The sequence below is a fragment of the Brassica napus genome, chromosome C8 (genome assembly GCF_020379485.1).
Source record: "Brassica napus cultivar Da-Ae chromosome C8, Da-Ae, whole genome shotgun sequence".
NCBI classification, from domain to species: Eukaryota; Viridiplantae; Streptophyta; class Magnoliopsida; order Brassicales; family Brassicaceae; genus Brassica; species Brassica napus.
Genome location: NC_063451.1, coordinates 21,085,188 through 21,157,276, shown reverse-complemented (window position 1 = coordinate 21,157,276; position 72,089 = coordinate 21,085,188). Strand labels below are relative to the sequence as shown.

At 38.3% G+C, this 72,089-nt stretch overlaps 4 protein-coding genes and 1 long non-coding RNA gene across 9 annotated transcripts in view; all 5 read left to right on the top strand.

Moving 5' to 3' along the window:
• LOC106442722 (ethylene-responsive transcription factor 6) overlaps positions 1-2,685 on the top strand; it is a 4,138-nt gene extending 1,453 nt beyond the window's left edge. Inside the window, exons 2-5 of the mRNA XM_048766810.1 lie at positions 1,248-1,410; positions 1,866-2,153; positions 2,234-2,314; positions 2,380-2,685. Coding sequence (XP_048622767.1) covers positions 1,248-1,410; positions 1,866-2,153; positions 2,234-2,314; positions 2,380-2,519 — 672 coding nt within the window. The 3' untranslated portion in view covers positions 2,520-2,685. The remainder of the gene's footprint in view (positions 1-1,247; positions 1,411-1,865; positions 2,154-2,233; positions 2,315-2,379) is intronic.
• Positions 2,686-2,896: 211 nt separating this feature from the next.
• LOC106444577 (palmitoyl-protein thioesterase 1) lies at positions 2,897-4,968 on the top strand. Its single transcript, XM_013886033.3, has 8 exons — positions 2,897-3,475; positions 3,568-3,649; positions 3,714-3,954; positions 4,047-4,112; positions 4,188-4,226; positions 4,307-4,429; positions 4,525-4,617; positions 4,702-4,968. Exons 1-8 carry the CDS (start codon positions 3,373-3,375, stop codon positions 4,849-4,851), a joined length of 897 nt encoding a protein of 298 aa, XP_013741487.2. The 5' UTR covers positions 2,897-3,372; the 3' UTR covers positions 4,852-4,968.
• Positions 4,969-26,871: 21,903 nt separating this feature from the next.
• On the top strand, positions 26,872-41,845 carry LOC111213819. 5 transcript variants are annotated; one of them, XM_048765830.1, is made up of 3 exons: positions 26,872-30,109; positions 31,875-33,622; positions 33,737-41,845. In XM_048765830.1, the coding sequence occupies exon 3, from the start codon at positions 35,026-35,028 to the stop codon at positions 36,535-36,537; it is 1,512 nt and encodes a 503-aa protein (XP_048621787.1). In that variant the 5' UTR covers positions 26,872-30,109; positions 31,875-33,622; positions 33,737-35,025; the 3' UTR covers positions 36,538-41,845. The 5 variants fall into 5 exon arrangements, with proteins under 5 accessions (XP_048621787.1, XP_048621786.1, XP_048621785.1 ...); XM_048765829.1 differs by having other exon boundaries at positions 26,874-30,109; positions 31,688-33,622; XM_048765828.1 differs by having other exon boundaries at positions 26,875-30,109; positions 31,691-33,622.
• Positions 41,846-53,051: 11,206 nt separating this feature from the next.
• LOC106444578 lies at positions 53,052-54,662 on the top strand. The gene is made up of 3 exons (XR_001288288.3): positions 53,052-53,632; positions 53,922-54,124; positions 54,204-54,662. It is a non-coding gene; the product is annotated as an uncharacterized LOC106444578 (long non-coding RNA).
• An 859-nt stretch (positions 54,663-55,521) lies between these two features.
• Positions 55,522-56,484, top strand: LOC106442723. Its single transcript, XM_013884375.1, has one exon. The coding sequence runs from the start codon at positions 55,522-55,524 to the stop codon at positions 56,482-56,484; it is 963 nt and encodes a 320-aa protein (XP_013739829.1).
• Positions 56,485-72,089: the final 15,605 nt, after the last annotated feature.

Here is a 72,089-nt window from a genome sequence, read left to right as displayed (position 1 = left end):
ATGTTAACACGTTGATTTAGATTTTTGAATTATTAGTATTATGCTCATAAGTTTCACTCGGGTTTTACTAATTCTCAGGTCGGATTTGGTTCGGTTCTTTTAAGGTTTAGTTTGGTTATTTTCGGGTTTCATTCGGATCAGATTATAACCAATATCTAGAATCGTCCACAAACTTTTTTTTAAACTAAAAACTTAATCAACAGTATTCAAAATATATAAATTATTTACAAATATAATTAAAACTATTTATACTACCTAAATTATATAAAATGTATTCGAAATAACAAAATTTTAAGCCTTGTTCGAATATTTTTGTATAAATGTTTGAATCGGATTTCAGTGTTCTCGATTCGGGTCAGGTATGAACTTAGGTATGGGATAATATGCATTTCTGTATAAAGGTTTGAATCGGATTTCAGTGTTCTCGATTCGGGCCAGGTATGAACTTAGGTATGGGATAATATGCATTTACGAGAGAATTAAATTTCTTCTTTATTGAATGGTAAATATGCATTTGTACTCTTAGGATTTAGAGTTAACGGGTAGGGTTTTGAGGATAAGTTCAAATTAAAAAAAAAAAAATTAAAATTAAAATTTTCAAAATAAAACGAACTATTTTGTTAGTTTATTTTTTTAGTGGTATTTTTATGACAAAAACTAAAAAATGACTATTCGAAACAATTTTGCGTATTTTTTGGGGGTCGAATTAGACATATATGTCATAAATTTATATTAGATTGATATACTGAATTTTCATTTTCACTTTCGTGTCATTTATTTTCGCAGTCCTGGTCTCTCTCTCGTCGGAATCCTCCGACTCTCACGTAAGCTCTCTTATCTGTTTTTTTTTGGGGGGGGGGGGGGGGGTCAAAAGCTCTCTCATCTGTTTATCAATGTGAGATGAAGAAGATACACGCGTCTCAATTTCAATTTCGTTTACCGATCTGCAATTCGAGCGATATACGTTAGATTTACTTGCCAGATTTGCTAATTCTCCTGTTTGATTGATCTCCTTCGCATTTGGAAAGATTCAAAATCCTTACTAAATCAAATCTCTCGATCTATTCTCATTAGCGTTCGTATGGTTCAAGTTCCAATGGATTTTGTGCAACATTTGTGCTTGTTATATGAAGATCACCATCACTTTTTCGTGTGTTGCAGAGCAGAGTTTAAGGAAAAAAGAAGGGATGGTGATTCGATCGTGACCTTGAATTTTTTGAGATAAAAACAGTTTTGGCGTGTGTTAAGAAATGTGGGTGCCTACTTTGAGCTCAAGCTCGTGTTCAAGTGATGAGAACACTGGAGAGGAGGCCAGGCTTACCCCGGTTTATCTCAATGTCTATGATCTAACCCCTGTCAACAATTATCTCTATTGGTTTGGTATCGGCATTTTCCATTCCGGAATTGAGTGTATGTTCTCATTCTCTTGCTCTTTTACAACAGCAAGTCGTGTGCTTTTGAAGTTTTGAAGATGAACAACAGATTGTACTGTCTTAGTGTTCTTAGAAAGTCGTGTGCTTTCATGATTTGGCGTCAATGCTATGCTCTTCTTAGATGTCAGATTGCTCTTTATAATCCTGTAAAATCATAGAAAATTGTTTACTTTGAATTGCTAGGCTTTTGAAGTTGAACAACAGATTGTGTTGTATGTTCTTTGCAAGTCGTGTGCTTTAATGATTTGGCTTCAATGCTAAGCTCTTCTGAGAAAGGGGCTTATTTATGGATATAGATTTTATGTGTTGGACTATTTAGTGGATGCCTTCCCTGATTCTCTGTAACTCTGGATTTATCTGCTGTGTTAGTATAATATTCTCCCAAGCCTTGAGTCTTTTTTTTTTTTTTAAGTTTGCTCAACTTCTTTGTAGCTCATGGTTTGGAGTATTGCTATGGAGCTCACGAGTACCCAACGAGTGGGGTATATGAGGTTGAACCTAAGAACTGCCCAGGTTTCATCTTTAGACGCTCCGTTTTGCTGGGAACTACAACCATGTCCCGCTCAGACTTCCGCTCTTACATGGAGAAGCTTTCAAGAAAATACCATGGTGACACTTACCACTTGATTGCCAAGAACTGTAACCATTTCACCGAACAAGTTTGCTTGCAGCTCACTGGAAAGCCTGTTCCAGGTTGGATCAATCGCCTCGCCCGAGTCGGTAATAAGATACAAAACCTTTCCACTTGTTATCTCACAAGCTCATTTTTAACCGACAAATCGTGTCCTTTTGAGTTTCAGGTTCGTTCTGTAATTGTCTTCTACCAGAAAGCATTCAGCTCACAGCTGTTAGTGCTCCTTCCGAACGCCTTGAATTCTCTGGTAAGCTCCTAATTTACGATGAACACTACGTTTATGAATGGCTTCCTTATTTCTCCCAAATGCAGATGAGGATGAATCAAACTCAGAGGCATCTTCTGTGTCAGATGATGAAGGACCAGAGCATCGTCTTATAAATGTAGCGGACAGAGAGGTTGTGTATCTACAAAACAAACCAGTGCGACTTACCAGAGAGGAGATTCATTGAGAAGACTTCCTTCCTGAACCCAAGCCAACCAATCATTGCAGAGCAGCGTTAAACAACGTAGAAGCCATGGAAACCCAAAGGGAGTCGCTGATATTTGGTCTTTTTGGCTCATTTAATATTCTTGTAATTCAATATTTTATTAAAATTGGAACACCCTTTTGCATTAGATTTCATCGCATCTTTCATATATATGCTTGTTTTCAGTATAAAATTATTGTATATATTTTTATTGGTCATTTAGATCAATAGAGAAACAAACCAATGATGAATGTTGGCTTTGTTAAAAGGACGTCTTAAAGTTAATCGATAGGGAAGGATCATGCATTCTCCCCCTGCCCATAGAAATTGATGCCTTGATATGGGCAATGAAGAACTCTTTGCAACTGAGTTTTTAAATGGACATTTCGAATCGGATTGCCTACAATTTGTAAATTTGATTAAAGATGAAATGAATTCATTTGTCTATTTTCCTCCTTTACCCTCCTTTCTTTTACTTATAATTTCTCTGTGATCTTAATGTGCAGATCAACATCTTTGCAAAAGGAACTCCAGAACAAAATATTTCGTTTCCCCATATAAACTTTTTTTTGGTTCCCATTTAGTTAATAAAAAGTTGAAAATTATTCCAATATGGTAACATTCTCATTTAACATTGACTCTCTTTTTTTTTGTCAACGAACATTGACTCTAAGGTAGAAAATGATAATAACAATCTTTTTTGACTAGCTATCAAATATTATCATATATATATATATATATAATATTCACAAGCTATCAATAATCTCATATATTGTGTACAGTGAGAGAGACCAAAATAAAACAAAACATCAAATTAGATAGATCTCAATCATTCATGGCCAAATCTCTCCAGCGACCTTTTCTCCTTCTAACGGTGGCCGTTGTGCTATTCTCAACCGTTTCGTTTTCAAACGCTATTCCATTTATAGTGTTTCACGGTAATTAACGATTTTTTTTTTCTTCTTCAATTTTTTTTATGTTTTTTCTTTTGATTATGAGTAAAACGAATATATCAATTAAAAAAAAACAGGAATTGGAGATCAATGCTCAGGTGGAGTTAGTAACTTCACGCAACTCCTAAGCAGCGTCTCCGGCTCTCCTGGCTCTTGCTTGTAAGTTTTGTGATCATCCATTAACAGTTGTTTTCATCTCAGGGCTTTTTTAATTTATTTGCAGAGAGATAGGAAACGGAGAGAAAGACTCATGGTTCATGCCACTAGTGCAACAAGCAAGTGTAGCGTGTGAGAAAGTTAAACAGATGAAAGAGCTGAGTCAAGGTTACAACATTGTTGCAGAGTCTCAAGGAAACATGGTGGCTAGAGGCCTTATCGAGTTCTGCGACGATGCTCCTCCTGTCGTCAACTATGTCTCCTTAGGAGGACCTCATGCTGGCATCGCTGCAGTCCCCAAGTGTGGAGTATAATTTCAATTTTACTATTCTTGGTGTATATTAATCACGTTAATAAATTTAAAACAATGGCTTGATTATGTCTGTTTTCTTGTGTGAAGGATGGTCCAAAATGTGCTATAGCAGAGGATATCTTGAAGTTGGAGATCTATAACGACTTCGTTCAAGTATATAACACTCTTGTCTCTTTATTCAAGATTAAATTCCTTTAATCATGATTTGATGGATTAATCACTATGCAGGATCATATTGCTCCTAGTGGTTATGTCAAGATCCCTGGTGTAAGTAATTTAGTTAACCAAATGGTTTAACTCGATATTGATTTAAGGGTTTTCAAAGACACTGGCTTTGGTTTTCTCAGGAAATGACGAAGTATTTGGAACACTCTCAGTATCTACCAAAGCTTAACAATGAGAGACCTGACGAAAGAAACTCCACTTTCAAAGACCGTTTCACGAGCTTACATAACTTGGTTCTTGTCATGGTACTTTACAGTCTCCTTTCTCTAATTCAGAGATTATAAAACCATGTTCTTGTAAGCTCATTACTCTGTTTTCTTCTTGTTAATTTGGTAAACAGTTCCAGAACGACACAACACTGATCCCCAAAGAAACTTCTTGGTTTGGATATTTTACAGATGAAGGGTTTGGTACTCTTTTGTTAACTCAACAGGTGAATCTCTCTCCATCTCGCTCTCTGTTTCATTTCTTCTCGGTAGATTTGTTTTCTAATAACTTCAAATGTTTTCTTCTTCAGACAAAACTATACACAGAAGACTGGATCGGTCTGAAAGCATTGGATGACGTGGGAAAAGTAAAGTTTGTGAGTGTCTCCGGGGACCACCTTATGATAGCGTTTCAGGACGTTGTGAAATACGTTGCGCCTTACTTGATGCAGATAAGTTAGTAATTTCTGTAACATGCGACTCTTCTTGTCATTTTATGAAGTTTCAAATAGGTTTGGTTTTTATACATTGTTTAAGAAAAATTTAGCTCATAAAATAATATTTTTAATTAGTGTCTCCCTGCGTCCTGCGCAAGCATATAAATATTTCTTAATACCTGCTTTTTGTCAATTCAAAAACCATCAGGATTAGTTGTTGTTCATGCGTTCTAAATAATTCAAAAACCATCAGAAATTCTCAGCTGTTAAAATTTGCTTCTTTTTAGACTGGTTAGACTTTGTGGTTGCATGGAAATCTACATCAATTGATAGCATCAATATGAAGAGTTTTTGAATCCAACCAATAAAGTGCCGATATATCACAAGAGAAAAATCAAAAGATGATTTAATTTATCCCTCAAACCCAATTTCTCCAATTCAATATGAATAACATTTTCATTAGGAGAGTATCATAATCTATGAATATTTTCAAAATCTAACCGTTAAAAAATTAAAATCAATCAAAGAAAAATCTATTTTACACATATCAAACCCATTTACAACAAAGTCGATCAAACCCGACTAAAAACTTGCAATCTTAAATAATAATGAAGATTACATAAAGGGCAAATCTCCAAAATAGCACATTTCTAAGTTTATATCACAAAAATAGGACTCAAAAACTAAAATGACCAAAATAACATTTTATCTTTTGAAAATTTTAATTTTTTTATTTTTTAAAATTTGAAATCTTATCCCCAAAACCTCATTTCTCAACTCTAAACCCTAAAACCTAAACTCTAAACCCTAAACCCTAAACCCTAAACCCTAAACCCTAAACTCTAAACCCTAAACTCTAAACCCTAAACCCTAAACCCTAAACTCTAAACCCTAAACCCTAAACCCTAAACTCTAAACCCTAAACCCTAAATCCTAAACCCTACCCTTTAACTCTAAACCCTAAGTTTGTGACTTTTGATAAAACATTAAGTGTTATTTTTGTGACTTTTGACCTTGAGTGCTAGTTTGGGAACAAAAACTTGATTTAGTGCTATTTTTGTCTTTTTCTCTTACATAAATCAAAAACCTAAACATAAAGTCTTCCAACCAGAAAAATATCCAACTTTTTTCTCTCTCTCACATGTTGGCTGTTGGAGTTAGCTTGAAGGAAACTTAAGATGCAAGTTATTTTCGTTCCTAGTTAGATTGTGATCTTATAAAGATAAGGATCATAATATTTATACGTTTTACAATTAGGAATAGGATTTGTTTTGTGGTTATAAAAGCAATGTCAAGTGTAGACATACGCGGTGTGCTTTTGGAGTGATTTTGATATTGTGATTGAGAACTTGATTGATTGAATAAGAGAAGGACTTCTTATTGATATCGATTGTGTGATTCTATATTTGGTATCAGAGCCATACAAAGCAACTTGAAAATCGTATTCAACAAACATGAGAGACGACAAAGACAAAATCGCCATGCACAAAGATACAAAACCTACCTCCATCAAATTCCCAATGCTAACATCTTCAAACTACACTGTCTGGTCTATGCGGATGAAGATTGCGCTCAAAGTCAGTGAAGTATGGGAAACAATCGACACGGGATCCAAAGATGAGAAGAAGAACAATATGGCTATTGCGTTGTTGTTTCAGTCCATACCGGAGGATCTAGTTTTACAGGTTGGCGACATAGAAACATCAAAAGCGGTTTGGGATGCGATAAAGGCAAGGCACATTGGAGCATAAAAAGTCAAGGAAGCTAGGTTACAAACCCTAATGGCAGAATTTGATAGACTCAAGATGAAAGATGATGATACAATTGATACTTTTGTCGGTAAACTCTCGGAGATCTCTTCAAAGTCTGCATCACTAGGCGAGATGATTGAAGAACCTAAACTGGTAAAGAAGTTCTATAAAAGCTTGCCAAGGAAGAAATATATTCATATGGTTGCATCTCTTGAGCAAGTCTTGGACCTTAATACCACCAGTTTCGAAGATATAGGTGGACGATTGAAAGCGTATGAAGAGAGAGTCGCTGAAGACGAAGAAGAAGACTCTCATGAAGATCAAGGAAAACTTATGTATGCTGATACGAATCAAGAAAATTATGGAGGACGAGGCCGAGGGTGAGGCGGTCGTTCAAACTGGCGAGGACGAGGACGAGGCCGCTCCGGATCTTCATTCCAGAGTCAAAGAGAAGCCTATAGACAACGACTAAGCGGAGATACTTCGCACATCACGTGCTTCAAGTGTGATAAGCTAGGCCATTACGCTTCCGACTGTCCAGACAAAACACTTAAGCTCCAGGAGACAGTCGAGAAGATGGATGAAGAGACTCAGGAAGCCGATGAATTGATGGTTCATGAAATAGTCTACCTCAACGAGAATAAGGTTAACCCTACGGTCTTTGAAGCTGACTTAGATACAGAGAATGTATGGTATCTTGACAATGGTGCTAGTAACCATATGTGTGGAAATCGATCTTTCTTCTCGACACTTGATGAAACCATTACCGGTAAGGTAAGATTTGGAGACAATTCAAGAATCAACATAAGAGGAAAAGGATCGATTCGTTTCATCTTCGAAGGAGGAGATAAGAAAATTTTGAGTAATGTGTACTATATACCGGGACTGAGAAGTAACATCGTTAGCTTGGGGCAAGCTACTGAAGTTGGATGCGAGGTTCGTATGAAAGATGATACATTAACGCTATTTGATAGAAACGGAGGAGTGATGGTTCGTACTAAGAGAACTCGAAACCGGCTCTACAAGGTTTGTTTGGTCGTCGATCGCATGCAATGTCTGCAAATTGAATCTATAACGGAGTCATCCCTATGGCATGCTCGGCTTGGTCATGTAAACATCAATACACTGAAGCTAATGGTGAATAAGAAGCTTGTTATCGGCATACCTAACGTGGAGATCAAGAAGAAAACTTGTGTGTCCTGTTTACTTGGTAAGAAAGCTAGGAAACCCTATCCTCAAGAAACAACCTTTAGAGCCTCTAGTCCACTTGAACTGGTTCACGGAGATCTTTGTGGCCCGATCTCACCACCAACACCGGCTAAAAGGAGATATATATTCGTACTCATAGACGATTACACTCGATATATGTGGACAATACTTCTAAAGGAAAAGAGCGAGGCGTTTGAGAAATTCAAACGATTCAAACTACTTGCCGAGCAAGAAACCCAAAGCAAGGTTAAGATGTTTCGAACAGACAGAGGAGGCAAATTTGTATCCAATGAATTTCAAGATTACTGCGACAAGAATGGAATCCAACGACAGTTAACATCGTCTTACTCGCCGCAACAGAATGGTGTGGTAGAACGACGTAACCGTACGCTTTTAGAGATGACAAAGAGTGTAATGAAACATATGCACGTACCTAATCTAATATGGGGAGAAGCCGTAAGACACTCCACCTACTTGATCAACCACCTTGCAACTAGATCGTTGGATGAGAGAACCCCTTACGAGATGTTGCGATCAAGAAAGCCAAGCCTCAGTCACTTAAGGATCTTCGGGTGTGTTTGTTATGCAAGAACAGAAACACCAGGGAGAAAGAAACTTCATGACAGAGCAAGGGTTCTTGTCCACATGGGAACCAAACCAGGATCAAAGGCTTATCGACTACTCAATCCAGTGACCAATCGAGTAGAAGTAAGCCGTGATGTCGTATTTAGTGAAGAAAAAAGAATGGAGTTGGATCGATACAGAGGAAACAGAGCACGTTATGCCGGGAGAGTTCATTGTTAACGTGAACAAAGAGGCAATATCCCCGAGGAACAAAAGGCCACACCAGAAGAAGACACCATTGATGACGACGAAGAACATGTCTAGTTTGAAGACGAAGAAGAAGATGATGCAGAGCCGTTGCAACGGTCACAACGTGCAAGGTCCAAACCCTCTTATCTCGATGACTACATTCTATTGGCTGAGATTGAAAGTGAACGGCTATTGATGGTAATAAACGAAGAACCATGGGACTATACTGAGGCCAAGAAGCTGAAAGTTTGGGCAGATTCTTGCAAAGGTGAAATCTTTTCTATAGAAAAGAATAACACATGGGATCTCGTTGAACTACCATCTGGTATAAAGCCTATTGGTCTTAAATGGGTGTTTAAAATAAAATGCAATGCCGATGGAAGTATCAGCAAGTTTAAAGTACAGTTAGTAGCAAAGGGATACGTCCAAAGGCATGGGATTGATTATGATGAAGTCTTTGCACTAGTGGCTCGAGTTGAAACGATTCGTTTGATTATTGCACTAGCTGCTTCTAATGGGTGGGAGATCCACCATCTTGATGTTAAGACCGCATTCCTCCATGGAGAGCTGAAAGAAGAAGTTTATGTAGTGCAGCCAGATGGTTTCGTAGTTAAAGGTCAAGAGGATAAATTTTATAAACTCAAGAAGGCTCTTTACGGTTTGCGCCAAGCTCCGAGGGCGTGGAACTTGAAGCTGAACCAAATCCTGCGTGGTTTAAAATTCCATCGATGCTCAAAAGAACCCTCATTGTACCACAAGAAGGAACATGACGAGCTTCTCATCGTGGCTGTGTATGTTGATGACCTACTTGTTACGGGTTCATCGCTTCAATTAATACAAGATTTCAAGAAGGAGATGGCAAACAAGTTTGAGATGAGTGATCTTGGCAAGTTAACTTACTACTTGGGAATAGAAGTTCATCAAGGAGATGATGGCATTGTTCTGAAACATGATAGGTATGCACGCAAGATACTTGAGGAAACCGGAATGGGATCGTGCAATGCAACACATATTCCAATGGAGATGAATGCTAAATTCTCTAAGGCACTAGATGAGAGGAGTGTCGATCCAAGAGAGTACCGGCGAAGCATTGGTTGCCTTAGATATCTACTTCATACACACCCTGACTTGTCATTCAGTGTCGGGGTGCTAAGTAGATATATGCAAGATCCGAAGGAGTCTCACGGTGCGGCCTTGAAGATGGTACTGCGGTACTTGCGTGGAACATGCTCTCTTGGCTTAAGGTTCTCCCGCGGAAGGAACTTGAAGCTTGAAGGCTATAGCGACAGTTCACATAACGTGGACGATGATGATGGTAAGAGTACAACAGGACATGTGTTCTATCTCGGTAATAGTCTTATAACCTGGTGCTCGACAAAACAAGAGATAGTGGCGCTGTCTAGTTGTGAAGCAGAGTTCATGGCTGCTACTGAAGCCGCGAAACAAGCCATTTGGCTTCAGGAATTGTTAAGTGAAGTCATCAATGAAGCTTGTATGCGTGTGACTATCAGGATTGACAACAAATCAGCCATAGCATTGACAAGAAATCCAGTGTTTCACGGTCGAAGTAAACACATACATAGGAGGTTTCATTTTATAAGAGAATGTGTTGAAAACGAGCAAGTGGAAGTAGAGCATGTGCCCGGGAGTGAACAGTGAGCCGATGTTTTAACTAAGTCGCTTGGCAGGATCAAATTCAAAGAGATGAGAAGTCTGATTGGAGTTGAAGATGTGAGTGAAAGTAACTTCAAGCTTAAGGGGGAGAATGTTGGAGTTAGCTTGAAGAAAACTTAAGATGCAAGTTATTTCCATTCCTAGTTAGATTGTGATCTTATAAAGATAAGGATCATAATATTTATACGTTTTACAATTAGGAATAGGATTTGTTTTGTGGTTATAAAAGCAATGTCAAGTGTAGACATATGCGGTGTGCTTTTGGAGTGATTTTGGTATTGTGATTGAGAACTTGATTGATTGAATAAGAGAAGGACTTCAATTATTATATCAATTTTTAATTATTCAATTTTGACCAAATCTAAATGGCCTAAGCCAACAATAAGAAAATCATAAATTTATATATTTCATTACTTAATATAGTTATAAGATTAGTGGATTTTTAAAAATATACAAAACCCCCAAAATAATTAACCAAAATAGTTTTAAAAATTGGAATAAAATGTAAAAAACCATAATATTCATAATTAACAAATTGTACCAAATTTAAACCTATTTAAAGTTTTAGAAACAAAAACCATGGGTTAAATGGAAAAAAATCAAAATTGAGTAGTCCCAACACTACAACTCTGTAAATCAATCATAACAGCCTTATTCAAAATAACATATAAATTTCAAAACATATAAAATTAAACTAGTAATTAACTATTACAAGTTAGTTTTTTTCTTTCTAAATATTCATTTGTCTATTTAAATAATCAGAAGTAGTAAGAATATTTATTGAAATATTTATGTGTAAGGACATCTATTCATTTTTTTGTATATGATTTGATGCTGAATTTGAAGATATAAGGAAATGAATAGAGGAAATCATTAATTTGCTGAACCATTTAAGAACAAATATAAACTTTAGTAAGAAAAAATCTGCTCACAATTAAAATAAAACATACTAGATTATTATAAATAGAGGTTGATTTCTTATAAATTTATATAACTATTATAAGATAAAAAAATAACAGAGAAGAAGGTAGGACAAAGTTTGATTTTGTAGGATCTAAGAATGAAAAAATGGAGAGCGATAGTAGTAGTGATAATGATGGTGGTAACTGTTATGGTGATCACCGCAGAAGCAGAACAAACAAATGGCTGGAAGCAATGTTTCCGCCATTGTTCTAAACCTTGTAATAGTGAAGACGGTATTTGTTTTGTACGTTGTAAAGTCAAATGTGGTGCCTAAACCCTCCTCGTGATCTAGGAGCGCCGACCCTCTCACCATAGTTTCCAATGGTACAATTTTCTCTACTCTTTTTGTCTACAATTCTAGCTTGTGTTATTGTTTCAGACAATAAATATATTATTTATTTGCATAAATAGATTACAGGAGTGGCAGCATCTGTGGAATTTTTTTTTTTTTTTTTTGATAATCCAGGGGTTTCCCGCTTACGTGGATCATTCCTCTGGGCCCGGTTAGGCAGCGGTCCACTTCACCCGGGAGGACTTTATCTGGGCTGGGGACAAGGCCCAACACCCAGTACCGCATTTGATGACATGATGGGCAGTTCTCCTCTGCCTGGTGTCGAACCCGGGAGCATGACAATTGGCCTTCAAAGTCCTTACCAAACGAGCTACCTCATCCCGTCAATATCTGTGGAACTTGGTGGAATGAAATATGATAAGATAAGTTTTCGCAGAAGATTTGTGATTATTAATTATGCCATATTAACCTTATTTTTAAAAATTAAATAAAATAGTAATAAAACAGTTATCTGTAATCTCTATTTATACAGGTTATATAAGTCTCAAAGGTTTAAAATATTATATAATAAATAAAAGACGAAAACTAAAAAAATTAATATCGAATTGCTGATTTATATACTGTCGTACTACAAATATTATGATTTTTAAAAACTTTGAATGCAGTTTCGCCATGAACAAAATTTAGGTTCACTCCATAGGGTGAACCTTTAAATTCACCTCACTGTTAAAGATCAATTAAAATGTCACATAGATTATTAATTAAAAACATTAAATTAAATAAAAAATAGCTAAAAAAGTAAAAATGCTAATTTTAAAAATGCTAATGCCGCTAACGAAACCCTAAACCATAAATCTTAAATTCTAAACCCTAAATTTTAAACCCAAATTCAAACCCCTAAACCCAAACCCTATACCCTAAACCCTAATCTTAGACCCTAAACCCAAATTATATACCTTAAACCCAAAATATAGACTATGAACTTAAACCATATACCCTAAACCTAAGTCTTAGATCCTAAACTCAAACCGTAAACCTTAACGCAAACCCTATAGCATCTAAGTTTGGGGTTTGAGTTTAGGGTTTACTGTTTGGGTTTTAGGTCTAGGATTTGGGTTTATGGTTTAGGTTTTGGGTTTAGGATTTATGGTTTGGGTTTAGGATTTACCGTTTGGATTTATGGTTAAAGTTTTGGGTTTAAGGTATATAATTTGGGTTTAAGGTTTACGGTTTGGGTTTAAGGTCTAGGACTTGAGTTTAGGGTATAGAGTTTAGGTTTATAGTCTAGTTTTTGGGTTTAGGGTATATAATTTGGGTTCAGGATCTAGGGTTAAGGATATAGGGTTTGGGTTTAGGAGTTTGGATTTGGGTTTAGAATTTAGGGAATAGGGTTTAGAATTTAATATTTAGGGTTTAGGGTTTAGCTGAAAGCGTTAGTATCGTTAAAATTAGCGTTTTTATTTTTTGTAACTATTTTTTATTTAATTTAATATTTTTAATTAATAATATATTTGTCACTTTAATTGGTCTTAAAAGATGCGGCGAATTTAAAATTTCATCCTAGGAGATGAACATAAGTTTTGTCCTTTCGCCATTCAAGTTCACCATTATATAGCAGAATGCAAAATTCTATTCTTGCAAGGTTTATGCTAATGAGTTTGTATCCAACTACCACATTCAACATCTGAACTTGTACTTAGTTTTGAGTTTATGCACAAACGAATATCAACAGAATATTTAGAATAATATAATGTGTATATATATATTTGGACAACATATTATTTTTCTTAATTTACGTTACAATGGTGCTATTGAAAATTCTTTTTTTTTTTCATTTTTGTCACTGATGCTATTTGCCAAGCTAAACGTAATTTTTATTAATTGGTTTCAAATTTAATTTTGGTAATTAAATAGACGGGAAATGAAAAAAAAACACGATATATCAAAAGAACATTCTTGTAGCACATCGTACGTACATCACACGCCTTGGGTCGTGTAGAATATATGTAATGTCCTACATCCCGACATTATTATTATCAGTCAGTTTCAATGCTTGGAATCATTCAGTTTTTGTATCTTTCAAGTGCATCCTCCAGCATATGAGCTTCCCCTACCATAATAAAATATGATGCAGACATATCAATAATATTTCATTCTTTTTTGTGACCTCCATTTTTTTTTTTTTTTTTTTTTGAAAATTTATAAAATGGATGAGAGTTCATATCTTTGTTCAAATAATATTAATACTTTCAATATAAGTAGAATATATTATTTGGTCTATATTTAAGAATATATAAACATTAAGATTTCACGAGTACTAAACTATTATCTCAGTATTCCTATTATGTTGCTTAGGAATATAGTCATATAGACCATAAGACGGGTTGTGCAATGGTATAAAGCTACTTGTAACATAATTAGCAAATCATTTGACTGAGGCTAGGCTTATAATTTGTAAAAAAATATTGGCAAAAAATATTGTTTCTAAGAATATTACTTCCCCACTAAAACTTATTTATATTTAAGACGAGAGGTAAGCAAATGCCGCCAAAAGGCGACGTTGGATGTCGCCAACGCTATCCCCCCTATAATTTCATTCCCTAAGAAATTACTTGTTTGCAATTACTACTAATAAAAATTAGGGCAATTCTCTGTAATAGCACTTTTGAAATTTTTGTCTCCAAAATACTACCAGAAAGAGAAAATCACAGAAATGACATTTATTAATAGGCAAAATGTCCTTAATACGCTTGTTTTAAAATTAATTAAATAAATAGAAAAAATGAAAAAAAAATCAGAAATGCCTCTCTCTCTCACGCGACACGACGGCGATTCTTCTTCTCGATCTCTTCGACGCGACGCGACGGCGGCGACGCTCTCCGATTTCGTTTGATCATTTCCGGTGATCATCTCACGAAAATTCGACTCTCCAAGGTATGATTCCTCTTCTTAAGGGTTTCCTATTTGGGGATTTTGATTTGTTGTTTGAATATTTGATGTTCCGAGTTCTTTTTGTTGATAATTTGTTTCGATTTGATATTGCTTCAAAGCTGAGTGGTGTGTGTTCTTCTTCGTTTGGTTATAGTTCTCTTGTTAATCTAAAATTTTTAGAATTTCATAGTTAAGAACACACACATAAATTATAGCTTTTTCTTATGCTTTAATCGTTGTTATCAATGGTTTATGAAGAAAAAAAATACAATTTTACTTTGTGTTTTCGACTTGAAATTTACTTAGTGTTTTGAATGTTTTATGTTCCTATTTCTTCTCTTATCAAGCTTTAACAGTTTCATATTCAGATTTTTTATTGAGTCTTATTGTGTCATTTGGTTAGATTAGGTGATATGATACCATTTCAAACCTCTGTTTTGATGTTTTAATTTTTTGTTCCTCTAAAATTAGGTTAGCAGTTGTTAGATTATAGTATCTTAAACTGAGTTGTGTAGTGAATTAGTCGTTAGTAGGGATGCATTTGAAATGTGATTAACTTTGTTCATTAGGAGAATTTTGTACAATTATGTTGATGCCATATCTTGAGTCGAACTGGTGAAAGTTGTAGCTCTTTCATTATCTCTTGAATTACACTACTCATTCGTTGGTAGGCTCATAATTCCATTCATGACCATGTTGGTTGTTTGTTTATGATGTTTCTTTGATATTTCGAGCTCTTTTTGTTGCTAATTTGATTTCCGGAAGTTTGAAACTATTTTTAGGATATCTTTCCTGATTGGTTTCCATATGCTATTGTAAGATTTGTTTATGTTCTTTGGGTTCCATTTTTTTGTCGTAGCTTGCGTCTGGACTCCAATAAACGGAAAGGGAGTGGTTATCTTCAAGTATCCATCTGATCCAACCGTTGTCTTGGTTTACCTTTCTGCTGCCTTTCTCCTTGCGTGCATCGTAGCTGGTCTGTTCTCAAGTCTGTCTTGTTCAAAAAGCACCAGCTTCTTTGTCATCATCATTGGGAACACAAGCTTTTGAGGTAATGTATTCTGTTCTTTTCAACATAAAGTTGACTCTGTTGATTATGTGGGATTTGCTTGTGTCCGTAAGTGTTTTTCTTGTGAAAACTTGTGGAAATTTTTTTTTATCTTTTTTTTTTGTTTTAGGAAGAATTTACAGATATTCAGGAATATCTTCCTGATTTTTGTTGAACTTGCACAGACTGACACATAGCCGGTGGATGAGACGGCTTTTAAACGCGGTGAAGCAGATCTTGATCAAGCAGCTGGAACTGTTGACAAAGAGGTAAGTTTTTAGTTTTCAAAATTAAAGTTGAATATACAGCTTATATCAAAATGGACTGATATCATTGAATCTAAATAATAGCAGACTGAAGAAAGCAGAGTTCAAACTCTCTTTGAGGTCGGTGAGAATGTGGAGATTGCATCTGGTCGAAAATGGTTTCCAGGAAATGTGTTGAAGACAGATATGCGTAATGGAGTTGAGATGGTGAAGGTTGAGTACTCAACACTGTTTCAGGACAAAAAGAAAAAGATAAAGAGACTTCAGGAAAGTGTATCCAGTGACAGAATCCGTCCTCAACCACCATCTGAGAAACCTGAAGAGACGAAAAGTTTGGAACTGATGGATAACGTGGAGGCATACCACAATGATGGCTGGTGCAGTGCTAGAAGAGTTTGTTTTGTGTTCTTATAGATTATCATTGTTACATTAGCATCCTATAAACTATAAACTATTGTTTTCTTTAGTTATTTTTAAGTACACACAAGCTAAGCTTCTGTGATGATTCCATTTACTCTCTTTCTCTTATTAGCTACCCAAAATTAACCTTTTCTATTGCTGCTATGCAAAGTGAGACTGTGATGAGTTTGCTTGTGAAAACTTGTGTTTTTTTTTTCTTTTAGTTTCTAAATGGAGTTCCATAGTTTTAGGACAGCCTTCCAGAAAATTCGATACTAAAAAATTTGAACTTTTTTGGCTTGGTGACGCAGGCCAGGAACATGATGAGAGATTCAATACCTGAATTACTAGCTCTGCCTGAACTCAAGCATCCTATTGGATCAGATCCAAAGCCAAAAGTGACAATAAACCAAGACTTGACCGCTGCTTGTATCAAGACTGGTCCGCTTATTATCAAGCCAGAAGAGTTTGACAGAATCTGAAGGACGTTTGTGGGACCTGTTATCAAGCTTCTGAGAGGGCTTTAAAAAATGTGCAATTTTTGGAAGGTTTTGAACATGTTCTGGAATGCCTTCCTGATTGTTTTTGCAGGAGCCATTGGATGGATCACACACATCTCCACTGTCTCAACAGGTTGAGACTCACGTTTATTCTTGAGTTTATTGTCCAGCGTTTGAAAGGTCTTTGGAATTTGGGTGATATTATACTGTCTGAAAACTATGTGTGTGAGATGAGCTAGAAGAGTTTGTTTTGTGTTCTTATAGATTATCATTGTTACATTAGCATCGTATAAACTATAAACTATTGTTTTCTTGAGTTTTCTTAAGTAGATACAAGCTAAGCTTCTGCGATGATTCCATTTACTCTCTTTCTCTTATTAGCTGTGCAAAATTAACCTTTTCTATTGCTGCTATGCAAAGTGAGACTGTGATGAGTTTGCTTGTGAAAACTTGTGTATTTTTTTTCTTTTATTTTCTGGAAGGACTTCCATAGTTTCAGGACAAGCCTTCCAGAAAATTCGATACTAGAAAATTTGAACTTTTTTTTGGCTTGGTGACACAGGACAGGAACATGATGAGAGATTCAATACCTGAATTACTAGCTCTGCCTGAACTCAAGCATCCTATTGGATCAGAGCCAAAGCCAAAAGTGACAATAAACCAATACTCGACCACTGCTGATATCAAGACTGGTCCGCCTATTATCAAGCCAGAAGAGTTTGACAGAATCTGAAGGACGTTTATGGGACCTGTTATCAAGCTGCTGAGAGGACTGTAAAAGATGTGCAATTTTTGGAAGGTTTTGAACATGTTCTGGAATGCCTTCCTGATTGCTTTTGCAGGAGCCATTGGATGGATCACACGCATCTCCACTGTCTCAACAGGTTGAGACTCAGGTTTATTCTCCTAACTTGACACAACATGTATGTGCTCAAGAAACTGTTTTAACAATTTGTGTGTTTTGAAACAATGTTTGGAAGCTCGTGTGCATATTCATGATGATCTTCCTGTTTTTTTTTGTAGATGGAGAAAGAGCCATCGAATCAGACACATGCTGCTCAATCTCAAATTTTCTCCACTAATGTGACACAACAGGTAAAAAGCTCAGAAAAACTTGTTTACACTTTGAACTTTCAGGTAATTTTTGGAAGGTTTTGAACATGTTCTGGAATGCCTTCCTCATGGTTTTTGCAGGAGCCATTGAATGAATCACCTGCATCTCCATTGTCTCAACAGATTGAGACTCATGTTTATTCTCCTAACTCGGCACAACACGTATGTGCTCAAAGTACTGTTTTAACAGTTTGTGTGTTTAGAAGCAATGTTTGGAAGCTCTTGTACATATTCATGATGGCCTTCCTGATTTTTTGCAGATTGAGAAAGAGCAATTGAATGAGGCACCTGATGCTCATACTCAAGTTTTTTCCCCAAATGTGACACAACATGTATATGCTCAAATGAACTTTTTTTTAGATTTGAAGTAAACTTTAGTACATATAAAGACCTTTCTAATTTTTGCAGAAAGAAATAGAGCCATCATTGGATGAGATGCCATCCAATCCTAATCGAGGAGAAGAAAACCTTGACGATGAGGTAATATTTATCCTTGAAACTATAATTTAATTTTGGAAGAGTAACTATTGGTATTTATATCATTGTGAACATGTTATACAAACCTTAACACACAACCGACATGTTCCATCAAATACTCTAATCTTGCCGATGAAACTTTTGAGCTGGCGAGTATTTCCTATGGAGATTGGGGGAAAACCTTCAACAATACTCTTCAAGTCCAACGAAATCCCATAACTCAAACTTATTTCTTCCTCTTTAATACTAAAATCTTCGGAGACAATTATCAGCAAATCTTTGTACTGAAGATCTTCTTCTATGTAAATGAAAAATGCATTCTTATTCTTATCAACATTAAACTCCCACTGGAGAGACTCTTTTGAGATCCATTGTCTAAATACACAAAAAATTTCAGCCAAAATCTGTTAAAAAAAAATCACAAGAAAAACTCAAAAATATGTTAAAAAGTTGTTTATACAAGGGTACCCTTTATACAACTATTTCAATCAAAGAGAACAACAATAAAATACTATTTCAGATTAATGCCTCTCAGAATAAGCTAATAAAATCATTACATATCAAACGAAAAGCTTCAAACAACCTGATAACAAAGTTTGCTAATGTCAATGTATCATAGATTAAAGATTTCGTAACTGAGCTAAAATAAAAACAAATCGTCACAAGCTTAAAGCTTAACAGCCCGATTCACAAGAAGACAACTCCAAACATCAAATTGAGAATTGAAAAAGTAACATTGATATGAGATACCTTTAATACGATGAAATCAAAAGTATAATTGAGACAGCGGAGCAACGATTGAATCTGAGAAAAACAAAAGAAGATGATGACGGCAGAGATAATGGCGGAGGAGATGACCGACGGCGGAGATAATGGCGATGGATATGAGTTACGCCGGAGATGATGATGTCGGGGATGAAAGACGACGTCGAGAGTCAGAGACGACGTCGATTTTGAAATCCTAATTTCAATTTTTTGTTTTAATTTAATTAATCAGAGAGGAGGAAAGAGGCATAAGGGCAAATGATCCCATTAAATGAAACTCATTTTTGTGACTTTGGGCCTTGAGTGCTAGTTTGGGAAGAGAAACAAGTTTGAAGCTATCTAGGACCATTTCTCTAAAAATTAAGGTCATAACTTAGGAAAAGTTGGACTGTTATTGTATCTAGAGTGACGAACACAACATAATTGAAGATCTTGATAACTAAAAAGAAAAAAAAAAGCCAAAAACACAATGAATGCAGTACATAAAGTAGTTTTCCAGAAATATACACTTGAGTGTTTTAATATATTTTCTTACACAATAAAAATCATATATTTTTGATGAAAGATATTGTCATATATAAATTTTAATATTTGTGGTTAATTAATGAGTGAATTGGGTGAAAATCCTAGAAGAAGTAACAAATTAAGAAAATACCTATGTCATAAAAATTGTGGGGATTCAAAATGATCCAGTGTAGCTGAAATGACAAAATTGCCCTTCTATCTATGAGAGAGAGATTTACATTATGACTGGTGATAATATGTTAGAAGCTAAAAGAAATATAAATGCAATTGAAGAAATATGACATCTTCGAAAACACAGTCGAATCAAACATAGTCGAATTGGACGGTTATGCGCCAGCGAGAAATGGTCGAAAGCAAGCTTAAAATCCGGAATATAGGACTTCACCTTACCGTTGAAAACCTTCTTCGCAACAAAGCAATGTTGATACCAATTATGGGAGCCATCAATTTGTTTTTATTTTTCCTAAATTTTGAATGATCAAAATCGTGTGTTTAGTGATATATTTATGTAATTGGAACATAAACAATACGAAATCGCATAAAATTTGATGATATAGGAGAAAACTGAAGCCAATGGCCATGAAAACAGCTTGAGCTGTCGAAAGCCCTAAAAATATGGGGGGGGGGGGGGAAGAAGATGAGTTATTTACATTTATGCCACTCATTAAAGAAAATAAAATCAGTCTGACGCGCAACTCGAACCTGGGAAACGAGTTGGAGAGTACCAACTTAAACCACCAGACCACTGTAACTTATTCGAATATAGCTCACAAACTCTATGATATAACCCTTTATATCCAACAATGGTATTCAAAGAAATTTAGAGACTTGTTAGATTAGCCTTATAAATACTTTGGTGGTTTGTATTTAGCTAGGGAACAAAAACACAGGTTGGGTTAAAATAAAATTTATGTTGCTAAAGATAGTTGTGGAAATTGATTTAGGATTTTAGCATGTTTTATGATGTAAATATACGCTAAAACAGATTATTAACCGGGTAACTCTCTGTGTGTAGGGTTAACGGTGTTGGGAAAGTCACACGGCGCAGCGGAAATACTAATGGTCGTGTTCCCCTGACCTTGTGCGAACCTGTGAGGAAAATACTTCGACGATGGCAAGATATCAAAGTTGCGATAACTAAATGAGACACACAATTTTTACGTGGAAAACCTCCTCGATGTGAGAAGGAAAAACCACGGGACCGTAGTCCACTCAACAATCCACTATATAAATATTTGTGAGTACGACCACGTCCTCCCTGTTCAACAGCCTGAACAGAACAGAGAGTCTAGCTACAAATAGCTATCTCCAACACAAACAACAACAACAAGAGAGCAACACAAAGCTTCAAAACCGGCAGCAACCAAACGACCTCAGCTCACAAAGATTCCGGCTTCCAGAAACTAATCCAACCGTACAAATCCAAGATAAACAAGTCGACAATACCTCTGCCAAATTTCAGCTCAATAAGAGAAGATCTCACCGTTGGATTTACCAAACACCCAAGACTGCTCTGCTGAAGAACTATGGCGACCAGCTTCAAGAAAACCCAGACAACAGAAGATCCAACCGTTGAAATCCAAATCCCTTCGGTGAACCTCTAACCCACTGACTGAAGAAGCTTCCCACAAAATATCAGCCCGATCAGGATCCGTTTGACCCTCCAAATCCAGTCTTGAAAACACCTTACGAGTTTTCTCCTTCTCTCTCTTTTTCTCTTTTCTCTCTCTCTTCTTTTTGTCAAAACTCTATTATTGTGAGTCTACAGTGCAAAAGGTCATGAGAATTATTATTATGTCTCATGCCCACTTGGTTCTCTCCATCTAGAAGGGACCCAACAAACTCCCCCTCCGACTAGATGGAAGAGACAGCCATTCCGGCTATCTCTCGGCATACCTCAAGCTTCCCCCTCGGTAATGACTTCGTCATCATATCAGCTCCATTATCATCCGTATGAACTTTCTCAAGTTCCACTTCCTTGGAAGCAACCACATCACGTATCCAATGATACCTCCTCTGAATGTGTTTTGACTTCGAATGAAATGTAGAATTCTTCCCGAGACAAATAGCGCTTTGACTATCACAAAGTAACACATACTTTTCTTGCTTGAAACCGATCTCTTCACAGAAGTTCTTCATCCACAACAACTCTTTACAAGCTTCAGTTGCGGCAATGAACTCTGCCTCAGTGGTAGATAGTGCAACACACTTTTGCAGCCTTGACTGCCATGCCACAGCTCCACCCGCAAATGTTACCAAGTAACCCGAAGTAGACTTGCTAGAATCAGCATCTCCAGACATGTCAGAATCAGTGAAACTGACCAGCAAAGGCTTCTTACCTTCAAAGGTAATCTTCAAATTAGAAGTCCCTCTGAGATATCTCAAAATCCACTTCACAGCATTCCAATGTTCTCTTCCCGGATTGGAGAGAAACCTGCTGACAACTCCAACGGCGTAGGCTAAATCCGGTCTTGTACAGACCATGGCATACATCAAACTACCCACTGCAGAAGCATATGGAACCTTCGCCATATCTTCCTTCTCCGCATATGTCTTCGGACTTTGTTGACTGCTCAGTCTTAAGTGTGGAGCAAGAGGAGTACTCAACACTTTAGACTTGTCCATGTGAAACCGCTTAAGTACTTTTTCAATGTACTTCTCCTGAGATAAGTGAATCAGCTTCTCACCTCTATCCCGAACAATTCTCATACCAAGAATCTGTTTCGCTGGACCCATATCTTTCATGGCAAAGGACTCACTGAGCTGCTCTTTCAACTCCTTAATTTTGTCCATGTTCCTGCCCACAATCAACATATCATCGACATACAGCAACAAGATGATAAAATCATCCTCACCGAACACCTTCACAAATACACAATGGTCTGAATCAGTCTCTGCATAACCATGCTCCCCCATAACAGACTTGAACTTCATGTACCACTGCCTTGGTGCTTGCTTCAATCCATAAAGGCTTTTCTTCAAGCGGCAAACCAAATTTTCTTTGCCCTTTTGCACATAGCCTTCCGGTTGTTCCATGTAGATCTCTTCCTCCAAATTACCATGAAGGAAAGCAGTCTTCACGTCCATTTGCTCAACCTCTAGATCAAGGCTCGCTGCCAATCCAAGTACAACCCGAATGGATGACATCTTCACAACAGGAGAAAAGATTTCATCATAATCAATTCCCTTCTTTTGGCTGTAGCCTTTCACAACCAATCTAGCCTTGTGTCGAGGTGGCAAATTATCATCCTCATGCTTAATTCTGTACACCCACTTATTAAGCAGAGCCTTCTTGCCCTTAGGCAATTCCACCAACTCAAAAGTATGGTTCTCCTCAAAAGAATCCATCTCCTCATCCATGGCTCCAAACCACTTATCCTTGTGTTCATCCTCCAAAGCTTCATCATAGCTTTCAGGCTCTCCCCCATCAGTAAGTAATACATACTCACTAGGATCATACCTTGTCGACGGTTTAAGACCTCTCTCGGATCTTCTAACAATAGTAGGTTGGTTCTCAGCAGCTGGTGTCTCACCATGATCGTCACCATGATCACCACTACCATCTTCATGTGCGGGAGCATCTGCACTGGGTGTATTATCCTGAACCTCAACCTCAACCTCACCGTGAACCGATGTAGAAGGAGTAGCCTCTGTATCGATCAAACCCTCAAAAATCTGAGTTGGCTTTTTGGACTTGTCAATGTCCTTAATCGTTTGATCTTCCATAAACACAACATCTCTGCTCCTTACGAGCTTCCTCTCAACGGGATCATAAAATCTGTACCCGAACTCATCATGACCATAACCGATGAACACACACTGCCGCGACTTCATCTCAAGCTTCGATCTATCAACCTTGGGAATATGAACAAATGCCTTACACCCAAAGACCCTCAAGTGACTGTAAGAAACATCCTTACCAGTCCAAACCCTCTCTGGAACATCACCATCCAATGGAGCACTTGGTGACAAATTCAGCACATGAACCACCGTGTTCAAAGCTTCTGCCCAGAAAGTCATCGATAAGCCTGACTGTGAGATCAAACATCTCATCCTCTCGACAATCGTCCGATTCATCCTTTCAGCCAACCCATTCAACTGTGGAGTATGAGGTGGCGTGAACTGATGCCTTATTCCATGCTCTTTGCAATAAGCATCAAATGGTCCAAGATACTCTCCACCATTATCACTGCGGATACACTTCAGCTTCTTCCCCGTTTGTCTCTCAACCAATGCCACAAAGTGCTTGAAATATCCCAGCACCTGATCCTTCGTCCTCATAGGAAATACCCACGACTTCCTTGAATGATCATCAATAAAAGTCACATAATATGATGCGCCACCAAGAGATCTTGTCTTCATTGGACCACACACATCTGAGTGTACCAAATCCAGTACCTCGGGTTTCCTAGAAGGTGCGGAAGACTTGAAAGATACCCTGTGTTGTTTTCCCGCAAAGCAATGCGAACACTTCTGTAGGTGCAAACCAGAGATTCCTGGAATCACCTCATTCTTAGACAACACAACCATTCCCTTCTCACTCATGTGACCGAGTCTCTTATGCCATAACTCCATGGCATTATCATTCTCCACCGCATTAACAACATCTTTGGAGACCTTAGCCTGCATCCAATAGAAAGATGAAGACTTCTCACCTCGAGCCACAATCAAAGAACCGCGAGAGAGCTTCCATTTACCACCACCGTGCAAACTGAAATAGCCCTCATCATCAAGTCTTCCCGTCGATATCAGATTCATCCTAATATCAGGAACATGCTTAACATCCTTAAGCACCAGCCTAGTACCAAGACTAGTCTCCAAGCAAACATCACCAATGCCAGCAACCTGAGCCATCGCATCATTCCCCATCTTCACAGAACCATAATTACCCGTAGTATAGGTAGAAAACAAATCCCGCTGTGATGTAGCATGAGTAGTAGCTCCACTGTCAATCACCCAACTGGTGTCCTGGCATGCGACATTAATGGCATCACCCTCAAGAAGAATGAGAAACTGATCTTCGGTGAGAGTCACCCGATCCACCTTTTCTTCTTGATTTCCTTGCTGCTTGTTTTTCAACTTCCAGCAATCCTTCTTCATGTGCCCTTTCTTATGACAGAAGTAGCACTCCATATTAGCAAATCTATTAGACTTGCTCCTGCTCCTGTTCTTGTCTCTCTTGGGATCTCTACTTGTACTTCTCCCCCTTGACTCAGTAACAAAAACATCTGAACGCGAACTGCTAGCATTCGACTGCCTTCTTGCTTCCTCATTAAGAACACTGTTCTTCACTGAATCCATCGAAATAACACCTTCCGACGCGGAGTTACAAAGAGACATCCTGAAAACCTCCCAAGAGTCCGGTAAAGTACCGAGAAGCCACAGACCGTGAATCTCATCATCAAACTTGATGCCCATATCAGACAACTTGTTGAGCAATCCCTGAAACGCATTCAAGTGATCTGTCATCGGAGTCCCCTCCTGATACCTCAGCTCAATCAACTTCTTGATCATGTACATCTTGTTGTTTCCGGTCTTCCTAGCATATAACTGCTCCAGCTTCTTCCACAAAGAACGAGCATCCGTCTCAGTCTCAATATGATGCAACACATTATCATCTACCCACTGCCTTATCAACCCACACACTTGGCGATGCTGCAGCTTCCACTCTTCATCCGTCTTCTTCTCAGGTTTCTGCTCCTCGAAGACTGGAACATGGAATTCTTTAACAAAGAGCAAATCCTCCATCTTGCCCTTCCATAGATGATAGTTAGCACCATTCAAGCTTATCATCCTGCTCATATTTTCCATCTTTCACACAAGCAAATAACAACCCAAAGTTATCAAAACCAAAGCTCTAAAACCAGAAGCTCTGATACCACTCTGTTGGGGAAAGTCACACGGCGCAGCGGAAATACTAATGGTCGTGTTCCCCTGACCTTGTGCGAACCTGTGAGGAAAATACTTCGACGATGGCAAGATATCAAAGTTGCGATAACTAAATGAGACACACAATTTTTACGTGGAAAACCTCCTCGATGTGAGAAGGAAAAACCACGGGACCGTAGTCCACTCAACAATCCACTATATAAATGTTTGTGAGTACAACCACGTCCTCCCTGTTCAACAGCCTGAACAGAACAGAGAGTCTAGCTACAAATAGCTATCTCCAACACAAACAACAACAACAAGAGAGCAACACAAAGCTTCAAAACCGGCAGCAACCAAACGACCTCAGCTCACAAAGATTCCGGCTTCCAGAAACTAATCCAACCGTACAAATCCAAGATAAACAAGTCGACAATACCTCTGCCAAATTTCAGCTCAATAAGAGAAGATCTTACCGTTGGATTTACCAAACACCCAAGACTGCTCTGCTGAAGAACTATGGCGACCAGCTTCAAGAAAACCCAGATAACAGAAGATCCAACCGTTGAAATCCAAATCCCTTCGGTGAACCTCTAACCCACTGACTGAAGAAGCTTCCCACAAAATATCAGCCCGATCAGGATCCGTTTGACCCTCCAAATCCAGTCTTGAAAACACCTTACGAGTTTTCTCCTTCTCTCTCTTTTTCTCTTTTCTCTCTCTCTTCTTTTTGTCAAAACTCTATTATTGTGAGTCTACAGTGCAAAGGGTCATGAGAATTATTATTATGTCTCATGCCCACTTGGTTCTCTCCATCTAGGAGGGACCCAACAAACGGCAGCTGCTAAAAGCCAAAAAATATATTTGCACTAATCCAAAACATATGTGTGTTCAATAGTAAATAGGTTAGCAGAGAGTGGCGAAAGTTTTTTTTTATATATTTATGTTAGCATGTTAACTAATACAATACAAAGCTAAACATTCTAGTGACCGTTTAACACTTTTACTGTGAAGGTTTCTGTCTTAGTTTAAGAATCAAAGTGACCGGCTAAGACATTTTATACAACGATACACGCAAGACTTGGTAGTTAAAAAAGTTTTTATTATACATTAAAACGAAGGAACACATAAGACATAAAAGGGTGATACCCACCCCAAAACAACACCAAAAGAAACGTAGATATGACAGTAGGCAGATGTTGGGTGGCTAGAACTATAGGACTTGAACATTATCTTCATTTCGATCATGACTGCAGTTCTTCCGACCTCAAGGTCAAGGACATCGGGAGTGATGCATTTGCAGACATCACTACCAGAAACCGCATGGTCTTGAATTAGTAGAATGGAGGTGATACCAGAATCAAAATGGTTGTGGTTCTGGGGGGACGATACATGGTCTTTCAATGGCTAAGGCCTTCAAATCTTTAGGACATGGTTGTTTCCCGGCTTGTCTCAGTAGGTAGGGAAACATTTATGAAATGGAATGCAGTTCTTTGGTGATCATCCCGTCCGTACTGAGAGATATGTTCCTAGGAGACGGGTTCGATTCTTCAGAATCCATAGAATCCGACAACGGACCTAAGACAGCTATATGTGTTAGGCAAAATGTGAAAACAAAAGGAGGAGAGTTGTGTTGAAAATGTTCAGATTAGTCTTCCTGGTTACGTTTACTCTAGCGAAAGACAAATAACTAGAGCAAATAATCCAGTAGCTGTCCAACCGAAAACATTTTTTTGTTAACTTAGATGAAAACTAGGCTAAGTTTATTGGTGGCCTGCAATTTACAACTATATATTGCTAACGTGCGAACATCAACGAACAAAAAACCATAAATTTGGCTAAAATGGTATGTTTGCTAACCCACCTAACACAATTATATGAGTTAGGAAATGTAACAACAAAAAGAGCAGGATACAGTTTAAACGCATCCGCCGTAGTGGTACCTGTAGTTGAGTAGACAGCAATGCAAGTAAGGACATACTTGATATGTTCTGCCCTTGATAAATATAAGCGAAACAAATTATTAACAGATTATTAACCAGGAAACAGAAGATTTCAAGAATGCAGGGACCAGTGCTGCAAATTCAGAACTTTTGCTTGGGATAAATTGTCACAATCGAGAAGTTAAAGGGCTGAATTGAGGACGTGTCTGCAATTTACAAAGTCGTGGGCCAATATGAAAATAACCAGAAGCCCAAAGATCTGTTTTGCAATAATCTGGGAAATCACCATTGGAAGAGATCCGTGCTTGGCTTAAACGTGGACAACGGTGAGTCTGTTACAGTGCGACAGCAATTGGAGCTCGGGATTGGTCTTGCCATAACTGATTCGCAAAGGAGGATAGCTCGACAATTGGAGATAGCTTCGACGGTGAACAGAGCCAGTAGCGGCAGAGAACGTTGTAATGTCACGGAGGAGACGAGAACTCTGCGGTGGCTTGGAACGAAATCGCTTCAACATTCTCATAATGTTGTGCCTCAGTATAATGATGTGCTGTGCCTCAGTATATTTTTTTGATAACTGAAAAAATTCCACTTGCCGGCACATGAGATTACGTGTAGGATTGGGTTATCAAAAATAAATAAATAAAGTAAATTACAAGAACAAAAGGTAACCGGTTGATGTGGGTATGAAGTGAGCAAGGTTAAAAATGTAAAACTAACACCTTCTGACATTCTCGATAATGTAAATAGTGCATTAGCCTAATAATCGTATAAGTCTTGTGTGTATGATGCAATTTCTCTTAATTAATCAGGGGTTTATGAATTTTTGAAAATCCACTGATATTATAACTATATAAAGTAATGAAATTTTTAAATTGATGATCTGATTATCTTTGGCTTAGGCCATTTATATTTGGGTCAAAATTGCATAATTAACAATTGATATAATAATTTTCTATAATATTACGTTTTGAAAACTTATCAACTGATGTATAATCATTTTAATAAATGTAGTATGTGGTATATTCTCTTCATTATTGATTTCACCAACATGTGAAAGAAAAATTTGAATTTGAATGACATTGATATTGCTGGATAATTGCTGGGTAAATGACATTGATATTTGAATTTTTGATTTCTGTAATCGTCATTATTATCCAATATTGAAAATTTTTAACTGGGTTCTATCGACACTGTTGTAAATGGATTTGATATGCATAAAATAGATTTGTTTGGTTGATTTTAGTTTCTGAAAAGGAAAATCCCACAAAAAACCTTCAAAGTGTCAAGTACTTCCACTTTAAACCTCCAAATACTATGTTTCCATAATAAACCTTAAAATTGACAACATTCTTAACAAAAACCGTAAAAGTGGCATACATGTTTTGTTTTATATAAGGATAGACAGAATTATAAACTCTGTTAACGCCGTGACTAACTCCGTTTCCTTTTGATAAAACATGTGCCTTATGTTGTGTTGAAGATTCATCTCCTCTTACCTCTCTGTAATTAAAAGGAATTCCATAATCCGTTTCACTGCAACGATACTTCTCTTTTCTCCTTTCGGAGGAATTGCAAGAAATACAAGGACCTGAAGGAGAGCATTCGAAGGTGACGTTGCTTCCCTTCGAAGTTTCTTTGAAACCTATAAGGAACCTAAGCCCAACGCTTCTCGTCTCTTCGTTTCTGTTGTTCTGTTCATGTGCTCTGGAAAGAAACGATGATGAAATTGCAACACTGTAGGCGAAGAGGATGATCATATACAATGGAGACCTCAGACAAGCCATCAGCTTCGCCGTCGTCCTATGGTTTTCTCTTTATAATATTTTATTATTTTCAATAAAAATCTAAGTAATTACAATAAGGCACATTTTTTATCAAAGGAGACGAAGTCAGTTACGACGTTAACAGAGTTTATAGTTCTGTCCATCCTAATATAAAACAAAACACGTAAGCCACTATTACAGTTTTTGTTAAGAATGTTGACAATTTAAAGGTTTATTATGGAAACATTGTATTTGGAGGTTTAAAGTGGAAGTACTTGACATTTGAAGGTTTTTTGTGGGATTTTTCCGTTTCCAGAAGGTGAAATTTTGAAAATATTCATAGATTAATATAGAGTGATTTACGTATATAGACACCTTCTAGATTTTTATTACACAATGGGACATTTCCACTACTAAGTTTGTGGGGGTAAATTGACATAGCCTATCCCTATCCACATTCACATTCTTTCAGCATGTCGAAGAAATTTGATTGGTTTTTAAATATTTAAAGACACAATATCTTTTATGTTCTTTTATTTATAGCCATACATTTTTTTATAATTAAAATTTTTTTTCCTATTTGTTTCTTTCATCATGTTCTTCTCTACGTCTCTATGTCGATGAAGTGTAGTCTAGGATCAAATTTCAATCTGAAACAAAGAAACAAAAAATCTAAGCTTGCGTACATCTCTCTCATGTTCGGATGGCGGATTTTCTAAACCAAAGTCGGTACCGGTTCATAATCTTTGGGCTCTATCTTATTCTTCTCCATCTATACCTTCATCCTCCACAAGAACTACCACGAGAAGAATATTATAAGCCGACCTGGAACCATAGCTAAAGATAAGGGAAACGAGACAATGGCAAAGAAACTTGATGTATCTCCGCTTCCGGCACAATCTCTGTCTCCGCCGCAGCTGAAGCTAGACGATGTAAATTTGGAGAGATTGTAACTAAGTCGACGGCCGCTCTTTCCGAGGTAAGATTATGTTTAATATCTTTGCTTTCTCCAGCTTAATACTTGATTTCAATCATAAAGTTGATCACAATCATAAAGTTTGTTTCAGTAAACAAGAATGATAACTTGCAATGACGTGGTTTTGGTGTACACATATTTGCATGTTTGACCATTATGGATAGCAAAATTAGTATCCACATGTACACATATTTTTCGTACATTCTTTTGACAATATCCACATGTACAGCTATATATACATGTACACCTTCCGTTTAAAGGAAAAACAGATTTAGATAAGTTACATCTCACATAAGTTTAACATAGAATAAAGAACTAATTTAGGAATGTGAGAAAAAAGCAAACAATTCATATATTTATAACTCAAAGTTTTTTTATACATATAGACATATCTAATTGTGGTGGATATAACAACATCGCGTATGTTTTGTTTGCATGTGCAAGATTACGTTTTTTTGGCTATGTTTCAAAACAAAACAAAACAAAACACACAAAATTACCTATCATATAGTGAAATTACAGAATAAACTCGTTACAAAGTCATGTGAAAGAGAAAATATAACTAACAATACCCAGATATGTGTCTTGCATTTCTCCCAAACGTGGATAAAGTTCACAAAATTGAAATGAAGTCTCGCACCAATGTAACTGAAACAACTAAGGCTAGTGATTGGGAGCTAAACCGGATACCAATGCTAAACCGGTTACGAAATTAGAAGGATTGAAAACCCCTAACATACAATCACCATTCTTCAAACCTATAAGCTGTGTTGTCAACAAACAAGAGCCCAGAATCCAGTTGAATCTCTGATACCACGAGCTTGAACTCCTAGTCTTAAAACGAGAGATATTCATTCGTCAAAGAAGAATCATTGTGTCTGATTCAGAGCGAGTTTGGAATAAGTGGAATGCTAAACGACATTTATTTGACAAATCATTCCCCATCTAAAAAAGTTTGGAATAAGTGGAATGCTAGTTCTATTCCATAAAATTCCAGAAATAATTTTTCCTATTGTTCCGTATATTCATTTTCCAAGTTACCAGTTACAGTCCCAGTATCTTCTAGACCATGTCTCAGATATGTTTATGTTGTTCCTGAAAAAACATATTTCTAGCTGATTCTTTGCTGTTTAGGGTGGTCGACTATCGTACATATGGAAGCCACTGGCTTCAAGCCAGAGATCAGTCCAGACATTTTTGACAGTTTCACATTTTCGTTGTAGTTACGAAATTATGCAGAATTTTTATTTATATATTTTTAGAACTAAAAACAGCAGATTGCTGCTTTCTCTTAGAGATCTTATTGTACTTATGATGATGAGTCTCAGTTTCTATGGTTTGACAAACCTTTCTTAAGCATATATGGTTGTTTTGATTTGGCAAGTTAAAAAAAATAAAACAACACAAAGAAATAAAATTTAATCTACCACTAGACTTGATTACAAAGCATCAAACTACCTGATTCATTATCAATACCTCTCAAAATCGAACCCCTCTATCAATACCAGTATTTACTAATAACTTTGTTCATACTAAGTTTGATATCAGACAAGAACATGTCTCTGAGGTATTTCGTCTTAGTAGGAGGAATAAATACTCTGAGGCAATCAGCATTCACCCCCACAAGACACAATCCAGGGAAGATAACCTACATAGCATACAGTCTAGCTCAGTGAGAGGCTAAGAACATAACTTTCTTATTGAAGTTTGTGTGATGCAATTCGTCGAACACCTGGTAACTTAAACCGATATGTTATGTTTCTGCAAGGTCTTCATTTTCTTTCGAGATGGCCTGTACCTCGGCCTCGCAATTCCTCTCGGCTCCACCGCTCCACCGCTCCACCACACCGTTTCCCTTCTTCGAACCGCCACAAGCCTTCTTCGGCCGCAGATTCCAAGTCCTCTTTTCCTCTCTCCGCGGCGGCGGTTCTCTTCGGTATCATCGGGTTTCAGTGATTGTGCTTGGATGACGGCGCGAATTTATTAAATTTTTTGTAACTTAATAATTGAATTTTTACTTAGTAACACTAGTTTTGTTTTGAAAAGTGTACGTATTTCAAATTAAGTAACACGATCAGGATAACAAACAGTCTTAATTAACACATAAGGTCTGAAGAGAGAGAGAGAGGGGGATATAGTTTAAAACCTTATTTGAACCTCAGAGAAACAGAAAAAGTCTAAGAGCAGCATTAATCCAGATGCTTATTGGGTTGCTTAATGATTTTTAGATTTAAAAAAAAAAAAAATGATGAAATTAGAGAGGCAGCGGTGTTTAATTAAGCGCATGAAGAAGCGCGTCTTATTGGACACGCGTCGTGAAACACAAGTCTCATGTTTCTCTCTCGACGACTCCGCCGCATCGTCTTCTCTCAACCCTTCTCTCCTCTTGATGATCTCTCCTCGTCTCTCTGTCTCTATCCTCGACGAAAGCGAGGTTCATCTCTCCTCGTCTCTCCGTCTCCATCCTTGACGACTCCGCCGCATCGTCTTCTCTCAACCCATCTCTCCTCTTGATGATCTCTCCTCGTCTCTCTGTCTCTATCCTCGACGAAAGCGAGGTTGATCTCTCCTCGTCTCTCTGTCTCTCTCCTCGACGACTCCGCCGCATCGTCTTCTCTCAACCGATCTCCCCTCTTGATGATCTGTCCTCGTCTATCCGTCTCCATCCTCGACGACTCCGCCGCATCGTTTTCTCTCAACCCATCTCTCCTCTTGATGATCTCTCCTCGTCTCTCTATCTCTATCCTCGATGAAAGCGAGGTTGATCTTTCCTCGTCTCTCTGTCTCTCTCCTCGACGACTCCGCCGCATCGTCTTCTCTCAACCGATCTCCCCTCTTGATGATCTGTCCTCGTCTCTCCGTCTCCATCCTCGACGAAATCGAGGATGATATGTCCTCGTCTCTCTGTCTGTCTCCTCGACGATCGACGACTCCACGATGAATCTCTCGGCGTCTCGTGGAACAAGCCATCCCTCTCTCGATGGCTCACCGAGACGAAGAATCACTTCACACCTCTCTCAGGGCCCGAGCTCTCCTCTACGAAATCAAAAGCAAGGTAAAGCTTCAACACGATTTGATCACTCGCATGCATTGAACGTTTGATAAAAAGCTGTGGTTATATGCGTAGGTCGTTTATAATTGAATTGAGTTGTTAAAAAATTGAATCGAGATAGTATGAACTGATTGTTTATGATCATTTGGAATTGAATCCAGATAGTATTAACTGAGCGTTTTTGATATTGAGTGTCGTTCTTGTCTGAGTTGAATAGATTGTTTATGATCATGTGATTTGTGTCTCTGTTTTATGTAGAACAAATGATCCGTAACTGAACTGAATTGAGGGTCATCAATGGTTCTAGTCTGAATTGATATAGAGTCATGAATTTAGGGTCATGAATTTATTTCCTTGATACTAATTTATGTTTTCTTTCTGTGTGTATATCCGTTGAGTTGCATGGATCAAGGTTGCTGAGGGAGAATCGCCAAAGCTGAGGATTGCATTTACTCGACGAACAGGTAAATGTCTTCATCTTTTAATGTTTTGGCAAGTGGGCATTGATGTTCGTATTTAATAGAAGTGGGCATGTCTCAATCCGTTGAGTTCACATGTCGATCTCACGTATTATACAGATATCCCTACAAATATCACCAATATGATGGGTGTTCGAATTAGAATTCGTGATCGACAAATGCATGAACAACTGAAAAGTGATTTGGTTGAACACGTATGGCGTAAATTTGGAGGTGATGAAAACAACCACTGAGCTCACATGTTTTTTTCAAATTAATCTCGTTTATTGTTCTAATCTTTATTTTGATGTTTTTTTAAAATCTTTGTTTAAAATGTTATCTTTTAATATGTTTTATGTAATAAATAAATTTTATCTAAAAAAAATAACAATGTTTAATATTTTATTTTCTTAAGCACTCCATAATAAGCACTTTGCATTGGATGATCAAAATATACAACATTCTTAATGAAATGCTTAAATCCTACTTAATAATAAAAAAAAATGATTAAGCACCCCTATGGTTAATGCTGCTCTAAGAGTCGGTGGTGCCGGACTCCGCCTCGTCCATGTTATCGTCAGCTCCCAGCTGCTGCTGTGGCACCGGCTGATTGAGGATAAAATGAGCAGTCACAGAGCAGTTGTGCATAAGATCAATCACACGGTCAAGCTGTTCAAGAGTGAGCGCTCCCTGCACAAAGTTGATTAAAGCTTCCACATGCATAGTGACGTCGTCCACTCTCTCTAAAGCTAGTTGTCTCAGAGCATTTAGATCACCCATGATATCTACACACAAAAATAGTATAACATGATTTTGATTTATACCCAAAATCAGGAGAAACAAGAAGAAATCAAACAAACTTATGCTACCAACATCAAATCAGTGATTCTCCAAAGGTTTCATTTTCCCAGTCTTACAAAAAATAATCAGAGATCTAGCAGACAATAACCCGAAATTAGAGACCGATCCAGCAGTTAAGAATCATACCTTGCGTGAATCGTGCCGGATTCTTCGGAAAGAAAAAATCGGATCGTCTTAAAAGGGGAGAGTGATACTCTTAACTGATAAGCACCTAGATGGGCCACGGTTATACTTAATGGGTCATTAATTTTATTATTGTTTAAGCCCATTAGTTTCTTTATATTACTCTGAACTCTCTACTGTAATGTTTATCGAATTACGATCATCAAATCAAAACGGGTTCAATCCCTAATTTCTTCCTCTCTATCTTCTCTTCTACCATTCCTCTTCCTCAATCTTCTCCCCTTTCTGTTCTACACAGATAAGCTCAACCCCTGGGCTTATCATTGGTATCAGAGCTCAAGTTCCTCTCGACCTTGAGAGTCTTAATTTAAAAAAAAATGCCTTTCAGTGATGACTTCAAGAAGTTACTGCAATCATAGAAACAGATGGATGTTGATAGAAAGCTTCGTGAGGAGCTTCGAATGGACAGTCAGAGACTGCATGAGGAGTTCCGTGAGGAGTATCGGAAGCGGCGGAAGCGGCCGTATGGTGAATCTCATCCTTATAACGCTTTCATCCCTAAAAGGTTTGAAGATCTCAAGCTAAACGGAGGTACCAGGTTCAAAAGAATTCCGATCAAGCAAAACTACCACAGATCTCGGTTTAAGGACCTGAACAGTAAGCCACCAAGAAGAGCTCTTGATTTTAAGGGTTCGTTAGACCTTACGGGGCTTGCGACATCTCAGAGGAGATGTGTGAGAATGAAGACTATTGGAATGAAGAAACAATACAACCGAGAGAAGAAAGCAATACTGCTTGCGCAAGCTTGTAAAAGTTTAGGAGTGTTCTGTGAATCTTCGGGTTGTAAAGACACTAAAAATGATTTGCAGATCCGCGTGGGAACAAGACAGATCGTCGATACAGGAGTGAAGCGAGATGAGCATCACTTTGGGGATGGGTTTACGTCTTATGCTCCTATGGATATAGAGTGTCAAGTTGATACGTTGATAGGGGATCAAAGTATCTTCGCTGAGGAGGTTAAGGTGCGAGATGCTGCTGATCCTGATGCTGCGATGGAGTCTTCACAGGATGTAACATCAATGGAGTCTGTCTCGGAGGAGACGAGCAAGCATAAGAATCGGGTTGAACTCTCTCAGGTTCATCAAAAGTGGGGCAAACGAGGGTTTCATAAGGTTCGGTTCAAGTTTATACTTCACCAAAGAAGTAAAGTTGCAGCTGAGAAGGTTACAAAAGGCGGAGAACTTTTCAAGCTGGAGAATTCAAAATCACTTAACAAAGGAAGATCAAGAAATCTTACTGTCAGATGGTACTATTATAAGGCCAGGAAGCGTAAACATAAGTTCTATGGTATGGGTCGTGGCTCAAACTCTTTTGATGGTTTAATTAATGGCAAAGACGAGGGAGCACACTTCAGTAAAAAGAAATCATTAGTTGAGACTGGTAAGAGATGTGAGACTCGTTTCTTTGGGTTTGGAACTCCACAAGAAACAAAAACAAAAAGTACGAGAGAAAATAAGAGGAGTGATGAGCTCTCTCCGGATCAACAGAAGAAAGGCCACGGTGTATTTCACAAAGTTCGGTTCAAAGGTAGACGTCACATAAGAAATGCTATTTACACAGGACGGGTGGTGCTCCAGAACAAGCTATCAGTAAATTGGTCTTATCACAAGACTAGAAAGAAGGAGTTGATGGTTATGAATATTCTCGTTAAGGCACTGAGACAGATAGACCCGAAAGAATCAGATGGCAGGATATCTTTGAAGCTTCCAGAACCCTTTTGGAGTCTCTTTGGTGATAGCTTTAAGGAGATGAAGGTTTTACTAGGGGTAACAGGCTTGGAGGAAAATCAGGAAGAAGGGCTGCGACGTTGGAACAAGGGTCTGAAGATAATAAAGTTGTGCACGAGACATGGGTTTAAGAGTTTCAGATTTTTATGAAGCGTGAAGATGCGGAAATGGCGGTTATTGAAGACTTCACGTAGGAATCAACTTTCTGAATTCTCTTCGGCAAATCAAGCATGGGAACCTGGTGGTACTGTTTCACTAAACACTTCCGTCTGGCTTGAGATTTATCACCGTCATGGTGGGAAGTGGAAGTCTAAACTTGTGAGACTTTATGCCGAGGCAAAGGGCTTAAGACACAGCAGACTGGAGAGAGCTTACTGTGTGGGTAAAATTCAGGAGGCGTCAAGGGTTACGAAACGTTTAAGGACTGAGAGAGGGAAGGCGATCCTTATTGCAGCAGTGGAGAATTGTTTAAGTTATTGTGAAGGTGCTGGTAGCCAAAATCCTAACGTCGATGACAACCGTGTGTGGAATCCTGGAGCTGTAGAGGTTGAAGGAGACAAGAGCTGTAGCAGTGTTATAGCTGAGAAGTTGTGGAATGCGGAGTATATGAGACTTTCTGTTATGGACGTTCAGACAAATTCTGAAAACGAGGTCAAGTGGGTGGTTGTTCTAAGTGTTACAAGATCGCTAGAGGGTCAGAAAAGCTTTTCAAGTTATGAAGGTGTGATCACGGTACTAGCTTTTGGTATTTGAAGCCTCGAGGACAAGGCTGTTATTCTACCGGGGAGTACACTAAAGCTATGATGAGAAGACTGCGAAATTGTTTCTTAGTGCAGAGAAGAGGATAATTGAAGAAGCTGCTGATTGTCATGAAGTGAATTCACAAGACTTGGAGAATGTACTTATTACGTTCATACTAGCTTCACATTATCCTAGTGGCGTAGATCAGAACTTGATGAGAGATTCAACTCAGGACTCGCAGGCAGTCTTAACTCAATACCATTGGTCTTGGTACTGGATATTGGTGGTGCATAATGTTCTTCTATGTCTCCATGTTAGCGCTTTGTGTTACTGTATGTTTCACTTGCCGAGATCACCAGAGTTTTCTCTCTTCGAGAAGGTGACTGGGCAAGAGCTTGAAGAAGACAACAAAACTCAGGATCCAGTTACTCGTCCGCCTGTTTCAGATGCACATGATATTGACAGCAACATTCAGTGGCACACAACATGTGGCGATGTGAGTCAAGTTCCAAAGTTAAATTCTCAAGGTAGTTTAAGCAAGGAGGGTCGTGTAAGCTATGTGTACTCGAACAGTGGGATGAGTGATGCTCTCTTGAACCACAAAGCGGTCACGCCGACCAGTGAAAAGCTTCAAGGCAGGGAAGAGATGATGGAGTTCTATTCCTATGACTGGTTTCAATCACCAAGGCTACCAGAACTGAGTAAGACCAGAAATTTGGTTTCTCTACTATATACCAGTGCATTAGTGAGAGGATTGATTGAGGATCGCAGCAATGGTGCACTGGTGATTACGGCTTCTAAAGTTCGACAACTCGAGGACAAGCTGGCTTCTGTTTTTCATCAACTTGAGGACAAGTTGGTTCTCCACCGGGAGAGTATTGATAAGCACCTAGATGGGCCATAGTTATACTTAATGGGTCATTAATTTTATTATTGTTTAAGCCCATTAGTTTCTTTATATTACTCTGAACTCTCTATTGTAATGTTTATCGGATTACGATCATCAAATCAAAACGGGTTCAATCCCTAATTTCTTCCTCTCTATCTTCTCTTCTACCTTTGCTCTTCCTCAATCTTCTCCCCTTTCTGTTCTACACAGATAAGCTCAACCCCTGGGCTTATCATTGGTATCAGAGCTCAAGTTCCTCTCGACCTTGAGAGTCTTAATTAAAAAAAAAAATGCCTTTCAGTGATGACTTCGAGAAGTTACTGCAATCATTGAAACAGATGGATGTTGATAGAAAGCTTCGTGAGGAGCTTCGAATGGACAGTCAGAGACTGCATGAGGAGTTCCATGAGGAGTATCGGAAGCGGCGGAAGCGGCCGTATGGTGAATCTCATCCTTATAACGCTTTCATCCCTAAAAGGTTTGAAGATCTCAAGCTAAACGGAGGTACCAGGTTCAAATGAATTTCGATCAAGCAAAACTACCACAGATCTCGGTGTAAGGACCTGAACAGTAAGCCACCAAGAAGAGCTCTTGATTTTAAGGGTTCGTTTGACCTTACGGGGCTTGCGACATCTCAGAGGAGATGTGTGAGAATGAAGACTATTGGAATGAAGAAACAATACAACCAAGAGAAGAAAGCAATACTGCTTGCGCAAGCTTGTAAAAGTTTAGGAGTGTTCTGTGAATCTTCGGGTTGTAAAGACACTAAAAATGATTTGCAGATCCGCGTGGGAACAAGACAGATCGTCGATACAGGAGTGAAGCGAGATGAGCATCACTTTGGGGATGGGTTTACGTCTTATGCTCCTATGGATATAGAGTGTCCAGTTGATACGTTGATAGGGGATCAAAGTATCTTCGCTGAGGAGGTTAAGGTGCGAGATGCTGCTGATCCTGATGCTGCGATGGAGTCTTCACAGGATGTAACATCAATGGAGTCTGTCTCGGAGGAGACGAGCAAGCATAAGAATCGGAAGGAACTCTCTCAGGTTCATCAAAAGTGGGGCAAACGAGGGTTTCATAAGGTTCGGTTCAAGTTTATACTTCACCAAAGAAGTAAAGTTGCAGCTGAGAAGGTTACAAAAGGCGGAGAACTTTTCAAGCTGGAGAATTCAAAATCACTTAACAAAGGAAGATCAAGAAATCTTACTGTCAGATGGTACTATTATAAGGCCAGGAAGCGTAAACATAAGTTCTATGGTATGGGTCGTGGCTCAAACTTTTTTGATGGTTTAATTAATGGCAAAGACGAGGGAGCACACTTCAGTAAAAAGAAATCATTAGTTGAGACTGGTAAGAGATGTGAGACTCGTTTCTTTGGGTTTGGAACTCCACAAGAAACAAAAACAAAAAGTACGAGAGAAAATAAGAGGAGTGATGAGCTCTCTCCGGATCAACAGAAGAAAGGCCACAGTGGATTTCACAAAGTTCGGTTCAAAGGTAGACGTCACATAAGAAATGTTATTTACACAGGACGGGTGGTGCTCCAGAACAAGCTATCAGTAAATTGGTCTTATCACAAGACTAGAAAGAAGGAGTTGATGGTTATGAATATTCTCGTTAAGGCACTAAGACAGATAGACCCGAAAGAATCAGATGGCAGGATATCTTTGAAGCTTCCAGAACCCTTTTGGAGTCTCTTTGGTGATAGCTTTAAGGAGATGAAGGTTTTACTAGGGGTAACATGCTCGGAGGAAAATCAGGAAGAAGGGCTGCGACGTTGGAACAAGGGTCTGAAGATAATAAAGTTGTGCACGAGACATGGGTTTAAGAGTTTCAGATTTTTAAGAAGCGTGAAGATGCGGATATGGCGGTTATTGAAGACTTCACGTAGGAATCAACTTTCTGAATTCTCTTAGGCAAATCAAGCATGGGAACCTGGTGGTACTGTTTCGCTAAACAATTCCGTCTGGCTTGAGATTTATCACCGTCATGGTGGGGAGTGGAAGTCTAAACTTGTGAGACATTATGCCGAGGCGAAGGGCTTAAGACGCAGTAGACTGGAGAGAGCTTACTGTGTTGGTAAAATTCAGGAGGCGTCAAGGGTTACGAAACGTTTAAGGACTGAGAGAGGGAAAGCGATCCTTATTGCAGCAGTGGAGAATTGTTTAAGTTATTGTGAAGGTGCTGGTAGCCAAAATCCTAACGTCGATGACAACCGTGTGTGGAATCCTGGAGCTATAGAGGTTGAAGGAGACAAGATCTGTAGCAGTGTTATAGCTGAGAAGTTGTGGAATGCGGAGTATAGGAGACTTTCTGTTATGGACGTTCAGACAAATTCTGAAAACGAGGTCAAGTGGGTGGTTGTTCTAAGTGTTACAAGATCGCTAGAGGGTCAGAAAAGATTTTCAAGTTATGAAGGTGTGATCACGGTACCAGCTTTTGGTATTTGGAGCCTCGAGGACAAGGCTGTTATTCTACCGGGGAGTACACTAAAGCTCTATGATGAGAAGACTGGGAAATTGTTTCTTAGTGCAGAGAAGAGGATAATTGAAGAAGCTGCTGATTGTCATGAAGTGAATTCACAAGACTTGGAGAATGTACTTATTACGTTCATACCAGCTTCACATTATCCTAGTGGTGTAGTTCAGAACTTGATGAGAGATTCAACTCAGGACTCGCAGGCAGTCTTAACTCAATACCATTGGTCTTGGTACTGGATATTGGTGGTGCATAATGTTCTTCTATGTCTCCATGTTAGTGCTTTGTGTTACCATATGTTTCACTTGCCGAGATCACCAGAGTTTTCTCTCTTCGAGAAGGTGACTGGGCAAGAGCTTGAAGAAGACAACAAAACTCAGGATCCAGTTACTCTTCCGCCTGTTTCAGATGCAAATGATATTGACAGCAACATTCAGTGGCACACAACATGTGGCGATGTGAGTCAAGTTCCAAAGTTAAATTCTCAAGGTAGTTTAAGCAAGGAGGGTCGTGTAAGCTATTTGTACTCGAACAGTGGGATGAGTGATGCTCTCTTGAATCACAAAGCGGTCACGCCGACCAGTGAAAAGCTTCAAGGCAGGGAAGAGATGATGGAGTTCTATTCCTATGACTGGTTTCAATCACCAAGGCCACCAGAACTGAGTAAGACCAGAAATTTGGTTTCTCTACTATATACCAGTGCATTAGTGAGAGGATTGATTGAGGATCACAGCAATGGTGCACTGGTGATTACGGCTTCTAAAGTTCGACAACTCGAGGACAAGCTGGCTTCTGTTTTTCATCAAGTTGAGGACAAGTTGGTTCTCCACCGGGGGAGTATTGATAAGCACCTAGATGGGCCACGGTTATACTTAATGGGTCATTAATTTTATTATTGTTTAAGCCCATTAGTTTCTTTATATTACTCTGAACTCTCTGTAATGTTTATCAAATTACGATCATCAAATCAAAACGGGTTCGATCCCTAATTTCTTCCTCTCTATCTTCTCTTCTACCTTTGCTCTTCCTCAATCTTCTCTCCTTTCTGTTCTACACAGATAAGCTCAACCCCTGGGCTACTCTTAACACATTAGGAAACTTGTTTATATACAAACCCTACGAAGCGAAAATGGCTGCCGTGTGGCACTTGTGGGCCGAGTTCTTACTATGTTTCATTAAAAAATAATTGATCTGGGCCCATGTGTCTCCTCCTCTGATTGTTTACAATAAAGAAAATAGAAAAAGTCTTGAAAGTTCTAGGCAAAAAACCTGAACCAATCTGATCCCAAAAGTAGTACCAAATCCGAACCAAAACTAACTAAATATCCAAACAGATTCAAAATTTTGGTATCTAAATTACCGAAACCGAATCCGAGCCGAACCGAAGTATCTCGGATACCCGAATGTAACCTAAATAGATTTACTGCATATACCTAAATATATTATTTATTTTTAAATTTAATATATATTAAAAATATCCAAAATATATAAAATACTTTTAAGTTGTTTAAAATACTTGAAAATATACATAAATAGTCAAAAGTAAATGTTTAAAATAACTAAAATATATTCAAAACACCAAAATACTAAAATATCTAATGATTTTCTATTCAAATATTCAAATCAAACCAATTTATATGTTAATTTTAGGTATTTTGACATATATTATACAAATTTATATGTAATATATTATTTTATTTTATAGAATTTGAGAAATTTTAAGCATATAATGAATATTAAAATTTTAAAAATAATTTAAATGGGTTGTCCAAACCCAAACCGAACCCGCAAAGATCCGAACCAAAATTTAAAAATTATCGAATGGGGCTGAAATCTTTAAACCTGAAAATCCGAAACCCGAATAGATCTGAACTGAACCCGAATGGGTATCCGAACGCAGACCCCTAATCTAGCCCATGTGTCTCCTCTGATTAATGATTTTATTTATATTTATAATCTTGATCGAAATAGTATTTTTGCCCCTTAAACAATTTTTAAATTTTTTTTGTTAATCACATAATTTGTTTATTGATGAGCTGATCCCATTTTTAAAAATATTTTAGGTCAAAAAATCACTTATCGCATAAGAACCTAACGTTTAGGCCGAAGAATCTCAAGCCTACTATTTGGTTACAATGAAACTATGCCAACTCGGTTTTATATCACGATTTAGCAATTTAAAAATTAATTATGGTTATGAAAAGTTTACGTTCACTGCCAATCTTATCTATCTTCAATATTTTTCTCATTTTTGTGTTGTTTTTTTTTTCATTTTGGTTATTGCTCGATATAAATATTGATTTTTGAGTTTATTCTCATTTCTTTATTTTGTTTTAGCCTGAGATTTAGAAAATGTTTAAGATTTAAAATTATTAAACATATACATACTAGGTTAAGATCCGCAACTTGTGCAGGATAAATATTTATATTTATTACTTATTTTATATTTTTTTGCATATTATAAAATAATAAAATAATTATTATATATTAAATAACTAAGAAATCAGTTACTATTATGTAATAAGTTGGTGTGCGCATATAAATTAAACGACCGCTTTTGTTTATTCGCAATCATTTTAGGGTAAATAAATCAAAACAATCATTCTTATCTATCGTATATGATATATAATTAAATTTAAATGATATTAACATAGCTAGATATATAATATACTTTAAATATGATATTATGATTATTTGCATATTTGTGTAACAAAATTTTACACCAACGATTTATTTAATGTGGAATGTGATAGACCATGGATTTTACCCATTTTCATCCATGGTTTATAGGTGTTTTTACTATCTATTATTATATTATAAAGTCTATTTATTATATTTATAAGCTCAAAAGTGATTTGGAGATAAGTGATGATTTTGGAGCATTTTGGAGATATTTGGAGCAAGCACCCGAGATGACCATCGAGCTCGACCATCAGTCGATATTGGAGGAGGAATATCGATAGATGTTCACACCTGAACATCGATCGACAGCGAATCGCGCAGAATGCCCGTATGGTCACAACCGACTTGAAGCCCAAGTCTTCACCAATTTACAAGATTACCCCTGGCGAGTTTTAACCTAACTATATAATCTTTGCCACCATGTTAGAGGCAAAGTGTATTTTTCTGTGTTTTTAGTTTTATTACTTTCAGCAAAAGGTTTTAGGATTGTGATAGATTCGAGAGATGATCCAAAGTTATAATTTGTGATTGGAACTCCATTAATATCTATTTTACTATTCTATGAAGTTTTCTAACCTAGTTGCTTTCATGAATTGCTTGGCCATGTCTGAGTAGTGCCACTGTTAGATTTAGGGTTTAAATAGGTTATGAGGGATTAGCCCCAACTATAGATTGCTGAGTTGTGGTAATTGTCATTAGGATTGTTCATTAATGCATGTTTCTAGATTAGCTATCTAGAACTTTCCCTAGGATTGATAGATAAAAGCGAGAGCTTCATTCTCATCCTGAAAATATTCTAACTGAGCTAAGTTTCTTGCTAAGAGTAAGGCGAGAGCTGATCTAGTGAGCTTAGTAAGCATTATTCAACCTGCACATAAAGCTTAACTAGAAGTGCGTCGACCGATATTCATATTGGATAATCAATCGACGGAGCGAAAGGTGTATCGATCGATATCCCTATAGGATTATCAATCGACACTACTATTGATCGAACACATTTGTTTGGGTCATTAGATCTAGTTAATAGACAAGTTCAAACACGCGATAGCTGATGGACTTGTTGAATTGATAGTTGAGTTTTACATTATCATGCATGCAACTCATTAGGCATCTATAGGATTATAATTCCAAGTTTCCTAAATAGAAACCCTAAGTCTAGCTATTTCCTTTTAAGCACCAAAACCTCAACCTATCAATCGAGCAATTACTTGCTCAACCAAAACTGCAAATTTACATTTTAAATCTTAAAAACTTCCTACTTAACAAATCATATTAGATCCATTAGGTTCCCTAGCTCCCTGTGAATTCGATCCCTAAGTACTACAACTCGACCTCTTATTTGAGAGAGTATAAATCACTCCTTAGGGTAATTTGAGTGATATAAAATTTGGCGTCGTTGCCGAGGAGCTTTGATCGCCTATTGATTTAATTTTTGTTAAGTTTCTGACATAAAATTTTTTCTTGGATTTTCAGGTACATGCCCAGCAGTACTAAAAGCAACAAGGAAACTCAACTACTATTCTCACCAGATCCTGCAAGCTTGGAGCGTTCAATCCGCAAAGAAGCATGCTCCTCATCGATCGATAACACCACCTGTTCATCGATCGATTTCTGTCAACTACCGTCGACCCAGACACTAGTCCCATCGACCGATACTCGCTCACCACTATCGACCGAAGACACTCATCTTCCATCGACCGACATCTTCCATCATCGATCGATACTTCAGTCCGAACATCGATCGATACTGAGCCGCGAGACCTGGTTGCTACTTTGATACTTGTACGAGATGACAGAGGAAACCTGCATGACCAGGAGGGTCATCTGCGTAATGCAGCATGTCAGAGGATAGATACTCAGGGGGCTGCAATCCCTGAGTCCGATACTGATGCTACATGAGCTACTCTACCTGTAGATGAGGCTGCTCGAACCAGAACTTTGGCTGACTACAACCGTCCAGATCAGTTCTACACCAACCGATCAGCCATTCATCCTCCCACTATTCAGAGGGATTTCGAGTTGAAGCCACAGTACTACACACTCGTGGGACAAACACCCTATGGACCATCTGGAGAGGTTCGAGGATCTTATATATGCTATTAAAGTCGAGGGAGTCTCTGAAGACTACCTCCTATGCAAGCTCTTCAAGTACTCACTTGCTGGAGATGCTTCGCATTGACTTAAGCAGTTACCACCAGGATCTCTGACATCCTGAGGCACCATCAAGAATGCATTCTTATGCAACTTCTTCGATGAAGTGCGTGCTGAAGACTTGAGGAGCAAGATTGCTACATTCACTCAGGAGCCTGCAGAGTCATTCAAAAGTTCCTGGATCAGATTCAAGTCTTATCAGAGAGACTGTCCACACCATGGATTCAATGAAGTACAGCTGCTCAGTACTTTCTACAGAGGGATCGCGGTGCAGTACCAGATGGCTCTTGATGCTTCCAGCAATGAGAACTTCAACACCATGAATCTAGAGGAGGCAGTGAAGGTTATTGAGAACCTAGCATCTAGCAGCAGCACCAAGAACACTGACTTTAAGAGGAAGAAACTTGCCACCACCCTTGGGAATGATCATATGGATGAAGTGAAGGCAAAGCTGGACAGTGTTCACAAGCTCCTCAGGAAGCAGGTCTACTTGGTTGAAGATGCAGAGGCTGTAGACACAGAGGGTAGAGCAGAGGAAGCAGATGTGAACTTCATCAGTGGAACTGGATTCCAAGGTTCGGGGAACCAGGGAGGAAACATAAACTCCTATGGAAATAGGGGTACCTTCAACCAGAGTTCGCAGCACCAGAAACCCTACAGCGACAACTACAGCAACAACTACAACAACAACATGGGTTATGGAATCTCCTACTACTAGAAGCCACCACCGCCAACTCAAGAGAGCAAGATTGAGGACATGCTTGATAGAGTTCTAGAGGGACAGCAGCGCATGACGGTGGACTTCGATGGGAAGATTGATTCTGTCTACACCAACCTGAACACAAAGTTTGAAACTTTGAGCACTCATGTGAAGATGCTGGAGATGCAGGCTGTTCAGACATGAGAAGCTGTTAAGAGGCAGGGAGCCGTAACAAGAGGGATAGAAGATGATGTGATGAAACACTACGTGAATGCCATCGTTGGGGATGATTTCTGGCAAGTGGCGAAGGAAGAAAAACTACAAGAAGGAGATTTCAAAGTAGAAAGTCTGATGAGTTTCGGTGGATCACATTGGTGTCGATCGACACCAAGCCACGAAAATCGATCGACAAAGGTCATCCAAAATCGATCGACGTCCTCTCCTAGACATCGCTCGACAACACCTACGGAATCAACCGCATCTTGCAAGGCCGTGAGGATCATGACTCACGAGGAGTTCGCAGCAAAACACCCACATCCACCCAGTCCTGTCTACGTAAACAACGATCGACATTCTGACCCCACCATCGATCGACATCAGGATACCGTCATCGATCGACAACCTCCAGCACACATCGATCGACGAGCACCTATTACGTACCGAGTGCAGATGCCAAAGATAGATGTTGAACGTCTTAATGCACTCAGGCCCAAACCCAAACATTCAGAAAACCCACCGGAGACCGTCAGGTCACCTTCAGATGATGGTGTGGATCCTATGGAAGTTGATAGGGTTCCTAAGGGAAGAACCCTAAGGGAAAGAAAGGAAAAAGTGGCGAAACATCTGAAGAGGGGGGCTAATGAAAAGGAAGAGGAAAGTTTCTGAAAAAGAGTCTTCAGGATTCCTCTAGATAAGCCATTCGATGAAGCTTATTATACCCACAGATTGTGGATGTTCTTCAGAGAAACTAGAGAGACATAAGAAGACATTATAAGAATGTTCTGTGAAGCTAGAGTCAAGATGAGGATGAGGATTACATTGAAGAAGAAGAGTGGTCCTGGAAAATTTGTAATACCTTGCACGGTGAAAGGTATTGAATTCCCACATGCCTTGTGCGACACAGGAGCATCAGTCCGCATCCTACCTAGGGTTATGGCAGACCATCCGGGTCTGCAAGTGGAGCCTTCACAGGAATTATTCACTTTTGTGGATTGTTTCCATAGGAACTCAGTAGGAATTATGAGAGACCTAGAGGTGCAGATTGGTAATGCCCTAGTTCTAGTAGTTTTTCATGTCTTGGACATCAAGCTGAACTGAAACTCTTCTCTATTACTTGGGAGAGCCTTCTTGTCAACAGTAGGAGCAGTATGCAACTTGCAAACCAACCAGTTGTGTCTAACACTCATCGATCCTAATGCCCACTACGACCCTATCCCAGTCAAGAAGCCCATACGACCTCCAGAAGAATCAATGATCCATGAATCATTGGAGCTTGCCACTGTAGAGCCGAGTACGAGACAGAATAGTCAGCATCGATCGAAACTCACACTGCAACATCGATCGACAGTGCCCAACCAGAATCGACCGACGCAGAAGGAGAAGAATCGGTCGATAGTAGTCAAGGAAAATGGGAAAACGAGTACTACATTCCCACTATGGCAACATACACCATGCATACAGAGGAGTATGATGAAGATTATGAGGAAGAACGAGCTATAGAGGAAAGAACGACTCTTGACGAAGAAGATAAACTTCTCCATCATTCCTCTTGGAAAAAGAAGTCGCCATCGATCGAGAGATACAACTCAACATCGATCGACACTCAACCTCACCAACCAAACCACCTTCGAGCATCGATCGACTACACCTACTTCCCATCGATCGACACTAACGTCAACGCAACCAGAGACGGAAATTACTCAATTGGCAGTTGGGCAGATGATCGCTATCACGAGAGCTACGCAGTAGAGACAGCATACCGTGATCAAGGACATGATGAACTTCATGAGGGTTTCACATACGAGGAACTTTTCAACATGCAAAGACGCGATGAAATAGATCAGAATCGATCAGAAGCTGCTTGGGAAAGAACACGTTTCAGCCATTCGATCGACAGGGAGAGCCGTCCATCGATCGACATCAATCATTCAACATCGATCGACATAAACAATACAACATCGATCGACATTCGTCCAATACCAAAAATCACTGTAAGAGAAAAATATAAATTTGATAACCAATATCTAACTCCAAACGAATTTGATATTTTCAGGGACCCAGATGGCTACACAAGGGGAATAGACGGACATACACTGCATGTATCTCGAGAGGACATCGCAGACGTACTTCAGACATCTAATGGAGCAGACAACCTATTGATACATCAACGCAACATTCCAGAACACCAACAGAAAGCTACAAAATAGTTCTATGACACAACTGGTGGCATAGACAAAAGCTTAAAACAAAAGACTCGCCATCCAACTCAATCATCGATCGACGTTGACGTCCCAACATCGGTCGACAAACGTCCAGAATTTGGTAGAAGAGCTTTCGATCTTTTGGGTACCAGGAGATTCTATTGGGAAGAGAAAGATGAGTATGGAATCTGCAGAGATGATCAGGGATACGCCAGAGATCTTGATGGACACACCATTCATGTTTACAACATATATATCAGAAGACTTTTGGAAAGAGCTTCAAGAGATGAGCCAAGCTACATATGTCTTCCTGAACATGCTAGCTCATTCACACATACCAAGCTGGTACTAGAGATCTACCCCAAGGACGAGATCAATGAGATGTTTTATAGAGTCTGTGGAGAACACAAGAAGAACAAAGAAGCCTTCCAGATGAAGCTTGATGGTGTCTACCATCCACTGAATGATAGCATCGGTTGGCTGACTACTTGCATGGAGGAGATGAAGCAAGGCATAGCTAGAATTCAGCGTGCGACCGACGTTGCTTGACCTACATCGATCGACAACCGCTTACACATCGATCGGCAATCGCTTACACACATCTATCGACAACCACATACCAGCATCGGTCGATGACAATCCACCACACCCACATTCGATAAAGTCTCCACCAGATTTTCACACCAGGGCAGAGATAGATCAGATAGTAGAAGGGATTTACAAAACTCTAGAGTCTACAGAAGAGAGGCTTGATGGGAGATGTGATGACATCTATTTTCCAATGGTTCTTAGCACTAGTGCTTTGACCTCATAGATAGAAGCTATTCAAGGAGAATTGGTGGAGATTCAGAGTTACATTGCCCGTCGACCAGAAGCATCACCATCGATCGACAGACGCAACAACAAATCGACCGACATTCATCAACAAATATCGGTCGACAGAGCTTCACACCGAGGGAGGCTGGTACAAAAGATAACATCTGACATGTATGATACACACAACCATGGAGAAGAGATCTCAGCTGACACATACGCCAGACTTATGAGACATCAGTTCAATCTGGAGAGTCTTGGAGATAGATTGCAGAAGATAGAAGATGCAACTACAATAATGAAGGACAAATGACGCAGAGGAGATGAAGCAATGAGAGACTTCACTGATACATGGTTCAACAAGCACAAATAAGATATAAAGACTTGTTTCCCAAAAAGTGCCAACTTTCAACATCACTAGCCCAATCACCTCCAAAGTCAAGATAAAAGACTATAACAAAGCGCTGAGTGGGAGGCAACCCACTATTAGGTAATATTTATTTAGTTTTTATCAATATATTATTTATGTTGGTTTTTATTTATTGCAGGTCATAAAAATAAAAAAAAGAAACAAAAACAAATCCGAGTAGACGATTTCCCTTAGTATCGACCGATGAGACACTGTCAACATCGATCGATAGAACAACACCTGCATCGACTGATATCAACATCCTTACATCGGTCGACATCCATTCCGATTTGGTATATCGTTCTAACTTGTTATATTGAGTACTTATGATTTATTATCACCATAACTCCGACTGAATTTACACTGGGGACATTGTAGTTTAAGTCTGGGGGGGAAGTTTACTGATATTAGTTTATTGATGAATTATAAAAATATATTTTCAAACATAAAGTTTTTATTGAGTCAAGAAGGGGATAATGAACTTATTAGATTTTGCTTGTTATCTAACCAGTCTTTAGCACCATTCTAGACTTACTGATTGCAGATAGTACTGAAGATACTAAAGTGGATCAACCTGTCAACTATGTTACACTTGCTGAAATTGTTTGAAGGAACCAAAGCTGACCTCCAACACTAAACTTGACACAACTGCTTGTCTTGGGGCTTGGTATACATGGGATCAGATTCTTCAAACAAGTCTGGAAGGTAAAGCCTTGTGTAGATAGATTTATCACTCTCTCTATTTTCGAAATATAGATATACAAAAATTAAAATAAAATAATAATAATAATATTTATATATATATATTAGTGATTTTTTTAGGAAGAAATTCGAACAGGACTTGGTGGCTACAACCATTAAGGCTTGCTTCATATGAATTCTATAGGTAAAGGATTATAATAGAACTTGGTGGCTACAACCATTAAGGCTTACTTCACAAATAATCCTAGGATATAGGTCAAAAAGAAGTGAACATGATTTGGTGGCAACCACCATTAAGACTTGATTCATGGAAGCATGTCCAATCTTGGTCAATGATCTTGCAAATATAAGCAGACTTTGACTAGGAGAGAAATTAGTAGAGAGAGAGGATAAGAACTAATGTTTACCTGCAGGTCCAAATACTTGTTTGAAATTCCTGGCATCCTGTGATCGATACTCCCAAGTTAAAGCCTACACTTTTATTTATGCTAAGAAATGAGGTTGGTAGAGAGGAATGTCAGACAAGATTTGCTAAGTTGTTGGCAAGATGAATTTTGTTGCTAAGTTAGGATATAGTATGATGTGCTTTTGTGATTAGGACCTCTTAGATATGGATTGCAATATTGTAGAGGTGATGATTGTAAGTTTTAAATCATGTGAGTCCCTGTTGTTTTCAAACCTCTTTCAGAGAGACTGCCTGTTTGTTTTGCTTGAGGACAAGCAAAAGGGTAAGTCTGGGGAAGTTGATAGACCATGGATTTGACTCATTTGCATCCATGGTTTATAGGTGTTTTTACTATCTATTATTATATTATAGATTCTATTTATTATATTTATAAGATCAGGAGTGATTTGGAGATAAATGATGACTTTGGAGCATTTTGGAGATATTTGGAGCAACCACCAAGATGACCATCGAACTCGACCATCGGTCGATATTGGAGGAGGAATATCGATCGATGTTCACACCTGAACATAGATTGATAGCGAAGCGCGCAGAAAGCCCGTTTGGTCACAGCCGACTTGAATCCCAAGTCTTCACCAATTTACAAGATTACCCCTGACGAGTTTTAACCTAACTATATATGCTTTGCCACCATGTTAGAGGCAAAGTGTGATTTTCTGTGTTTTTAGTTTTATTACTTTCAGCAAAAGGTTTTAGGATTGTGATAGATTGGAGAGAAGATCCAAAGTTATAATTTGTGATTGGAACTCCATTAATATCTATTTTACTATCCTGTGAAGTTTTCTAACCTAATTGCTTTCATGAATTGCTTGGTCATGTCTGAGTAGTTCCACTGTTAGATTTAGGGTTTAAATAGGTTATGAGGGATTAGCCCCCGACTATAGATTACTAAGTTGTGGTAATTGTCATTAGGATTGTTCATTAATGCATGTTTCTAGATTAGCTACCTAGAACTTGCCATAGGATTGATAGATAAAAGTGAGAGCTTCATTCTCATCCTGAAAACATTCTAACTGAGCTAAGTTTCTTGCTAAGAATAAGGCGAGAGCTGATCTAGTGAGCTTAGTAAGCATTATTCAACCCGCACATAAAGATTAACTAGAAGCGCTGTCGACCGATATTTATATTGGATAATCGATCGACAGAGCGAAAGGTGTATCGATCGATATCCGTATAGGATTATCGATCGACACTGCTATTGATCGAACACATTTGTTTGGGTCATTAGATCTAGTTAATAGACAAGTTCAAACATGCGACAGCTGATGGACTTGTTGGATTGATAGTTGAGCTTTACATTATCATGCATGCAACTCATTAGGCATATGTAGGATTATAATTCCAAGTTTCCTAAATAGAAACCCTAAGTCTAGCTATTTTCTTTTAAGCTCCAAACCCTCAACCTATCAATCGAGCAATTATTTGCTCAACCAAAACTACAAATTTACATTTTAAATCTTAAAAACTTCATTCTTAACAAATCATATTAGATCCATTAGGTTTTCTACCTCCCTGTGAATTCGACCCCTAAGTACTACAACTCGACCTCTTATTTGAGAGAGTATAAATCACTCCTTAGGGTAATTTGAGTGATATCAGAATGTTTAGTGGTTTCAATAATTTATAATCATTTAAAAAATGAAGATTTCAAAATTAAAATATTAACTTTTCAATATATGTTCAACGCAAATATCAAAATATAAGTATGTATTTTCATATGATGTACAGTTTAATTTAAACGATATGAAATATATATATATATATATATATATATATATATATATATATTAAGATAAACACCTATTAAAATAAAGTTATTTATTCATATGATTTTATAATCATTGTATCTTATTATAGAAAAAAATTACACGTTGATCACAAAAGTTTATATGAGACTTTTAACAGTTTTAGTAATTTCTACTTGTTTTGAAAAATTCAAAATACAACATATACAAAAAAATCAAAATTTTTATTATATGATCAATGCAATTGTGTAATTTATTTTAATAATAAATAATTAGACAAAAATGATAGAAAGTATACAGATTGTTAGCAAATCTTTATTATTTAAAACATTAATTGACATATATATCTTAATCACATTAGGTAATTCCGTAGGTTTTATTTAAGGAAAGAATATATAATAATTTCAATTTGATAAATAAATGGTCCATAATGGACATATTATATAATATAACATTCTCTAGCAATTTCATTTTTGACTAACAAAATTATCAATTGATTTTCAAACAGTCACGTAAGCAAAATTAGCATTCCAATTACGTGACAATTCAGTATGACACTTTTTTAATTAGTACAAACTACACGTTATAACTTTTTAAATGTTTCTCAATTAATATACAGGGGATATAACTCACTTATTTTGATATCATGTTCCTCTGTATCTAAATGATTCATTTTTATGTATTTTATATTAAAAAATACACATGAAAAAGTGATTATAAATTCATAAGTATTATGTATAGCTATTTTTATAATTTAAAACTAATAATATCTACATAAATACAATGAATTTTTAAAATTTTAAATTTATCATTATTATCTGGTAAAAATTACATTTTAAAAAGAAGATGGTTAATCTCTGACAAAAAAATGGTTGATCAAAACAAACACATGGGCCAGACCAAATATTTTAATAAAGCCTTGGCCCACCAGATCAGTCATTTAATAAACCTTCTTCTTCTTAGGGTTTATCTAATAAACGAACAGTGTCAGCTTTTCTCCAAATGCAAGATCCGATTTTGTTCAAGAAACTCTGATTCTCGCAAAGGTAACGATTCCAATTTCGATTTCGTGTCATTGTGGAGATCATTCTTAGCTGTTTCACATATAATCGGACGGTAGTGATTCTTATAATATGATCTTGTGGATAAATGTTTACAGATGCTTTAGATTTATAACTTGATTTATTAGGATGTGTTTGTTTTGCATCTTGTGAACTTGTGATGCTACGGTCTATATATATGAAGATCTTTGATTTTCAAAATTGAAAAGATGAATGGTTTAGAGAATCATTGTTTTATGACTTGCTTGATTTGTTGTTTTGGTTCATATTGTAGAAATGGATCTTTCTCCCAGAACAAACAGAATCTACGATTTTCTCAGCAAAGCATATGAGATGGTTGATGATCCTTCCACGGATAAGATAATCTCGTGGGGACCAAACGGAACATCGTTCATAGTCTGGAAACCGCTAAAATGTTAAAGAGACCTTCTTACACGACACTTGGGAATCACAAACTTTGTAAGATTCGAGGGATATGTAAGTGTTTGTATGCATTCTTTCTTGGCCAGTTCAGTTTACACGGTAGTCCATGATGTTGTTGTTGTTGTGCGTTTAGGGATTTAGCAAGATCAGTGTGTCTGGAGGACAACAGTTGGAGTTTGTATGCGATGACTTCGTGAAGGGACACCCTGAACTTTTGGAGAAGATTGGTGATCGCTACATGGCCAAGTTGAGAGCTTTTCATGAGAAGAGGTACAAGCCTTTTGAGGATCGGCTTAAAAACGCCAAGACCAAGGAAGAGTGGGATCTAGCAGTGAAGGAGCAGAAGGAGTTTTTTAAAAATGATTGTAAGGAGAGAAGGGAGAGCAGGCTGAGGATGGAGAGCTCTCCACTAGCTCCGGAGAATCAAGTGCAGAGTAATGGAACTTGATCAGCTTAATCCTCCTCCTCTCCATCTTTGTAAAAACCTTTTTATGTATTGGATTTCTCTACTTTGGTTATGTTTCTAAACAAGAACTCTCTGTGTTGGATTCTGGTTGTTTTGTTTCCACTTGAACCCTACTCATCTTGTTAATGTGCTTCTCTACTTTCATTGTTCCAAGTTATTTCGTTTCTCTTGTAAGATACTTTTGCTTTCGTCGGTGCTCAAGAAACCATGAGCTTGGTATAAAGTTTCCATATGTATGTCTTGAGTTCTTATCACTTGTTGATATTTTAAAAAAAAAAGGTTGAAGCACGATATTAAATATGAGATGATCTTGTTGTCAAGCTTAGCTATGTATTAAGATTATGTTGAACTAACCTTGAAATAACTTGGACAGCAAGTTATCTATTTCCTACCGAGTTATGAATTAAGAAAGTTTACAATATTTAGGAGTTATCTAAATATTCTATGTCCTGTATGTTTAAGAAATATGAATCACTATATAAGGTATATGCAAGGGTGTTGCATAACCTAAGAATTTTAGTGATTGTGTTTGAGAGCTTAAGTTTTGAGTTATTTTCTTAAGCAATATAAAGAGAGTTAGTCTTTATACTTATATGATCATTAGAACTTTATTTGGTATCAAAGCCTAACCTAAAATCGTGAGAGAGGGATACTAGGAATATGGGTGATAAGAAGGATGAGGAAGTCGACACAAAACCTAAGGAAACCTGACCCTCTTCCATCAAATGTCCTATGCTAACTGCTGCAAATTATACGGTGTGGTCGATGCGTATGAAGATTGCGCTGAAAGTTCAAAAAGTATGGGAAACCATAGAGTAAGGACGAAGATAAAAATAATATGGCGATGGCCCTGCTATTTCAGTCTATACCTGAAGCATTGATTCTGCAAGTAGGAGATCTCGATAGTTCGAAATCTGTATGGGAGGCAATTAAAGCAAGACATGTGGGTGCTGACTGAGTAAGAGAAGCTAGATTGCAAACCCTTATGGCGGAGTTCGACATGATCAAGATGAAAGAGACTGATACGATTGATGTATTTGTTGGTAAACTTTCGGAAATTTCATCCAAATCAGAAGCTCTTGAAGAGAATATTGATGAACCGAAGCTAGTAAAGAAGTTTTTGAAGAGTTTTCCACGCAAAAGATACATTCATATCATAGCAGCCCTTGAACAGGTTCTCGAGCTCAACATTACCACTTTCGAAGATATAGTGGGGAGATTGAAGGCGTATGAAGAGAGAATTGGTGAAGAAGAAGAAGAACAACAACATGATGACCAGAACAAACTCATGTACGCCAATATGGACTCAAGACAACATGTTCAAGAAAATTACCAAGGAAACAGAGGAAGAGGACAAGGTGGTCGTTCATACTGGAGAGGAGGAAGAGGTCGTGGACGATTTGGTTATTATCAATCAAACCGTGGTGAAACAGATGATTCGAAGGTGATGTGTTATAGGTGTGACAAACTAGGGCACTACGCCTCTGACTGTCTTGATAGATTGATGAAGCTTCAAGAAGCTATTGAGAAGAAGGAAGATGGTACGCAGGAGGCGGATAACCTAATGATGCATGAGGTGGTGTATTTGAACGAAAAGAAGATAAGACCGAGCATACTTGAGGCAGACTTGGATGCAAAGAATCTTTGGTATCTTGAAAATGGTGCTAGCAATCATATGAGCGGTGATCGATTCTTCTTCTTTAATCTAGACGCAACAGTCACGGGGAAAGTAAGATTCGGTGATGATTCATGTATCAACATAGCTGGAAAGGGATCGATACGCTTTGTGTTCAAGAACGGTGAGAAGAAGGTGTTGCACAATGTCTATTTCATTCCAGATTTAAAGAGTAATATCATAAGTCTTGGGCAGGCCACAGAGGCAGGATGCAAAGTTTGCATGAAAGACGAGCTCTTAAATTTTATGATCGTACGGGGAAACTACTGGTGAAGATAAACAGGTCACGAAACAGACTTTATAAGGTGATCATCTATGTTGAACCCGTCGGGTGCCTACAACTTGTGTCCGAAAGTGAATCAACTACGTGGCATGCACGCTTAGGACACATTGGTGAAAATACTTTGAAGACAATGATCAACAAAGAACTCGTAACAGGAATACCAAAGCTAATGGTAGAGAAGGATACGTGCGCATCATGTTTACTTGGCAAGCAAACAAGGAGACCTTTTCCGTCTGCGAAAACTTATCGAGCATCAAAGTTGTTAGAGCTTGTGCACGGTGACTTGTGTGGACCCATTACGCCTCCAACACCAGTGCACAAGAGGTATGTCTTTGTGATCATCGATAACTACAGCTGTTACATGTGGACCATCCTGCTAAGAGAAAATAGTGAAGCCTTCGACAAGTTTAAGAAGTTTCGAGCAATAGTAGAACAAGAGACACAAACCGCCATCAAAACATTCAGAATGGATCGAGGTGGAGAGTTTACATCTCATGAGTTTCAGGAGTTTTGCGAGAAACAAGGCATCAAGAGACATCTAACCGCACCTTATTCTCCGCAGCAGAACGGTGTGGTAGAGAGGCGAAATAGGACGTTGTTAGAGATGACTCGCAGTATTTTGAAGCATATGAGCATACCAAATTATCTTTGGGGAGAGGCAGTGAGACATTCCACCTATCTCATAAATCGAGTTGCAACTAGATCACTGAGTTCGTCGGTTCCATATGAAGTTCTTAAGGGAAGAAAGCCAAACCTAGAACATGTTCGTGTGTTTGGGTGTCTTAGCTATGCGAGAACAGAGGCGGTTGGTAGGAAGAAGCTGGATGATAGGTCAAGATCGTTGGTGCACCTAGGAACAGAGCCCGAGTCAAAGGCATATCAATTATTCAATCCAACCACTCGTAAGATAATCATCAGTAGAGACGTTGTTTTTGATGAAAGTAGAGGTTGGAACTGGAATGATAAAGGAGAAGAAAACAGAGATCCTGGGAGGTTTATCTTGAGCTTTGGAGAGTTTGGTAATAAAGGCATACAAGAGGATGGGAATGCCAATGAAGTAGATGATATCACTCGAGTCATGAGTGATAACGAGTTTGATGGAGAGATAGAAGAAGAAAAGGATGATGGAATAGAGGTTATAGATGAGAATGCTTCGAGTTAAAACGATGAAGATGAGGAACATGGCCATAACGAAGAAACTGAGCAGCGAAGATCAAGCAGGAACCGAAGAAGACCAGACTATCTAAGCGATTATGTTTGTCTCGTAGAAGTAGAAAGTGAGCATCTTCTTCTCATGATCAATGAGGAGGCTTGGGATTTCAGTGAAGCCAAGGATTCTCGAGAATGGGTGTTAGCATGCGAGGACGATATCAAATCTATTACGAAGAACAAGTGTTGGGATCTAGTTGAGTTACCTACTGGAGCCAAACCAATAGGTTTAAAATGGTTCTTTAAAGTGAAACGAAATCCGGATGGTAGTGTCAACAAGTACAAGGCAAGGTTGGTCGCTAAAGGGTATGTACAAAGGCATGGAGTCGACTTCGATGAAGTCTTCGCCCCTGTTGCTCGCATTGAGACGATACATTTTATTCTTGCTCTAGCAGCGTCAAAAAATTGGGAGGTCCATCACCTTCATGTAAAGACTGCGTTCTTGCATTGTGAGCTGAAAGAAATCATATACGTGACACAACCTGAGGGTTTTGAGGTTAAAGGTGAAGAGAGTAAAGTCTACAAACTGAAGAAGGTGCTCTACAGACTGAAACAAGCTCCACGTGCTTGGAACAAAAAATTGAACGAGATACTCAAAGGACTGAGGTTTGAGAAGTGTTCGAAAGAACATTCACTTTATCGTCGAAAGGAGAAAGAGCAGCTTCTTATAGTTGCCGTGTACGTAGATGATTTATTGGTTACATGGTCCAATGTGAAGAAGATCAACGAATTTAAGGAGGAGATGGCTACTAAATTTGAGATGAGTGATTTTGGGAGATTAACATATTACCTTGGCATTGAAGTTCTTCAAACCATCGGCTGTATAATGCTGAGACAAGAGAGGTACGCCTTAAAGATATTAGAAGAGGCTGGGCTGAGTGATTGTAATGCGTCTCAGGTGCCTATGGATTTGAATATAAGACTCTCGAAGAGTCCAAGGGAGCGATGTATTGATGAAAAGGAGTACAGAAGAAGCATCGGGTGCTTGCGATACCTTCTTCATACTCGACCTGATCTAGCATTTAGTGTTGGTATTCTCAGTCGTTATATGCAGGAGCCAAAAGAATCACATGGAGCCGCTTTGAAGCAAGTTCTCAGGTATCTGCGAGGAACTCTAGCATATGGTCTTGTTTTCAGACGCACGAATGGAATGGGACTTGTAGGTTATAGCGACTCCAGACACAATGTTGATGAAGACGATGGGAAGAGTACTACTGGCCATGTGTTCTATTTTGATCAGTGCCCTATCACCTGGTGTTCGTCTAAACAGGAGACAGTAGCTCTATCCTCTTGCGAAGCCGAGTTCATGGCTGCTACAGAAGCACCAAAACAAGCGATATGGTTGCAGGATCTGTTTGCCGAGATAACCTATAAGAAGTGTGAGAAAGTGATCATCCAGATTGATAACAAGTCTGCGATAGCACTTACTAAGAATCCCGTGTTCCATGGTCGAAGCAAGCATATACATAGAAGATATCACTTCATCAGAGAATGTGTTGAGAACGATCAAGTGGAGGTTGAGCATGTTCCGGGAAGTGAACACAAAGCTCACATTTTAACCAAATTATTGGGAAGACTTAAGTTCAAAGAAATGAGGAGATCGATTGGCGTTCATGACATAAGAGAATGGAAGTTCAAGCTTAAGGGGGAGAATGTTGAACTAAGCTTGAAATAACTTGGAGAGCAGGTTATCTATTTCCTAGGAGTTATGGATTAGGAAAGTTTACAAGGAGATCTAAATATTCTATGTCATGTATGTTTAGGAAATATGAATCACTATATAAGGTATATGCAAGGGTGTTGCATAACCTATTAGTTTTAGTGATTGTGTTTGAGAGCTTAAGTTTTGAGTTATTTTCTTAAGCAATATAAAGAGAGTTATTCTTTATACTTATACGATCATTAGAACTTTATTATGAGTCATAAAATCTCAACTATGTAAAAGTTTCAAATCTTGCAAGTATTTACATATCTGATGTTATATGATTAAAAAATATATAATAAAATGTTTTATACGAGTATAGTAAAATCAAACTCAATATGTACAATGATTGAAAAATGTTATAAAATAAAATAATTTATTGACTAGTGCATCTGCAATATTGACATAATCTATATTTATATAAAATAGAGTTTGCTCTCTCCTTAGAGAGCTATCTAGGATTCCAGCTAGATAAGTCGAAGCTCCTGGTGTCGACACGTGTCCCAGATGAATGAAACGCAGCACTTCATTAAACTGTTTGTTACGCGGGTTTTTATTTGACATGGGCCTTCCTTTTGTTTGATTATGCCAGCCCATCAAGGTATTTTTACAATTGGAAACGCGGCGTTGAACGTCTTAGGGTTTCTTTTTGTTGTGCCTCCTGCATTCGAGAATGAGACAGAACTAAAGTTCTAAGAGTTGTTTCAGCTTCTTATTATCAATTTCTACCAGTTACATTTCCCCATCTTAAATTCCTTCTTAAATCACCACTCACGATCTACCTTGAATGCGAGCTTCTTCATGCAAGGTGGTGGGATTTCGATTATAAAAAGGTAAGCCTTTTCTATGAAAACCATCTTCTCATTCCCTCTAAACAAGACAATAGACTTATATCCAGAAAATGGCTAACCTGCGATCTTTCTTGGTTGCAAGTTGTGAGCTTTCAATATCTTGTGGATTGACTTTTTCTTTATGTGTGATTTGTTAACATTAGCTACTGAGGATCTTGGTAAGTTGGATTGGAGGATTAAGTTTACTGAATCCATTCTCGAAAGCATACCCTGCACATTCATATTGTTTACTGATATTCATGTGAACATGCGACTGATTCATTTTTTTTTTTTTTGAACTTTGCAAAAAAAGGTTTAAAGCTTTGAATATGAAAGATTCTTCGTTCTGTGTATACCTTGCCACACTTATGTAAGTTGTATAACTGATTGCTTTAACTACGATGTTATCGTATACTTTTCTTCTCTTCGTTTTTGTTCTCTGTTTCTTTTTGTGTGAATCTAATTGATAAAAATGTTCCTCTTGGACATGTAGATTGGTTTTCTGACTGGTGCTTGAAGCCTTGAAGATGTACCTTTGGTATATTGACTTCTCTTTATGAAAAAATTACTCTTCTAAAAGGATGAGAGCAGGTAACTAAATTCTTTAGCTTTTGAATATTTTAGTTGTTGAATATTTCACTGGTTTCTGCTTGTAGCTCTTAAGCTGTTTTGATGGTCGTTACATCACTACAAGAAAACATCACCTTAACGAGGGCGGTTTTCTTCGTTATTTCGTCGTAAACGAGGTTTTACGACGAAATAGCGAGGAAGCGCGTTTGCTCGTTACTCGTCCGTCGTAACACATATTTCCTCGCTAATTCGTCGTAACTTAGCGAGGAATATATTTCGTCGTAAAGACGAAGTAAGGCGATTCGTCGTAAAGACCACGTCAATATTCCACGCAAAGACGTCGCTACAATTCCTCGTAAATACCTCGAAATGAGTTCCTCGTAACCTACACGTAAATACCTTGAAAGAGTTTCCTCGCAAAATACACGTAACAACCACGAACTCGTTATTTCCTCGCAAATGTTTCCTCGTAAAATAGTCGTTAATTGTTTCTCGTCATTTCCTCGTAAGGTTTCCACGTAAAGAGGTCGTACATTAGCTACGAATTTACTTCGTTTTTATTATTTTTACAGAATTTAAAAATAATTAAAATTATTTAATTTAATAATAAATTAAAATTTAAAATAAAAATAAATCAAAATGAAAATATTTTATATATAAATAAGTTTTGAATTTATATAATACAACAACCAAAAAAAAAACTAAGGGTCGTTCATCGCCCGGTAGAATTCATCACTCCTCCTCGTAACATCCGCCTCGTTATGTACGTCGGATGACTCGCCTTTAATGGGATGTTGTTGTCGCATGTTCCTCAACATGGACTCCCATTCCGGATTTGTGGCCGCAATAACGTCCAAAAACCCTCGACTCCACCCATACGAGATTTTGTCGCGGTCAACTCGTTACGCAGCTGAGCGGACTCTCTACGCAGCTCAGTGACTTCATCATCCCGTCGCTGACCATAAGACGATGTCGCTCTCGGAACATCGTTGACGGAACCAATACCCAACGTCCGTCCCTTTTTTTTAGGGACAACCTTAAAAACAAAAAATAAATATTGTAAGTAAAAATTTAAAGTTAAATTAAATGAATAATAAAAAATTAATTTTTTTGAAAATTTACCTCCTCGTAAATCTTATCCACGTCAAGTGTGGATAAGGTGACGGGTAATCCGTCGGTAGACTGCTGGGTCAGCTGAGTCTGGCGGTCTTCAACCCGAGCAACTACGTCGTTGTAGATTTGCTCGGACTTGCCATCTACAAATACGCCCGCCTTGTTCTTGTGGGTCCTCTCGTAAAGTTCCATAAGAGAAGGGAGATGTCCCGTCTCTTTGGCCTAAAAAACAGTTAAGAAAGTTAGAATAAATTAATATATATATTAAAAAATTATTTAATAAAATATTTAATTACCATTTCCAAACGGACACCGGCGTGGGGTTTTTGGCCCGTAGTGTGAAGCATCGGCCCGTTCCCGTGCTCATCGACCGTGTTACGGGAGTTAGAGCAAGCCTGGGCGATTCTAATGGAATCAGGAAGGCGCCAATAACGGATGAGGCCATCCCACACATGCGTGGTGAGCTCAGCGGGTTTGCCACGCTCATACCCCTTCACGATCCAGTCACCCTTCCAGTTGGAGACCGTGTCCAACAAGCGAACTTTCGCCTTCGCGTTAAACTTCTTCCTCACCCTCTCAGTGATCCCCAAGGCCCAAGTATATTTTTGCTGTTGGAAAAATAAATTAACAATTAGTTTTTTAGAAAGTATATATATAAATCATGAAAAAATTAAAGTATATATAATTAATTAATAGAAACTTACAGCGTAAATTTTGAACCACGTCTTTCTGACGTAGTGAGGCGTCTTACTCCAGTTTGGATGTGGCATGGAGAAGTAACCCTTGATCGTGTCGGTTACGTCCGATGCAAGACATCCGTCAACCCCCCACCTGGAAAATACAAATTTAAAATATAAATTATTTTTTAATGTTATAAAAGAAATTTAAACGAATTAAAAAAAATTAATGCAACATACCACAAAGTTCCGTCCGGTCGGTCTGGGTCGATGACTGGTAAACCTTCTCTGCCTGGCAGACTGAGAATGTCCTCTACAGTGTACTGCGAGTAAGGAGCACTCGGAGGCACCATCAAATCAGGATGAATATCGGCGGCCATCGGAGGTGCCATCGGAGGAGGCACAGGAGGAGGCATCGGAGGAGGCACATGAGGAGCCGATGGTGCAGTAGAAGAAGTAGACCCAGAGACTCTCTGAGTGTACTGAGTCTCGGGGACAGTCTCCCGGCTCGAAGAACTGGGAGCGGAAGAAGAGGCCGGGTCTAAACGACTACCCGGCTCACCGAAGATCTCTCTGTAATGGGCATTAAGTCTTCCTTTTCGAACCTGGAAAAAAAAATGAAATTTTTAAAATTAACATCAACAATATATTTCCCAACATTATCCATATAATCAACACTAAACAACATAAAATCCGCAAACCTATCTAAATTCCCTATACTAACCACCTAATCTATCATAAACTAACCAAATTAGAGAGGAATCAGAGAGGCTAACCATTGCTACGAAATGGAGAGGAAGTAGAGAGGAAAGAAAGAGTGAGCGCTCGGGTGTATATATAAGATTACATATCGTCGCAAATTCCTCGTAAGTTTACGACGAAATAGCGAGCAGTTACAAAGGCCCGTCTTTTTTTTTACGAGGAAATTGCGAGGAATCACAAAGGCCCGTGTTTTTTTATACGAGGTATTAACGACGATTTACCTTACGAGGAATTAACGAGGCTTGCTTTCCTATAAATATACCCACAACTCTCACTCTCAAACCACACACAAACTTCCAAATCACACCTTATCTCAAATCACAATCCTCAAAAAAATCCTATTCAAATTATAAATATTTGAAAAAATAGGAAAAGGAGAAGATATTAGAATTCATGTGGGCGAGACTTACGTATTATAATTGCTGGAAGTCTTGCCACATGTTAATCTGGTATTTCTCTCCTTTTCTTTTTTTTTCAAGTTTGTACACTACGAGATATTTACGACGATTTGTACTTACGTGGAATTAACGGGTTTATGTATAAATCCGTTTACGTGGTCTTTACGACGATTTCTGCTTACGTGGAATTAACGAGTGTTTTGTTTAAATCATTTTACGTGGTAGTTACGACGATTTCATCATACGAGGACTTTACGACGATTTGTGCTTACGTGGAATTAACGAGTGTTATGTTTAAATCCCTAGAATCCGAAACCCGAAACCTGAAACCCGAAACCCAAACCCGTAACCCCATACCCGAAACCCCAAACCCCAACCCCCAAACCCGAAACCCGAAACCCAAACCCCCATCTTTAATTTTCTACTTCATATATTCCAAACCCCATATTTAATTTTAAGTTTCGTCGTTATTTTTAACGAGTGTTATGGTTAAATCCCTAGAACCCGAAACCCGAAATCCGAAACCCGAAACCCGAAATCCAAAACCCGAAACTCCAAACCCCGAACACCTAAACCCCAAACCCCAAACCTGAAACCAAAAACCCGAAACCCGAAACCCGAAATCCAAAACCCGGAACCCCAAAACCCGAAACCCCAAACCCCAAACCCGAAACCCGAAACCCGAAACCCGAAACCCGAAACCCGAAACCCGAAACCCCAAACCCCATATTCCTTATTTTCTACTTCATATATTCCAAACCCCATATTTATTTTTAGGTTTCGTCGTTATTTCTTCGTTGTATTACGTTATATTTACGACGATTTCATCCTACGTGGTTTTTACGACGAATTCATCCTACGTGGTATTTACGACGATTTAGTCCTACGTGGAATTAACGAGTCCTTCGTCGTTATTTACTCGTTGGAATACGAGGACTTTACGACGATTTAAGCTTACGTGGAATTAACGAGTGTTATGTTTAAATCCCTAGAATCCAAAACCCGAAACCCGAAACCCCAAACCCCATATTCCTTATTTTCTACTTCATATATTTCAAACCCCATCTTTATTTCCATTCCAAACCACAATTCCCACATTTGCTTATTCATAAAACAAACTCCCACATTACCTTTTTCATAAAACAAACCCCACATTATCTTATTCATAAAACAAACTCCCTCATCTTATTCATAAAACAAATACATCAATCGGATACATCGACATTCTCGTCATCACTAGAAACATCATCATTTTCATTAAACTCGTCTTCAACAGCTTCGTCTGTGGCATCTTCGGTAAGATCTTCATACTCGTGATTATGCGGATCAATGAGAAGGATATCATCAATTTCTTGTTCAGGTTCCTCAACTTCATTTATCTGTTCTTCTTGCAATGGTGGTTCTTCTCCACTGATGATTCGTCCTCGAGGTGTAACTTTGATTACTGCTAACCAATTTATACCTGAATCTCTCATCCGAGGGTATGGAAGGAAGCTAACTTGGTCTGCTTGTGAAGCTAAGATGAAAGGCTCGAATTTGTTGTACCTTCGTCCACCGTTGGCATCAACTACACCGAATTTGTTAGACCGAACACCTCTGTTGACGACGGGGTCGAACCATTCACATTTGAAGAGGACGCATTTCAGCTTCAGTATCCCTCGAAATTCGACTTCAATAATCTCCGTCAAGATCCCGTAGAAATCTGTTTCCCCTTTCACACATATTCCATAGTTACTGGTCGCCCGTTGTCTACCATAGTCATATGTATGAAAAGTATAGCCTCGTGTGAAATACATCTGTGATGTGGTGACCTTTACAAGTGGAGATTGAATTACTTCGTGTAACCACTTAGGATAATCTGCATCGTCGTCATCATAATCAACCTGCAAAAATAAAGAGAATGTTAATGAAATACAGATAATGTATGAAAATTTTTTTAGCTAATACCTGATTCCGCAACCACTTAATGAAGTGTTGATCTTTCCTTTTGTCTACGTCACTTGTGGATATACCAGGAAATGTTTCTTCGACTTGAGAAACAAATAGGCTGTAAAATCACATTTTATAGGAATGAATCTCTCGCAATTATACAATTAATTATACTTATATGTGTTTCGAAGTGTCAATATATGTTACCTTTCAAAATAACGAATCAATGGATCTTCGCAATTGAGTAGAATATAGGTGTGTGCACTATGAGCGTCTTGTTCACTCGACCACCAAACCTCTTTAGACTTCCCACCGAGTCGCCCAATCTGGCTAAAGATGTCTGGAACACCAGCAACTGCATATGTTGGCGCAACACCACCATCATCATATCTTCTTGGAGCTCTTCTCCGTGTACGTACTTTTGACGCAAAGTAGTACGATGTGAAGTGAGAAACTTCTTCCGTCAAACTTCCAGCAATTATAGAACCTTCAACTTTGGCGAGGTTCTTTGCTTTTCCCTTCAAATATTTCATGGCTCGCTCATACTGATACATCCATCCGTAATGTACAGGTCCACGAAGCAATGCCTCATATGGGAGGTGGACAGCTAGATGCTCCATGACGTCAAAAAATCCGGGAGGAAATATCTTCTCCAAGTTGCACAATAAGATGGGAATGTTCTCCTGAAGCTGTTCCACAACTTCTTCTTTAAGAGTGTGTGTGCTCAGATCCCTGAAAAATGCTCCAATGCCTTTTATATTCAAAAAAAAATTAAACACATTGTTAGTCATATATTATTTTGTAAATTATTGTGATATAATACACTACGTACCTGCAAGTGCTTCATGTACGTTTGTTGGAAGTAGCTCCGCAAATGCAAAGGACAGTAGTCGTTGCATAAATACATGACAATCATGACTCTTCATCCGGGAGAACTTTTGACCCTTTTCAACACATCTAGAGAGATTCGAAACATACCCATCGGGGAACTTCACTTCTGATGCCACCCAGTTGAACAACACCGACTTTTTTTCTGAAGATAATCTGAATATCGGAACGGGAACTTGTCCATTGCTTTTAATATGTAACTCGCTTCTTGAGCAAATATCCGGCAAGTCCAACCTCGATTTTATGTTGTCTTTTGTCTTCCCTGGGACATTCAATATTGTATTCATGATGTTCTCAAAGAAATTCTTCTCTATATGCATCACATCGAGGTTGTGGCGCAGAAGAAGATCCTTCCAATATGGCAACTCCCAAAATATACTTTTCTTGTGCCAGTTGTGATGAACACCGTAAGAATCTGGCATATTACGAGGGACATGCCAATTACCACCCCAACGAACTGTTTCGTTAGCTCCGTAGTAGTCGATTTGCGCTTCAATTTGTTCTCCAGTTAGATATGGAGGAGGAGTGTCTCTCACAACCCTTTTGTGCCTAAACAAATTCTTGTTTCTTCGGTAAGGATGGCCAATGGGAAGAAATCGACGGTGACAATCAAACCAACTTGTCTTCCTACCATTCTTCAGTTGAAACGCATCTGTCGTTCCATTACAATATGGACAAGCTAATCTCCCATGTGTAGTCCATCCAGACAACATCCCATAGGCAGGAAAATCACTTATGGTCCACAAAAGCATCGCTCGCATCGTAAAATTCGTCTTCGTTGAACAGTCATACGTCCTCACCCCTGTTGACCACAAATCCTTCAACTCTTTTATCAGTGGTTGTAGGAAAACATCCAGGGACCTTTTTGGATGGTTCGGACCAGGTATTAATATGGTCAAGAATAGTAACTCCCGTTGCATGCACATCTCCGGTGGCAGGTTGTATGGAGTAAGAAAGACTGGCCACAATGAATATTGTCTCCCTGACATTCCGAACGGACTAAATCCATATGTGCATAATCCGAGATACACATTCCGGATATTGCTAGCGAAATCTGGATGTACTTTGTTGAAATGTTTCCAGGCTCTTGCATCTGATGGATGAGTCATCTCACCATCCGTCTGAGTATGCTCGGCATGCCATCTCATCTTTCCAGCAGTCTGCTCTGATTGATACAATCTTTTCAATCTATCTGTAATTGGTAGGTACCACATCCTTTGGTACGGTACCCTATTACGTCCCCGTCCTTGCGGCTTGAATCGTGGCTTCTTGCAGAATCGACATTCTTCTAGCTTCTCATCATCTCCCCAATAGATCATGCAGTTGTCGATGCAAACATCTATCATCTCCGAAGGCAACCCAAGACTATAAACCAGTTTCTGAATCTCATAATAAGAATCAGCAGACACATTGTCTTCCGGCAAGTACTCTTTAAACAAGTCCGCCCATTCGTTCATGCAACTTTCAGGTAGATTGTGATCAGTTTTAATATTCATCATTCTAGCAGCTAACGACAATTTAGAGAGACCTTCTCTACAACCACTGTAAAGTGGTTGATTCGCCGCGTTTAACATTTCGTAAAACTTTTTTAAATCTATATTAGTAATTTGCCGTGAAACCTCTATTTATTAAATGCTTCCAATCATTTTCACGATTTGCCAGTTTCGAATTGTTGCATTTTCGACAAGGACAGAACATCTTACCACTTTCTTGGGCGAGCGGTGTTGAATCTGCTTGATGCATAAATGTCTCCAGACCCGCAAGGTATTCTTTCGTCACTCTCCCGTTAGCATCTCTATGCATATACATCCACTTCCGCAACTCGTAAATAGTCCTGGAGCCAGCCATTTTTTTTCTTTCACGTTTTTTGTTGTTGGTGTGTTTAAAATGATGTTCAAACATCCATATTTATAGGAAAATTCGAATCTGGTAGTTGTAATTTTGCTATGAATTTACGATGAAAATTAATTAGGTAGGCAAAAAAAATGTGTAACACCTATAAAGTTGGTGGATTCAAAAATTTCCTCGCTAAATACACGTAAACTATTACCTCGTAAATACCACGCAAAGTTTACGTCGTATTTACGAGGAAATAGGTTTTCCTCGTAAAATACTCGTAAAATTACATCCACTTTACGACGAAACAGTTTTGTCGTTACGTTACGAGGAAATAACGATGACTTTAGTTTTTCACGTAAATTCGTCGTAAACTCGACGCAAATTTACGACGACTGTTTTTCCTCGTTAATTTTCGTAGTTAAGCATGTGTTTTCTTGTAGTGCATGTTTTTGGATCTTGCAGTTTTCAATTTTTAGACAATGATCATACCGTTGGAAGCTCGATAGAGAGCTAGAAGATGCAGAGCAAAAGGTCCCAGAAAATAATAGGAAGATGCAGGGCAAAAGGTCCCGGAGACGCACAGATAATTCCAAATTTTCGATATTATGCCATAACCAACGGGGACACACGGGCCCAGACAAAATAGTTTGGGAAATCTGTTTTTTTAGAGCAAAAAAATGGTAACTATGTCCCTTTAGACTAATCTATACTACGTTATGTCCTATTAGACTAATTTTTTCCGAAATGGCAGTAATGCCCTTAAAATTGTATTTTTTTTAATAGATATATATTGAGTTCGGCAAGGGGGATCGATCGATCCCACTTTACAAGGTATAGTGGATCGATCGATCCCGATCATTATTTAGAAAAAAAACGCGAAATATATACTGATCGACCTGGTCCATTTCACTCGATCGGCGAAAGTCGATTTACACGGATCGACCGATCTGTAGGGATAGATCGATCGATCCCGTGCCCAGGAAAGAATCCCAAATCGAATTTTTTGGTTTTGTATGATTATATCCGGATTGATTCCCACTTGATTTGAACCGACCAAGCATGATTTCAACTCTTTAAACTCGATTTCTCTGGGATGAAACCCATAATTTCCCATTCACGAACAAAGGGGGAGAAAATCAAATTCTCACCCAAGTTCATTAACCCTAACTCACTCAATTTCATTCTGATTTGGACGATTATTTGACCTAACCCATACGATTTCGTGAGCTTTTTACGAATCTATCACTCTTTAGTTCGTTCTGCAAAGGTATGAAACTCTATCTCCACTTCTTTTTAGAGTTTGAAAATAGAAAGGTAAAAGGTAAATTTTTTGAGTTAGTTAGGATGTTTAGGCTTCAATCATGTGTTAAGATGATGATTAGAGAAGATTTTGTACACAATCATGGCTTAAATCATATTTTTGGGATAGATTTAGGAATTTTAGGTATTGTTTTTAAAAAAAAATCAAAACACCAGAAAATTGAAATTAATACAGTGAGAATGCTAATTCTTTGACATTGGTTATTGATAAAGTATTAAGAGACATTATTTAACTGAGCTGTGATATTTGTTATTAATAGATATATGTTGTATTGTATTCAATTTTAAGGTATGGAGTTGGAGTTGCCTAATCGTTTATACGGTGAGGGATTGGAACCTCAGGTTAAGAAGATTAATAACAGATGCCGACTAAAACTTCTCGAGTTGCTGAAAGAAAAAATGGAGCCCGAATTCGATGAAGTTATGAAAGATCCCATTTTTTCACAGATTATGGTTATCCAGAAGAATGATCTAAAGTTTTCGGCGAGGTTGGTACACTCTTTCTTGTGTAAGGAGTTGATGACAAGCAAGAGACATGAGAAGTGGTTCACTTTCGCTAGGAGACCTCTGCGTTTTGGATTGCAAGAGTATCATGCTGTCACTGGTCTGAAAGTGAAGCGAGAGAATAACAGTGGGTTAGTGACATGGAAAGATGATGATGGTTTTTGGAGCAAGCAGATAAAGACAAATGGAAAAATAAATTGGCAGATCATAAAAAAGAAGCATTTGGAAGAGAGCAATACCTGGACTTGGGTTGATAGGGTGAGACTGATATATCTTTACGTTATTATGGGTGTGGTGATGGGGAAGGATGAGAAGGTGAATATCCCTCATCAGTACATGAAGTTGGCGATGGATTTGGAGAAGCTTCAGAATTACCCATGGGGTCTGTATTCGTTTGATTTCCTTCTGAAGCAAATTGATAAAACAAGGCACAAATTGGAGCAGAAAGAGGGGTATCTGATGGAAGGATTCTTGATTGGTTTCCGAATTTGGATAATGGAAGTTGTTCCTGCTTTAGGAGAGATTTGTGGCACAAAAGTCAGTAAAAATTTTACAGGTCCACTGTGTGGTAATTGGAGAGGATGTGCAAAATGTTCTTATGAAGATATCATTGGCGTTGAGAACTTATTCCCAGAAAATGTATGCATATATTTTTCTAATTAAAATATTTATTGTCTTGTTCACTTTACTAATGATTTGATTGTTTGTAGGGGATTTTGCATTCATTCATGGAATCCAACATAGATGGAGTGGTCCTTTTGGCAACTGATTTTGTACAGAAGGATGAGAAGAAAGATGAAAGAGTAGATCGCATTTTGGATATGATCAATAGCAAACATGATTGGAACAATCATGTTTGGGGAGTAAAAGAAGCTATGAACTCTGAATTTGAGGAATCTGGCGAAGAGAAAGGAGAGGATCAAACAGCTGATGCTGAGAGAGGTGAAAATAGTCATGTTGCAGGGAATGTTGATGGCACAGCTGATGTTTCGGGAAGAAACAAGAGAAAGCATGCAAACCGAGGAGCAGAGTCAAGGAAGAAGAATGTTTTGTGCCACCTAGCTGCTTCATCAAAAGGGAATATTGACACAGATATGAAAAACTTCTTGGAGGATCTGGTACAAGCTTCTTTTACTACTTTTGGGGAGAAATTCTGTCAGCAGTTCTCGGACAGGTTGGGAAAGATTGAGACTGAGGTTACACAACTCAGGACAGCTTCGGAGAGAACTGAGCAATTTGAGACAATTGTAACCGAAAGATTGGAGAAAATTGAGGCAAAGGTTACACAGCTCAGGACAACTTTAGTGGTGACTGAATTGGTGGGAAAGAGTGATCAAGCAAGCGGTCCTAGCATGACCAAAATCAACAGTGGTCCTAGCACCAGCAAAAAAGGCACTGCTCCATCAAAGAAAAAGGTAACTAATAAGAGAAAGAGTTAAAAGTTGTTGAAAGCTTGGAACTAGGCGATGGAATGTAGGTCTTTGAAGCTAGGTTGTTGGAACTTGGAATGAGGCGGTAATATGTATTTGAAACTTGTCGTTTATGTAATGACTATATTTAATGTAATATGTATTTGGAAGTTTGTATGTTTATTATTCTAACTTGTCGTTTATGTCTATTCTCTATTTTGAACTTGAAATTTGTATGTGTAATTTGTAATTGTACTTGTTTGTCAACAGGCTGTAAAAAACCAAGAGTTAAAGACTGCTGATTCGTTTGTCAATTTCCCTAGTGCAAAAGTTACTCAATCATCAGCTAGTGATCTTCGTATGGGTACACAAGAGTTTTTGGAAAGTTACATGAAGAACCTTCCATTAGACACATTTGTGAAAGGTTTGAATCCTTCTCAAGCTA

Excerpts from the sequence above, each read along its gene's own strand:
- LOC106444577 (XM_013886033.3), top strand. The coding sequence starts at position 3,373 with ATGGCCAAATCTCTCCAGCGACCTTTTCTCCTTCTAACGGTGGCCGTT. Across the intron at positions 4,113-4,187 it reads TCTATAACGACTTCGTTCAA|GATCATATTGCTCCTAGTGG; the intron begins GTATATAACACT and ends ATCACTATGCAG. Across the intron at positions 4,227-4,306 it reads GTTATGTCAAGATCCCTGGT|GAAATGACGAAGTATTTGGA; the intron begins GTAAGTAATTTA and ends TGGTTTTCTCAG.
- LOC111213819 (XM_048765830.1), top strand. The coding sequence starts at position 35,026 with ATGGATGTTGATAGAAAGCTTCGTGAGGAGCTTCGAATGGACAGTCAG.
- LOC106442723 (XM_013884375.1), top strand. The coding sequence starts at position 55,522 with ATGGCGGAGTTCGACATGATCAAGATGAAAGAGACTGATACGATTGAT.